General features: G+C 43.9%; 1 long non-coding RNA gene across 1 annotated transcript; it reads right to left on the bottom strand.

The window, feature by feature from the left end:
* Positions 1 to 20,482: 20,482 nt before the first annotated feature.
* LOC141240336 (uncharacterized) lies at positions 20,483 to 41,229 on the bottom strand. Its single transcript, XR_012305586.1, has 3 exons — positions 41,147 to 41,229; positions 39,188 to 39,331; positions 20,483 to 22,264 (listed from the first exon to the last, which is right to left on the bottom strand). It is a non-coding gene; the product is annotated as an uncharacterized lncRNA (long non-coding RNA).
* Positions 41,230 to 72,089: the final 30,860 nt, after the last annotated feature.

The following is a 72,089-nucleotide window of genomic DNA, read 5'->3' as shown; positions in this document are numbered from 1 at the left end:
TATACTTTATATATGTGTTTGTACATACTGTATGTGTCTGTATATATATATGCAGCATATAGCGTATGTTTGTATGTGTAACATACCTGGCGGCGTCCTTGCATGGTGGTCCATCTCCCACTGTGCAAGAGCGCGCACTTGATCTCCAGTCCAGAATGTCTCTCTGGCTTCCCTCCATGCTGTCTGTTTGTGTCTGTTTCTGCTGCTTAAGGGCGGCGCCCGATCACTTCCTGCTTTTTGTACCTGCTGTGGGTCACACCCCTTGTGCGTCCTCAGCCTATTGTTGTCTGTCACCTGGTATATAGCTCAGCTGCTCCAATCAATCCCTGCCTGAGCATAGTGTTTCATTCAGTGTGTGCTTGCACTCTGAAGGTGCCAGGTCCCGTTCTGTGTTCTCTTGTCTGCCTTTCCTGGAGGCTGTATTTCCAGGCCTGTCTGAACACGCTCCTAGCCTGTTCCTCCCGCCTTCTAGGGGCCGATTACCTAGACCCGCTCCTGTATCTTGTCTGTCCTGTCTGAACACGCTCCTAGCCTGTTCCTCCCGCCTTCTAGGGGCCGATTACCTAGACCCGCTCCTGTATCTTGTCTGTCCTGTCTGAACACGCTCCTTGCCTGTTCGTCTCGCCTCTCTGGGGGCCGTATTCCCAGACCCGCTCCTGTATCCCTCTGCAGTGTCGGTCTCCTCCGTACACTCAGTTCCAGTCTGAACTCTCTCCTATCCTTTACCTGTTTTGCCTCTATGTCCGATGTCCGTTCCCTTCCTTTTTTTGCAGAGTCTGAACTCGTACCTAACTCCTGCTTGTTGTCTCTGTACTCCCGTTTGTAAGTTTGTGGTCCACTCGCTACTTCACTGCAAGTACCCTGTGGGTATCTGGCTCTGCCTTTCTCTTCCTGTCTGTTCTGTGTGAACAGAGCCCTGTCCCCCCTGCTCTGCCTTGCTCACCGCTCCGGCGGTTCTAGCCTGCTCTGACTCCTTTGCTCACCACTCCGGCGGTTCTAGCCTGCTCTGACTCCTTTGCTCACCGCTCCGGCGGTTCTAGCCTGCTCTGACTCCTTTGCTCACCGCTCCGGCGGTTCTAGCCTGCTCTGACTCCTTTGCTCACCGCTCCGGCGGTTCTAGCCTGCTCTGACTCCTTTGCTCACCGCTCCGGCAGTTCTAGCCTGCTCTGACTCCTTTGCTCACCGCTCCGGCGGTTCTAGCCTGCTCTGACTCCTTTGCTCACCGCTCCGGCGGTTCTAGCCTGTTCTGACTCCTTTGCTCGCTGCTCCGGCAGCCTTGCTCCGCTCTGACCCTTTTGCTCACTGCTCCGGCAGTCTCGCTCCGCTCTTATCCTTTTGCTCACTGCTCCGGCAGTCTTGCTCCACTCTTGCTCACCGCTCCAGGCGGCCTCGTCCTGCTTTACTCTTGCTCACTGCTCCGGCAGTCTCGCTCAGCTCTGACCCTTTGCTCACTGCTCCTGGCGGCCTTGTCCTGCTCTACTCATTCTCACCGCTCCAGACGGCCTCATCCTGCCCTGCCCTGCTCTCGCTCACCTCTCTGGGCGGCCTCACTCTGCTGTGTTTGTCCGCCACATCTGTGGTTCTGTTCCTGAGTCCCAGTGTGTACTGGGTCCTATCCCACCAGTGTCCCTACCTGCTAGTGCCTCCCTGTCTGCACTCTAGCTGTGCTTGCCTGTACCCCTCTGCCTGTATTGTTCCTGAGTCCCAGTGTGTACTGGGTCCTATCCCGCCTGTGTTCCTACCTGCTAGTGCCTCCCTGTCTGCACTCTAGCCGTGCTTGCCTGTACCCCCCTGCCTGCATACCCGCCTGCCTGCATACCAGTCGTGCCTGCCTATACCCACCAGTCTGTGCGCCAGCCTACCAGTCTGTTCCTGTGTTCCCCTGTGTGGGTCAACAGCCGTGTCTGGGGTCTGTCCTGGAGTAGCACCTGGTCCCTCTGCTCGGTTCCTCCTTGGTGCACTGGCGTCGTATGCCGTCGTGCGACCCTGGTCGGATCGGGTGAATACCTAGTTACGCCCCTCCAGGCATTCACTCTCCGGCACGGTCCAGTGGAATCACTACAATCACACGCACACGCCGCTCAGCCCGGGCGTGTGCATTACAGCATGCTCAGGCCATGGTTCCCGTTGAGCCCCACGGCCTTCGCTCTCTGAGAAGTTTTCCAGCGAATACATGCATTAAAATAAATAAATAAAATTTTTTTTTTCTTAGCTGAGTTCCAGGCGAATTACGCACCCGTCCAGATGGATCTATCTGCTCTCGTTCCTGCGGATCCGCTACGTTACTATGGGGATCCAAGACAAAGTCGTGCATTTGTGGAGCAATGCATGCTACACTTCAAGTTCTACCCTCTATGTTTTCCCACCGATCGGGTTAAGGTGGCATTCATTATGTCTTACCTGGCGGGTGATGCCTTGGAATGGATCAACCCCCTATATGAAACACAGGATCCGATCCTCCTGGACCTAATGGCCTTCCTGGTGGCCTTTCTAATGGTCTTTGATGATCCTAACCCGGAGGCTCCTGCTGAAGCTTCACTTCCCAATATCCCGGAGCAACCCCGATGGGTAATGTGTGTGGGTAGCGCAATAGTCCTCCAGCCCAATGAGACTACTGCCCACCCAGAATCCTCACAGGGTGATTACGCTTTCCGGAATACTTCTCCCAACCTCAAGAGGCAGTCCAGACGTGCTAGACGTAGAGGCAAGCCGTCACGCCAGGGTCTGTCCTCCCTGAGATCTCCTGACCCCAACCTTGAAGTCCCTAATGAAGCTTCATCTCCCTGTATCCCGGAGAAGCCCCAACGGGTAATGTGCGTGGGTAGTGCACCGGTTCTCCTGCCCGAAGAGACTTCTGCCCATCCAGACTCCACACAGGAGAACTTCCTGCACCCGGCATCAGATGCTTCACCCACTTTAACTGGTGTGCATGTCCAAGGATGCTCCAAAGCTGTGGTTACCTCAGAGTCTGTGCACCTCTACTACCTGGCGGAGGACCCCCTGTTGTCTCCTGAATCCTCCGGGATACCACTCGATGACAAATGGAGAGAGACTTCTCTACACCCGGTACTCGATACTTTGTCCGCTTCGTCCTGTGAGCCTGACAATGGGTACCCCAAAGTGGTAGTTACCCCCGAGTCTCTACACCCCTCCGACCAGGCGGAGGACCTCCAGTTGTCTCCAGAACCCTTCGGGGTGCCACCTGGTGGTGAATGGACAGAGACTTTCCTATATCCTGGATCTGATACCTCGCTTGCTTCGTTCAGTGAGTTCGACCTAGTGTACTCTGAAGCAGAGGTTACCCATGAGTCTCTACACTCCTCTGACCAGGCAGAGGACCTCCAGTTGTCTCCAGAACCCTTTGGGGTGCCACCTGGTGGTGAATGGACAGAGACTTTCCTATACTCGGTACCCGATACCTCGCCTGCTTCCTCCAGTGAGTCCAACCTAGTGTACTCTGAAGCAGATGTTTTCTCTGAGCCTCTGCACTCTTCTGACCCGGCGGAGGACCTCCAGTTGTTTCCTGAATTCTCCGGGGTACCACCAGATAACAAAGAGACAGTGACTTTTCCTCATTATGTACCTGATAACCCGTCTATTTCTTCCTGTGAGCTTGACAAGATGTACCTCGAAGCAGAGATTACCCCCAAGTCTCTGTCCCCCTCCAACCCGGTGAAGGACTTCCAGTTGTCTCCTGTACCCTCTGGGGTGCCACCTGAAAATATGTGGAGAGAGACTTCCTCGTGTGCTGTTCCTGGTACTCCACCCGTTTCGTCTGTTGCTGAGGATGGCTGGATAGGAGGTAGCATCCTAGCTAACCAGATGGGATCAGTTTTTCCTGTGGACAGTGGAAGTGATCTCCTTGAAGTGAACGACTGGTCCTCGATTTCCCTGCGGAAGATTCTGGCAGGCCTGAAGAAGAGGGGGCGTAAGGTGGGGGGTACTGTAACATACCTGGCGGCGTCCTTGCATGGTGGTCCATCTCCCACTGTGCAAGAGCGCGCACTTGATCTCCAGTCCAGAATGTCTCTCTGGCTTCCCTCCATGCTGTCTGTTTGTGTCTGTTTCTGCTGCTTAAGGGCGACGCCCGATCACTTCCTGCTTTTTGTACCTGCTGTGGGTCACACCCCTTGTGCGTCCTCAGCCTATTGTTGTCTGTCACCTGGTATATAGCTCAGCTGCTCCAATCAATCCCTGCCTGAGCATAGTGTTTCATTCAGTGTGTGCTTGCACTCTGAAGGTGCCAGGTCCCGTTCTGTGTTCTCTTGTCTGCCTTTCCTGGAGGCTGTATTTCCAGGCCTGTCTGAACACGCTCCTAGCCTGTTCCTCCCGCCTTCTAGGGGCCGATTACCTAGACCCGCTCCTGTATCTTGTCTGTCCTGTCTGAACACGCTACTAGCCTGTTCCTCCCGCCTTCTAGGGGCCGATTACCTAGACCCGCTCCTGTATCTTGTCTGTCCTGTCTGAACACGCTCCTTGCCTGTTCGTCCCGCCTCTCTGGGGGCCGTATTCCCAGACCCGCTCGTGTATCCCTCTGCAGTGTCGGTCTCCTCCGTACACTCAGTTCCAGTCTGAACTCTCTCCTATCCTTTACCTGTTTTGCCTCTATGTCCGATGTCCGTTCCCTTCCTTTTTCTGCAGAGTCTGAACTCGTACCTAACTCCTGCTTGTTGTCTCTGTACTCCCGTTTGTGAGTTTGTGGTCCACTCGCTACTTCACTGCAAGTACCCTGTGGGTATCTGGCTCTGCCTTTCTCTTCCTGTCTGTTCTGTGTGAACAGAGCCCTGTCCCCCCTGCTCTGCCTTGCTCACCGCTCCGGCGGTTCTAGCCTGCTCTGACTCCTTTGCTCACCACTCCGGCGGTTCTAGCCTGCTCTGACTCCTTTGCTCACCGCTCAGGCGGTTCTAGCCTGCTCTGACTCCTTTGCTCACCGCTCCGGCGGTTCTAGCCTGCTCTGACTCCTTTGCTCACCGCTCCAGCGGTTCTAGCCTGCTCTGACTCCTTTGCTCACCGCTCCGGCAGTTCTAGCCTGCTCTGACTCCTTTGCTCACCGCTCCGGCGGTTCTAGCCTGCTCTGACTCCTTTGCTCACCGCTCCGGCGGTTCTAGCCTGTTCTGACTCCTTTGCTCGCTGCTCCGGCAGCCTTGCTCCGCTCTGACCCTTTTGCTCACTGCTCCGGCAGTCTCGCTCCGCTCTTATCCTTTTGCTCACTGCTCCGGCAGTCTTGCTCCACTCTTGCTCACCGCTCCAGGCGGCCTCGTCCTGCTTTACTCTTGCTCACTGCTCCGGCAGTCTCGCTCAGCTCTGACCCTTTGCTCACTGCTCCTGGCAGCCTTGTCCTGCTCTACTCATTCTCACCGCTCCAGGCGGCCTCGTCCTGCCCTGCCCTGCTCTCGCTCATCTCTCTGGGCGGCCTCACTCTGCTGTGTTTGTCCGCCACATCTGTGGTTCTGTTCCTGAGTCCCAGTGTGTACTGGGTCCTATCCCACCAGTGTCCCTACCTGCTAGTGCCTCCCTGTCTGCACTCTAGCTGTGCTTGCCTGTACCCCTCTGCCTGTATTGTTCCTGAGTCCCAGTGTGTACTGGGTCCTATCCCGCCTGTGTTCCTACCTGCTAGTGCCTCCCTGTCTGCACTCTAGCCGTGCTTGCCTGTACCCCCCTGCCTGCATACCCGCCTGCCTGCATACCAGTCATGCCTGCCTATACCCACCAGTCTGTGCGCCAGCCTACCAGTCTGTTCCTGTGTTCCCCTGTGTGGGTCAACAGCCGTGTCTGGGGTCTGTCCTGGAGTAGCACCTGGTCCCTCTGCTCGGTTCCTCCTTGGTGCACTGGCGTCGTATGCCGTCGTGTGACCCTGGTCGGATCGGGTGAATACCTAGTTACGCCCCTCCAGGCATTCACTCTCCGGCACGGTCCAGTGGAATCACTACAATCACACGCACACGCCGCTCAGCCCGGGCGTGTGCATTACAGTATGTGTATAATGTATATACACTGCTCAAAAAATAAAGGAAACACTTAAACAACAGAATATAACTCCAAGTAAATCAAACTTCTGTGAAATCAAACTGTCCACTTAGGAAGCAACACTGATTGACAATCAATTTCACATGCTGTTGTGCAAATGGAATAGAAAATAGATGGAAATTATTGGCAATTATCAAGACACACTCAATAAAGGAGTGGTTCTACAGGTGGGGACCGCAGATCACATCTCAGTACCAATGCTTTCTGGCTGATGTTTTGGTCACTTTTGAATGTTGGTTGTGCTTTCACACTCATGGTAGCATGAGACGGACTCTACAACCCACAGAAGTTGCTCAGGTACTGCAACTCATCCAGCATGGCACATCAATGCGAGCTGTGGCAAGAAGGTTTGCTGTGTCTGTCAGCGTAATATCCAGAGGCTGGAGGCACTACCAGGAGACAGGCCAGTACACCAGGAGATGTGGAGGGGGCCGTAGGAGGGCAACAATCCAGCAGCAGGACTGCTACTTCCGCCTTTGTGCAAGGAGGAACAGGAGGAGCACTGCCAGAGCCCTTCAAAATTACCTCCATCAGGCCACAAATGTGCATGTGTCTGCACAAACGGTTAGAAACAGACTCCATGAGGGTGGTATGAGGGCCCGACGTCCACAGATGGGGGTTGTGCTCACAGCCCATCACCGTGCAGGACGCTTGGCATTTGCCACAGAACACCAGGATTGGCAAAGTCACCACTGGCACCCTGTGCTCTTCACAGATGAAAGCAGGTTCACACTGAGCACATGTGACAGACGTAACAGAGTCTGGAGACGCCGTGGAGAGCGATCTGCTGCCTGCAACATCCTTCAGCATCACCAGTTTGGCTGTGGGTCAGTAATGGTGTGGGGTGGCATTTCTTTGGAGGGCTGCACAGCCCTCCATGTGCTTGCCAGAGGTAGCCTGACTGCCATTAGGTACCGAGATGAGATCCTCAGACCCCTTGTGAGAACATATGCTGGTGAGGTTGGCCCTGGGTTCCTCCTAATGCAGGACAATGCTAGACCTCATGTGGCTGGAGTGTGTCAGATGTTCCTGCAAGATGAAGGCATTAAAGCTATGGAATGGCCCGCACGTTCCCCAGACCTGAATCCGATTGAGCACATCTGGGACATCATGTCTCGCTCCATCCACCAACGTCACGTTGCACCACAGACTGCCCAAGAGTTGGCGGATTCTTTAGTCCAGGTCTGGGAGGAGATCCCACAGGAGACCATCCACAACCTCATCAGGAGCATGCTCAGGCGTTGTAGGGAGGTCATACAGGCACGTTGAGGCCACACACAATACTGAGCCTCATTTTGACTTGTTTTAAGGACATTACATCAAAGTTGGATCAGCCTGTAGTGTGTTTTTCCACTTTAATTTTGGGGGTGACTCCAAATCCAGGCCTCCATTGGTTCATAAATTTGATTTCCATTGATGATTTTTGTGTGATTTTATTTTCAGCACATTCAACTTTGTAAAGAACAAAGTATTCAATGAGAGTATTTCATTCATTCAGATCTAGGATGTGTTATTTGAGTGTTCCCTTAATTTTTTTGAGCAGTGTATATAAAATATGTGTGTACATGTATAGGGTATATCTGTTATGTGCTGCATATATAGTTCTGTAATTGTAGTGTCACCATAATAGGGATCATCTCTAAGCACAGTTTATGTCTTATGTAAGCGTTTTACATTAGGGCCTGTTCACACTGTTTTTCTTTACTGAGCCTGGTGGTTTCTGCCTGAATTTCCTATGGAGCCATAGACTGCAATGACAGGAATGAACTTCAAATGAATTCCATGTGTGATTTTTTTCTGTATATGTCTGTCTGTTCCAACAGCCACAGAAAAATGGACGCTTAGAAGAAAAAACACAAACAGGGACTTTAAGAAACTAAATCAGAGGATCAATATCAGAAAAAAAAGCAAATGGAATTCATTTGAAGTCCGCTTCTGTCATTGTAGTCTGTGGCCCCATCGGGAATTTGTGTGAATCCTATTTTGGGGGGATTCAAGCAGAGCCCCCGGACGCACTGCAGAAAAAGTGTGAAAAGGGTTGAACATACTATAGTATGGAATAGTGCAGTCTACTATACAACTCCAAACTCTCCCAGTACAGCAGACAGACAGACACAGACCACAAGACACTTTTTTTTTATAAATCCGTTGCATGTCAATTCTTCCAGCATTTTTGCAGTGTTTTTTTTCCCTATTCAAATGAATGGGAAACGAAAAGGCTGAAAAAACGCAGAATTTTTCCTGCCAACACTCTGGTTTTTGATGCAGAACAATCCGCAGAAAAACTGTGCAAGTGAACAGACCTTACAGGGGTTTTCTGCGAGTGTAAAAATAATTCTCATGAAATGATGACTCCCCCGCGGCTCCAGCACTGATGCTCTAGAAGTCTATGGCAGTCGTGGTACTTGGCTGCAGTGATCTTGTGGCTCTACCTCTAGCTGCAAATTGAATAATGACTATCAGGGACACGGGAGCATCGGCACTAAAGACAGAGGGGATTTAGCAGGGTAGTTTGGGGGACATATAGGACTTTATTTTATCACTTTTTATTCTGCCATTTGTGAGGTAGAATGTACAAAAAGATGGAAATTCTGCTAATGTTTTCTATTTGACTGTTAGATTTCATTCACATGACTGTACTTTCAGTCCGAGTGTTAACCGTGATAAAACCAGACAGCACTCGGACCAATGTGATCCAATGGGGCAGTGCAGATGAGGGATTTTTTTTTCACTGACCGAATTGCAGCATGCACTAGTTCCTACCATAAACCAGATGAGACACCCATTCAAGCCTATGGGTGCGTCATAAAAAATCAGATGCCACAATGTAGAATCCGATTTTACATTGCAGTTCTGTAACATAAGAAACTGTAAATGGTCCTGTAAAGGGTTAATAACTGCTGCTGTAAAACACGGATTGTACACGGAAGACAAGTGAGAAAAAAATTGCTCCACTTTTCAGAATGAAACTCTGAAAGATGTTTTATACGGTCGTGTGACCCTACGCTGAGGCCCCCTTCCTACGTCACTGTTTCCGGCACGTGTGGCATCCATACAGTACGTGTGACATTTTTTTTAGGGATTCCAAATGTACTCATTTCAACCTATGGTGCTGCTCACATGTCCATTTTTTTCCCTGCAGCCGGATGACAGGGGCCAATACAAGTCTATGGGTGTAAACACATCCAGCACACGGATGGCACCTGGGTACAGTCCATGTGCCGTGTGTATGTGTTTAACATTGAAAGCATAGTGGAAGCATTGTAATTTCATTTCCAGTATCCATACAGGAAAAACACGATGACACACACACGGCACACGAATGACACACTGATGGCACATTGATTACACTGGTACCAGTGTAAGGCTACGTTCACACATTCAGTATTTGGTCAGTATTTCACATCAGTATTTGTAATCCAAAAACAGGAGTGGGTGATAAATACAGAAGTGGTGACGTGTTTCTATTATACTTTTCCTCTGATTGTTCCTCTCCTGATTTTGGCTTACAAATACTGATATAAAATACTGACCAAATACTCAACATGGGCACGAGGCCAAACAGTGTTGTTGGTGGAATATTTCAGGATTGGGGGCCCCAATATGTCTAAAACCGGTCCTGCGTGTGTACCTGCATATATAGCGAGGTCTTAGCATTATGGAAACCTGTTTACTATAAATGTGAGTTACTGCAAATTATTACTTCTTGTATAAAAATACTCCTCAAAATTGCAAAAAAGAGTATTCGTAACCTGCTGTAAAATAAGCGGTGCGACCTGTGCTCCTATGAATGCTCACCAATGTACCAAAGTGTATTTTGTTTTTGAACATTTTTCTAGTTTTCTTTTTTCCCAGTGATGTTCATAGGCTTCCATTATTTATGTTAGAGTATCATCCATATTTATTCCCCGCAGCACAGGCAATATGTCCGCTCTTTCCCCATAGAGTAGGACCCACTGACGCATTTTTATTTTATTTTCAGTGAATTTTTATTTCGTTTTCTCAGATTAAAACATTTGTAGCTTTTTATGACAAAGACGCAATCAATTATACAATCAATAGTTGCTTTACAATCAGGATCATTAGGTATGACTCATTTTTGTAAGTAATTTTTATTTGATTTTACAATGCAATGAATACAACACAAAATATAAAGCTCGCTCGCACATAGGGGGTTCATCTACAGAGTGTTGGGCGCGCAGGCCTCAGAATATCACAATACATATTACATTATCAAATGCAGAGAAAAGCGATCCCTATGTAACAAAACCTAAAATCAAAATCTATAATCATTACCATAAATACACAAATACACATAACAATATTCATCTACATTCAACTGGGACATTGAAATCTCAATAAATTGCCAATTTTGCTTTCAGACTCTAGAAGGTCACTTCTACGTTATTTCTTTCTTTGAGCAATATCTAGAAATAGATACAGTAGCTTCCATTTTGTTAGGAATTTACTTGCTTGTTCCTCCTTTTTTCGGCATCTACCCTATCGGTGTGTAATATTTTTGTTTTATTTTTGTGATTAGTTCGGACAAGGTGGTAACTGATCTTACAACCAATGTTTCAAGTTGGAGCACATGTAATAAACAAGATGGATACATATAATGTTTGGAGCCATCATTGCCTTCAAGTAAAGTCAATGAATAGTCGACACTATGTATACAAGCTGGTGAACATGGGGAATCAACTTGAACAAATAGAAAGAACCAGCCCGGCACTCACGTGTTGATTAAATGCTTCTTTAATGGCAATCCATATAAAGCAAGACATTTCAGCCTCTCCTAGGTTTTTGTCAATAGTGGAACAACACATTCGACATGATTGTATATCACATATAGCCACGGAAATGACTTCATATAAATTAACATAAAAAGGAGGAACCAATATACCTAGAATGTTTTGCATATTTTTTCTTTTTGTTTCCTCCTTTTTATGTTAATTTATATGAAGTCATTTCCGTGGCTATATGTGACGGGGTCTGTGTCTGGGGGCCACAGGTGCAGGAAGGACTCTGAGGGAACGGAGGACAGGTGAGCACTTTTTTTTTCCTCTGTCCTCAGTATAGGGGGAGCACTGTGGGCAGTATGGGGGACGAGAACCCTGAGCGCTGTATGGGGGGACGGGGACCCTGAGCGCAGTATGGGGCGGAGGGTGGCCCTGTGCGCAGTATGGGGGGGGACCTGGATGGGGGACATGTCTGCAACATAAGGACCAGGATGGGGGACCATGTCTGCAATATGGGGGACCTGGATGGGGGACCATGTCTGCAATATGGGGGACCATGTCTGCAATATGGGGGAACTGGAGGGGGGACCATGTCTGCAATATGGGGGACCTGGATGGGGGACCATGTCTGCAATATGGGGGACCATGTCTGCAATATGGGGGACCTGGAGGGGGGACCATGTCTGCAATATGGGAGACCTGGATGGGAGGCCATGTCTGCAATATGAAGATCATGTCTGCAATATGGGGGACCTGGATGCGGGACCATGTCTGCAATATGGGGGACCATGTCTGCTGGATGGGGGACCTGGATGGGGGCCATGTCTGCAATATGGGGGACCTGGATGGGGGACCAAGTCTGCAATATGGGGGACCATAATGGGAGACCATGTCTGCTTAATGGGGGACCATGTCTGCAATATGGGGGACCTGGATGGGAGACCATGTCTGCAATATGGGGGACCTGGATGGGGGACCATGTCTGCAATATGGGGGACCATGATGGGAGACCATGTCTGCTGGATGGGGGACCATGTCTGCAATATGGGGGACCTGGATGGGAGACCATGTCTGCAATATGGGGGACCTGGAGGGGAGACCATGTCTGCAATATGGGGGACCTGGAGGGGAGACTATGTCTGCAATATGGGGGACCTGGAGGGGAGACTATGTCTGCAATATGGGGGACCTGGAGGGGAGACCATGTCTGCAAGATGAGGACCAGTTCAAAAGGTGTATAGAAGATAAAATGGTATCACTAAAAATGTCACTTTGTCATGCAAATAATGCGGCCCCCCAAATTAAATGTTTTTCCGTGTGCGGCCCATATGCCCAGCTGAGTTTGAGACCCCTGCTGTATACAATGAAATTCATTGTTATTCTCATAGACCCTAAGTGGAGTTTAAATTTTCTCTAATACATAACAATATACGTGTGTCAGTTTTATTACTTCTGAATCAAAAAACTCAGGATAAACAATGCTATACATATAACCTAATGACATATTAATGAAATATACTGACAGAAAAATACATTTCACTTATGCATGTATACAGAAGCATTGTGCATCCTGAGCTTCCTGGTTCTTGTACAGAATGCCAGACATAAAATAGGCTAAAACATGTGTATTGCTCTGTATCAGGGTAAATCTATATTCCATTCACGGTCTATGGGTACAATTATGAATTTCATTGTGTAGTGTTTCATTAGCTTATCTGGTTGGGATCTATGACATTGTTCATCCTGAGTTTTCTAGATGAGCTCTCATCTTTAGACAGACAGTACAGCAGAAATATCAGATACACATAAGATACACTGTACACACATCAGATACATGGTACACACATCAGATACACGGTACACACATCAGATACATGGTACACACATCAGATACATGGTACACACATCAGATATACTGTACACACACATCGGATACATGGTACACACATCAGATACATGGTACACACATCAGATATACTGTACACACACATCGGATACATGGTACACACATCAGATACATGGTACACACATCAGATATACTGTACACACACATCGGATACATGGTACACACATCAGATACATGGTACACACATCAGATATACTGTACACACACATCGGATACATGGTGAGCACACATCATTTACACGGTGCGCACACATCAGATATACAGAGCACACACATTGGATACACGGTGCGCACACATAATTTACACGGTGCGCACACATCATTTACACGGTGCGCACACATCAGATACACGGTGCGCACACATCATTTACACGGTGCGCACACATCAGATACACAGAGCACATACATTGGATACAGGGTGTGCACACATCATTTACACTGTGCACACACATCAGATACACAGAGCACACACATCAGATACACAGAGCACACACATTGGATACACGGTGCGCACACATAATTTACACGGTGCGCACACATAATTTACACGGTGCGCACACATCAGATACACGGTGCGCACACATCATTTACACGGTGCGCACACATCATTTACACGGTGCGCACACATCAGATACACAGAGCACATACATTGGATACAGGGTGTGCACACATCATTTACACTGTGCACACACATCAGATACACAGAGCACACACATCAGATACACAGAGCACACACATTGGATACAGAGTGTGCACACATCATTTACACTGTGCGCACACATCATTTACATTGTGTGAACACATCACATACACGGTGCGCACACATCATTTACACAGTGCACACACATCACATACACGGTGTGCACACATCAGATACACAGAGCACACACATTGGATACACGGTGCGCACACATCATTTACACTGTGTGAACACATCACATACACGGTGCGCACACATCATTTACACGGTGCACACACATCAGATACACAGAGCACACACATTGGATACAGGGTGTGCACACATCATTTACACTGTGTGAACACATCATTTACACAGTGCACACACATCACATACACGGTGTGCACACATCAGATACACAGAGCACACACATTGGATACAGGGTGTGCACACACCATTTACACTGTGCGCACACATCATTTACATGGTGCACACACATCAGATACACAGTGCACACACAACATTTACACGGTGCACACACATCGGATACACAGTGAGCACACATTGGATACTCGGTGCACACACATCGTATACACAGTTCAAACACATCATTTACACAGTGTAAACATATGATATACACGGTGCACATACATCGGATACACGATGCACACACATCATTTACACGGTGTACACACATCGTATATCGTATACACGCATCGTATACATGGTGTGCACACATCACTTTGGGAAGACATATCTCGACTTCCTGAAGAAGAAGCCAATAAATGGATAGAGGCAACAGAAATAGAAATAAAATCCATGCATGACTCAAAAACATGGACACTAACAGAATTACCAGAAGGAAGAAAAGCTATAGGATGTAAATGGGTTTTTAAAGTAAAGTAACGAACAGATGACACAGCTGAACGATGCCGAGCAAGACTCGTAGCTAAAGGTTATTCTCAAAAATATGGAGAAGACTATGATGAAACATTTGCTCCAGTTGTCAAACATACTACAATAAGAACTTTGTTTGCAGTTGCAGAAATGAAACAAATGGAACTGAAACATCTGGATGTAAAGACAGCATTTTTGAATGGAAGCTTAACAGAAGATATTTACATGGAACAACCTCCAGGATTCAAAGATGAAAGTAACCCAAACATGGTGTGCAAATTACAGAAAAGTATATACGGTTTAAAACAAGCTGTTAAAGTGTGGAATGATAAAATCACAGAGGTGCTCAGAAATGAAAAATTTAAAAGAAGCAAAGCTGATCCTTGCCTGTACACAAAAAGACTAATGGTCAGATGGATCTATGTACTCATATATGTTGATGACATTTTAGTTCGTTTTGAAAAAGAGATAAAGAGGACATACTAAAAATCCTGAATCAACATTTCGAGATCAAAGACTTGGGAAATGTGAAACCGTACTTAGGAATGAAAATAGAAAGAGAAGAAGATGGAAGTTTCCTACTTAATCAAAATCACATGATTCAAGACATATCCGAAACATTTGGATTGAAGGATGCAAAACCAGCAAAGTCTCTAATGGAAACTAATTATCTTAAAGAGATGAGTAGTGAGAAAAATGTGTTACCAAATAATGAAGAGTACAGAATGGCGATAGGAAAATTACTGTATCTAGCGACTGTTACAAGGCTAGACATTGCAGCAGAAGTAGGAATTCTGAGTAGAAAAGTGTCCAAGCGAAATAAAGCGGATTGGAATGCTGTGAAGAGAGTAATAAGTTATTTGAAATGAACCAGCAATGTTAAACTGAAACTGCCTACAAGTGATGAATGCATTTTATCTGTATACGTTGATGCGGATTGGGCTGGAGATCCAACTGACATAAAATCTACCAGTGGCTATCTTTTCTTTCTCTCAGGTGGACCAATTAGTTGGACTAGTAAAAAACAATCAATAGTAATGCTGTCATCAACAGAAGCAGAATATGTTGCAGCAGCACATGCGCGTCAAGAAGTTCTATGGTTTTAGACAATTGCTAACAGACCTAGGACAAGCACAGTTGGAACCAACAAAAATAAATGAGGACAATCAGGGATGTCTTGTTCTTGCTCAGATGGAAAGAGTTAACCCAAGAACCAAGCACATTGATGTGAAGTATCATTTCTTGAGGGACCATCAGGAACAAGGAATCCTGAAATTAGAATATTGTCCAACTGAAGATATGACAGCAGACATTTTCACAAAGGCATTGAATGCTGAAAAACATCAGAGAATAATGAAGAAATTAGGTTTGACTGAATAAGTCCTTACTGTTGAGAAAGGGTGTTGGTATATGCAACAGTTGTGGACTTCTTTGTTTGTGTGAAGGGGGACTTTATGCTGATCTGAAAGTAGATGGCGATGTTGTGTAAAGTTTCCTTGTTTACTGTATTGTAAAAGAAAAAAAAGTCTCTCTTGTACTTTCAGTTTTGTTCTTACTTCCTGGTGCAGTACTGAGTGACTGCGCATTTTTTCCTTTACCTCATGTTCTGAGAAGTAAAAGCTTGTTATCCCATGTAATCTGCTCTGTGAAGTTTCTACCGCAACTGTGGGTATCCAGAAGCTGTGCAACACCAATGATGTTTCATTTGAGAATTCCAGTGAATTTTGGGATACTCACACGGGACAACATCAGGAGTCAGAGGCTGCGGACCTTTTAACAAAGCGTCATCTGTGACCTGTGTTTCAGGGGATGGGCTAGTCATTGCTTGCTTCGTGGTCTCCTTACAATTTCTACTGAGAGTGCTCTCTCCTTCTGGCTTGTCATTTCTCTCTAGAATAAGGCGCTAAGCTGAAATGCGTTGGTCTATCTGCACTGTCTCCTGGAATTTTCTTGGTGACCTGCTACTACAGTTTTTAAATTGTTCTAAATAAACTTTTTGCATTTTTATATATAACCTTTTTGGGCTTCTCTTTGCTATATTGTTCTCTCCTTCTGGCTTGTCATTTCTCTCTAAAGCTGGCAAGGGAGCGCACTGTGAATTCAAAAGAATATAGCACAGGAAGCTCATAGTGAGAATACGTCAGAATTTACAACCGACACATTATCATTAGAGTAAGGACTAGCCCAGCCCTGAAACAGACGTCGCTGATGCCGCTTTGTTTTTGGGAGGCAGCAGAGGCTACGGAGGTGACTGCAGCCTCTGCCCCCTGATGAGGGCTCATTTGAGTATCTCAGCATGCATTGGGAGTTCTCAAACAAAATTCCATTGGAAGTTTAAAAAAAAGAGGCAAGAAGTCAGACTGGGGAGGATACGTTAGGGAATTTGTAATTAAAGTGAGCTATAGTGTACAGCCGACAGCTGCTGCATTTTCACCCGTAGGAGGATGCTAAATTCACTTATAGCTCAGGTCAGTTTTAAGTCATATTGGTGGTCACTCAGTGGTTAATCTTTAATTCATATGGACTATATCATCTATAATGTTTGCAGTTATAAATCAATTATATATCTTTTATTATAATATTGATACATTGTTTTAAACTGTTAGAGTAATGGTAGATAGGCATAGAAAGTCTGACTAACAAGATTCATCTGAATAGATGCTGTGCAGGACTATCATCCCATAATTTACATAGGTTTAGCCTTGGACCTTATGTAGTAGGGTTGTCTTGCAGACCTGTGATGGTGAGGCAGGGAAGGTATTTTAGAAAGGTATGCAAGATGATAAAAAAGGGGAATTGTGAAAGAAATTGCTACATTTCCTTTTCATTTTGATTTTTGTTTCCTGAATATTCTTTAGTGGCGTTATCTTATGTCTGCACTTCATCCTTGTTTGTACTATATTGTGCAATATTTGGCTTTGACTGGATGGGAGTTTGGCTTCTGAAGTGAAGATAAAATTTCCCTTTTGAGATGGAACAATGAGAAACTCCAGGCTTCTATTCGGCCAAGGACAAACTATTTACGCTGGTATTTGAGACGTACAGTAGTTCAGGTGCCATAAAGACAATCCATCATCTCACAAAATCAGTATTTCTGCCAAATCATTGTCTTACCAATACTCATGCAAATAGTTATGCAACCATTATGCAATCTCTTATGTAACCAAGCCACCCCTATAAAAAGATGGGCTTATGTTAGTATAAATGAGACTTTCACAGTGACTCCCCGGCACCTGCGCAATAGAACACTGCTGCACTGTACTCAGCCAAACGGGCCTGGGAGGAAACAAAGCTCGCTCCCCGTGAGCTGCGCTTTGCGCATGCGCCGGGAGGTGAGGGGGAAAAAAGCGCATGTCACAGGGCCCTGTGACGTGCAGGGAGGGGGGGAAATATGGTAAACATGTACATAGGCGGGGAATTGGTGGAAGAACAAGCAGATGGGCGAAGATAGCTTGGCATCCGGGGGACACCAAGCCTGTGAAAAACCAAGGAGATAAAACTACATTTCTCTGCATTCAGACCTCTACCATGGGCCATACAGGTATGTATAGATTTACTTTTCTATACTCTGTATGCCCATAGTAGAGGTCTGGTAACTCCAAAGTGGTGACAGATTCCCTTTAAAAACCACCAATACACATTAAAACATCAGTCATAAAGAGGCCTCATTCCTGATCGGCGATTAGGAATAAGTGTATAGCACCTGCAAGTGAGCAAAATTCTCATGAGTGACAGCTGTATACGAAAACTGACACCCTGCAGCTTCGGCCCCTACCGGTTTTGGAAACGATCGGGCCCAATTAACCCCTTTCCACTGTCAATTGCGACAACAGCACCTAAGTTGTTAAAAGGGGTTTTAAAGATTCCGTTTGATACCATCGCCCCCCCCGTGATCCTAATCGCTGATGGTGATAATTGCCATGGTACCCCAAGGTCATCTGATGACCCCACAGTACGGTGGTTTGTTGATTCTGCTATAAGCAGGGCCTAACAGGCTGTGTCAGTGAGTCACTGGCACGTCTTACGCACTGCAGTACAAGAGTAAACTTATTATTTCTGTGCTAAAAGGCTCAACGTATAAAAGTACTTAAAGTGTACGTTAAATGGTGGAAGGCAAAAAAATGAAACATCTCTTGGTTTCTGCGCTTCTCCCCAAACATACAATAAAAAACAATTAAACCAATTAAATAAGCCTTCACCCAGTTCCTTGGACAAAAAAATAAATAGAAAAGGTTACCAGTCTCAGAAAATAGTGACAATAACCTTTTTTGTTAAAGAAGGTTCTGAATTTTCTTAACTATTAAAATAAACCTCTCATGTTAAAAAAAAATGCTATTAACCTGCAGATATGGGGTAACTCTGCATGTTAATAGCGTTCTAAAGCTGTCCGGTGCCCACACTGAGAGCCCTGCAGCCGGGAGGAAATTAACTTTATTCCTCTCTTCAGCCTCGGGCTTTCAGTCATACTGGTGCGGCCGGTGTAGCTTCCGTCATAGTGAGTGGTGGCTGAAACCACGCCCTGGCACTGACTGACAGCCGGCTCAACATTAGAGCTCAGGTTTAGAGCTGGCTGTCAAACAGTGCCGGGGCGCAGCTACAGCCATCGCTCATTATGCACTGAGCAGCGACTGAAGCTGCACTAGCCATACCCCTATGGTTGAAAGCCTGAGGCTGCTGCAAAGAATAAAGGTAATTCCCTTCTGGCAGCGGGGCTCTCAGTGCGTGAACCAGGCAGCTTTAGAACGCTATTAACCTGCAGATTAACCTCATATCTGCAGGTTAATAGCTTTTTTTACATGACTGTTTCCCCTTAAAATATAAAAAGTTTGGTATTGTAATCATACTGACTGGGAGAATCATATTACCAAGTAAATTTTGCTGCAGAATGACTTCTGTAAAAACAATCCCCAAAAAACAGTGAAGAAATTGCATTTTTGTCACCATTTCACCCCACTTGGATTTGTTTTCCCATTTAACAGAACATTATATGGTAAAAAGTTGTCATTAAAAACTACAACTCATCCAGTTTTTTGATCTTACAGTTTCCCTTTAACCCCTTAACGATGAATGATGAACATAGCACTTCATGAGCAAGTGTCAGTTCCCGCATCATGACGAGCTATGTCCATCATGAATTTAAGCGGTCACTGTGTGAAATCAAACAGTGACTGCTCCATGCAGACAGCTTCCACTGACAGAAATGCAGGGACCCATTTCATTGATCCCGCTCTCTGATTGCTGTTAGAGAAATTGCACAACAAATTATATAGCCCATTTTCTCCTGTTACCCTTGTGAAAATGCAAAATTTGGGGCTAAATCGAAATTTTTGTGGGAAAAAGTTCAATTTTAATTTTTTTCCTTGCACATTGCTTTAATTCCTGTGAAGCACCTGCAGGGTTAATAAACTTATTGAATGTGGCTTTGAGCACTTTGAGGGGTGCAGTTTTTAAAATGGTGTCACGTTTGGGTCATTTGTCATATAGACCCCTCATAGTCACTTCAGATCTGATGCGCTCCCTACAAAAAAATAGTTTTGTAAATTTTGTTTGAAAATTGAGAAATTGCTGGTCAACTTTTAACCCTTCTAAATTCCTAACAATAAAAAAATGGTGTTTCAAAAATGATGCTGTATGGAGGACCATGACAGGTGCATTATATTATATGGAGGACCAGGGCAAGTGCATTATATTGTATAGAGGAAAATGGGGGTTCATTATATTGTATGGAGAACCATGGGGGGTGCATTATATTGTATGGAGGACCATGGGGGTGCATTATATTTTATGGTAGACCATGGGGGGTGCATTATATTGTATGGAAGACCATGGGGAGTGCATTATATTCTATGAAGGACCATGGGGGTGCATTATAATGTATGGAGGACTATGGGGAATGCATTATACTATATGGAGGATTATGGGGGGTGCATTATGCTATATGGAGGATCATGGGGCGCATTATACTATATAGAGGATTAAGGGGGTGCATTATCATAGAATGGTAGAGTTGGAAGGGACCTCCTGGGTCATCTGGTCCAACCCCCTGCTCAAAGCAGGATTCACTAAATCATCTCAGACAGATGTCTGTCCAGCCTCTGTTTGAAGACGTCCATTGAAGGGGAACTCACCACCTCTTGTATCAGCCTGTTCCACTCATTAATCAAACTAACTGTCAAAAAGTTTTTTCTAATATCTAATCTGTGTCTCCTCCCATTTAGTTTCATCCCATTGCTTCCAGTCTTTCCTTGTGCAAATGAGAATAAAGATGATCCTTCTACAATGTGACAGCCCTTGAGATATTTGTAGACAGCTATTAAGTCTCCTCTCAGTCTTCTTTTTTGCAAGCTAAACATTCCCAAATCCTGCAACCGTTCCTCATAGGACATGGTTTGCAGACCAGTCACCATTCTGGTCGCTCTTCTCTGAACTTGCTCCAGTTTGTCTATGTCTTTTTTAAAATGTGGTGCCCAAAACTGTACACAGTATTCCAGATGAGGTCTGACCAAAGAGGAGTAAAGACCGATAATGACTTCACGTGATCTAGACTGTATGCTTCTGTTAATACATCCCACTATATGGAGGATTATGAGGGGTCGCATTACATTATATGGAAGACTATGTGGGGGACCATTTTAATATTTGGAGGGCTATGTGGGGGGCCATTATACTGTATGCAAGAAAGTATACAGCATGAAGGTTTGCATGGGGTCCATCATACTGTGTGGAGGGCTGTGTGGGGGCCATTATACTGTTTACTGTTTGGAGGGCCATTATATAGTATGGGGCAATTAAACTGTATGTAGACCCATTATCCTGCATGGAGGGCTGTGTGAGGGCCACAGTTGGGGGATTATACTGTGTTAGGGTCACCATACTTTACCTTAGGAATTGAGGTGGGGTACAGTTGAGTCATTATACTGTGCATGTGGAGGCTAATGTGGAGGAATTCACTGTGGGGGTATCATATTGTGTTTGGTGGGCACTTTTGTTGGCATTATACTTTATGGGGGCACTGAAAGAGGAATCTAAGACTTCAGCAGGAGGAAAATGACTATACAAAGGCTGAAAAGTTGTGAGATATGGTCTTCTGTGACGCTGACAATTATTTTTTTTTTGGGAGGGTGGACCCAATTAGAATTTCTGCTATGGGGCCCCATGATTTCTATGTACGCCCCTGGCTATTGCTAAAGCTCGGCTTTTTACCTGAGAACCATTGCAGACAGCTATTGGCTTGTCTACAGTAAACAGAGGAGAGAGACCGAGCATGCATGTCCAGCAGCACTAAGCACATTAACTGCGCCTGCACATTGATATACACTTTGAACACAAGAGGGTGCCATACTATATATTTAAATGAAGAAAATGACTGCATAATTGATGTTTATAACAACATGTAAATGCATATAACTCCTATTAACTATTTTTTTTCTAACATGAGATACCTACATAAGAGATATGAACACCTGTAGGGGAAAATGTAAATTTGCAACAAAGTATATATAAAGTAAAACACCTTTATAAATCAAATGTGTTTATCATATACATCACTGTATTATATAGAGTTTATAACAAAACGGGAAATTTTTAAAATGTTTTCATCCACCATTGAAGCTCGAGCAGGCATTAAAATATGTGTATCTGATACAATGACAGTAAGTGATGGTGGTACATATAATCCTTTACTTGTTCCATCAATAAACAGAGGTCCAATGAAATGTAAAACAGGGCCGAATGGAGTTTTCACTTTCCAGTATGAGCAAAAAGTGTCCCAGACCACAGAATATTTTTCATTGTTCGAGCTAAAAACCCATATATATTCTCCTTTTTGGAACCCAAATGACTTCGGGGAGAATCTGATGTAAATGCATGGTTAATTCTTTCCCATATCAACTTCATTGGCCAACATGCCTCATCAAATGCCGCCATCTGTACGAAATCCATCTCTGTATTGATTTCTGATGTCTTCTTTCTGTAATGTCTTCAGAAGTGTTAAATTGGTATTGATAATAAAGCATGTCTGGAATTAAAAAAAAAAAATTCATGATGAAAGACGCAATCCAGCTACTATACCCCTCACCAAGTTTATCACACTCTGCAATTCTTTTATATAAAATTTACTCAGTTTCCTGCAGTTAAGCCCCATCTTTGCTTCTCTTTAGCCTCGGATTTCACAAAGAAGTTTTTCTTGTATACTTTGCTATCAGTACCATGATGCATCAGCACAGCATCACATGAGCATCCACAGCCAGGATCATCTGAGCCTCTAGGAAGGACATGGTAATTATCCTCCACTCTGCATTCCCTAGATAGGTTAACATAAGTAAACAGTCAGAGCTGTTTAGTCATCATCAGTAGCTGTGATATGAACTCATGTGCCTGCTTTATGAGACTGTGCTGTAATGAAGATTGTTGCTGTAATATCCCTGAACTGCACTGGCCGTGCTTAAGATTAAATCCCACTGTTAAACTGTTGAAAAAGACTCTTGTCAGATGTGTCTGGTCAGCAACTGAATCTATCATGTGCCTGAGAGAAGCTGCAGCCTATGGTCATCCTGAGTAACAGTTCCTCCAGGATTCCAATGAATTTATGAAACCCGTCTCGCCCTATCTGAACCTAGCGGTGTGCGTGTAACATTGGTGGCCCATATGGGGAGGACTGAGCGGGGATTAATGTCTAGAGGGAGAAGAGGAAAAATGTCTGGAAAAATACAGCAGCACAGCACCTCAACTTAACTCTGCTACACCACTTAAAGGGGACCATCCCTAAAGAAAACTCACTAGCAGCAATGGATGTTGAAATACAAATAGACAGAATTAGTGAGCGGTTTCTTCAGTTAACCTGCGAAGAATTAAGAACAGTAGCATATAAAGATGTCAGAAGAACAGATTTCTAAAGCACACAACCGCAGGCAACTGTTAGCTGCCATTAATGCAAAAATGGATGAGCTGGGGGAGAAAGAAGCTGAAGACGTCATGGGGACATGCCTCCAGGAGCTAACACAGTTTCTAACCAGGTTGAAGTTGGAGGATGGAGGGACGGCACCAATTACCAAAAGCGGGAATCTCTGTCCGCAGACTGAACTACGGGAATTGAAAGAACAACTCAAAACCCTAACAACAGCCCTGCAGGAATCGACCAAAATCTCTTAACGGGTGACAGACTCAGACAGAACCTTTAACCTGCTCGGGTTAGATAAATCAGGAAGACAGTCCTCTCTAACACCACAAATCACCATAAGTAAAGAATTCAAGATCCTGGGAAAGATTGGAGAGTGTGAACAGAAAGAGAAACTGTCTTATATGAACTTGTTTCACCAGATTGATGCAGGCTTACAGAAAGGCTACCAGCCAGATGAAATCGTTGAGGGGGTGGTGAAGTGATCAGCCCAGGAATGAACCTCTGTAGTATGCTAGAAATGAAGAGTCAATTGACCTTGCAACAACTGAAGATGATTTTAAAAGGGCACTATAAAGAAGAGAGTACTTCAGAATTGTTCCACCGACTCATTAACCTCTCACAGAAAAATAATGAATCACCCCAAAGTTTCTTGTGCAGAGAAATTGAACTGAAGGATAGACTGTTGTTTGCATCCAGAGATGTAGAAGCGGACGAGAGGTTTGATGCTGGACTAGTCCAGAAGAAGTTCTTGAGATCATTGGGAACAGGGTTAATCAGTACATACATCAAGTCGCAGCTGAAACAGTACCTAGAAGATCCTGGCATTCTGGACAAAATCCTAATTGAACAAATGAATGAGGCAGCTAGTTTGGAGTCAGAGAGCGAACAAAAGATAAAGAAAGGCTCTGCTCCTAAATCAAAAAATATCACAGTAAAAGACAAATTCCTTACCAACACCAGGTCAGATTACATGGAGGGGGTGGCTGTGTAGTATTATACGTGCACACGCACACCGATGGAGCTTGCATATTTTTAATGTTTAATGTTAGGACTCGCAAGTATGGGGACCCTTGATGCTGGGTTGCGAGCTTGCGTATTTTGGTCAAAATATCGACCCTTACCTCATGTGGTGTATTTATCTTATACACTATTTTTCATCTTTTTTACACATTTTTGTGCAGGATGCAGCCAGGCCTCTTTAGTGTTGGCTGGGTAAATTGGGGCGTCTGTCCTGTGGGGGTGCACGTATATAGTGCTGGGCAGCCCCCCTGATCTAATAGTATGGGCGTCATCAATAGGCTGCAAGCCAGACACTGTGCATCACACATATCTGAGTGATTGGTGCCCTATGCAAACTCCATCGGTGTGCATGTATAATACTACACAGTCACCCCCTCCATGAATTGGTAGGTTAGTGAGTGGCTGTCTGCCTCAGTATTTTGCACATGTGCTGCCCCGGCCTTTATCATGGAGGCTTGCTGCATCCTGCAATGCCTTGGTAATCAGACCTGGTGTTGATAAGGCATTATCTTATACTGTGATGTTTTTTTAAATTAGCTTCTAAATCACCAAAATGAGTCAGCTGAGGTTGGAGACCCCCAGTGGCCAGTCTGAAGATAATCATGGAGACCCTCCAGTGCCACCTCCGAGAGGGAACCTTAAAGCACCAACAAAAGAGAGGACCGCCAGCGCTGACTGGGAAGAAGTAATAGGAGAACTGCGAGCTGAGTTGATTGAGATGAAAAAGTTGATTCATTCCAGAACAGAACCTGCATCCCTCAGACCCAGGAGTGGGTTCCAAAACAGAAGATACCCGGCTTGTGAAGCGTGCCGTTCATCAAATCAGAGTACGGTATGTGTACACTGACTAAGATGTGGTGAGGAAGGACATTATGCCAAGGAATGCCAATGGTCATGGTCTTTTGGGTTAAAAGACAGGAGGTTGCCAGAGAGGGGCGACTGGTAACCACGACACAGAGGAGGTCCCAGAAGCAAATCCAAATCTCACCAAACCCCAGAACGGCATATGAGCTAAAACAGCTGCGTCATTACTATCCCCAAGTGTGTTTCCGTCTACAACAGCTGCAAGAGAGACAGGGGCATCAGTTACTTAATGCCCAGTGTGGAGGTCAAATGATGAACTCCTGGGAGGAGGATTCCTCGGTCAGTAAAGATAGCATCATCGGCCTAATCAGCGAAAGATGCTTTATATAGTGCCAGCTAGATGGACTCCTGATAACAGCACTGTGGGACACAGGAGCCCAAGCGAGCCTTTTAAATGAAGAATGGAGAAGGCGCTACCTGCCACATACGTGCCTTCAAACTCTTAGGACCAGTGGAACTCCACGGCAAAGCAGTCAACCTGACCGAAGTCCCTTTCATAGGCTGGGTGGAAGTGACTTTCCAACTGAGGGCCACGAACAACAGCAACACCATTGAGCTTTTGGTACCTTTTCTCGTGACCAGTGATCAGAACGTGGAAGAGGATCCTATCCTGGGTTATAATGTAATCAGTGAGGTCATCATGAAACACAAGTCAGTGACGCTGGTGGTGGATGCAACTGTCACATTGCTTGCCATACCCAATGTCGTGGTGGAAAATGTGATTCATAGAGTAAAGAAAGCACAGAATACAATGAACCTAAAAGAAGTCAAGGTAGGCTGGCGCCCAAACATCATTCCTGCAAACCAAATGGTGGGGGTGAGGTGTGGAGTCCAGGTAGAACTGGTAAGAAAAGTTCAGAAAAGACTGTTCATGCCAAAAGACTCATCAGAACTTCCGGAAGGCCTAGTTCAAGGTGAGACTGTGCTTACCATTCCTACTGGTGGGTTTACTCGAGTGAAAGTACCGGTGATGAATACTACGAAACAAGGGATCCAAAGACTGTGTTGGGTCACATTGAAACCGTTAAAACTGTATATTCAGCCAGTGTGAGACCCGCCCACGGGTCTACCATGAATTCAGTCTCCCCACCAAGGAACAGGAGTTGACCAGGGGAGGAAATTGCACGACCCACCTCGGGGTCCTGGGATCCCCCAGTACCCCTAGAACACTTGTGTGCTGAAGATAGAGCGGTAGCAAAACAGATGCTGAGAGAAGAGTGTCATGCATTCTCCAAAGATGACTCTGATATAGGCGGTATCCCGTTGGTGCAGTTGGAAATCAATTTGAAAGACATGACCCCAGTAACCAGAAGTTACATGTCTGTGCCAAAACCATTACACCGTGAAGTGAAAGAGTATTTACAAGATCTAATCAACAGAGTTTGGGTCCAAAAGTAAAAGCCGTCTTATTCCTCTCCTATTCTTTGTGTTAGGAAGAAGGACGGTACGTTGAGACTCTGCTGTGATTACCGGGAACTAAACCGAAAGTCAGTACCTGATCAGCACCCGATACCACAGATTCAAGATATGCTGGATAACCTATCAGGAAGTACCTGGTTCTCTGTCCTCGATCAGGGTAAAGCATACCATCAAGGGTTTGTTGAAGAGTCCAGTAGACCTTTGACAGCATTCATCACACCATGCGGGATATACGAGTGGATCTGCATACCGTTTGGGCTCAGTTCAGCTCCAGAAAAATTCCAGAGGAGCATGGAGACATATTTAGAAGGATTGAGGGATAATATCTTCCAGCTGTACTTGGATGACAATGTGGTACACAGAAAAACTTTCTGGGAGCATGTTGAACACGTGAGGACCGTATTACAACGATATCAAGTCAACAATATGGAGTTAAGTTGACCCCCAAAGAAGTGTGAACTGTTCAAAAGGCAAGTCCGATTTCTAGGGAAAATTGTGTCCGGAGAAGAATATACCATAGACCCAGCAGAAATCGCTCTGGTACCGGCCTTAAAAGACAAGCGGCCCTCAACTGTCGGGGAGTTGAGGTAGATATTATTATTCCCCTCCTACTGTCGTACTTACGTTCGGAACTTCTCCAGGATTGCCGCCCCACTATACCTCCTCTTGGTGGGGGGGGGGCGACAGAGTCAACAACACCCACGGAGAAAAAGAAGAATGCGGGTAGAACTGGGCTTAAAAGAAGCAACGCCGTTTCATCCCAAAAGCCCATTCTCTGGACAGCAGACCACCAGGAGGTATTGGAAGAACTAGTAGACTACCTGGTAAAACCACCCATCTTGGGATATCCTGATTTCAACTTACCGTTTGTTCTTCATTGTGACGTTTCTCAAGTTGGACTGGGAGCTGCCCTGTATCAGCATCAAGATAGAAAATTGAGAGTCATCGGTTAAGGTTCTAGAACGTTGACAGACGCCGAGAAGAATTACCATCTACATTCCGGAAAATTGAAGTTCCTGGAGTTGAAATGGACTATCTGTGAACCATTTAGAGATTATCTCTACTACAGCAAAGAGTTTGAGGTATACACTGACAACAACCCTTTGACCTATGTCCTCACTACAGCCAAACTGAATGCAACAGGTCAGAGATGAGTCGCTGAACTAGCTGACTTCAATTTCAGCATCAAGTACAGGCCAGGAAAATGCAAGGCGGATGCTGACAGATTGTGGAAAATCCCACTAGAGCCTGATCAGTTCATGCAAGAAAGCTCAGAGGAAGTCAGTTTGGAAGCAATTGAGAGCACTGCCCAAGCAGTACAAGCTTATCAAAAGGACAACACACCATTGTGGTGTCCGTTGACGGTGGAAACCACCATAAAAGCGAGAGAACAAGATTACCCCCTGTCTATTCAACGACTACCAAAAGGAAAAATCCATAGAGCACAACGGGAAGATCAGATAAATGGTAGAATACTACTTTATGTGGACCAAAATTGGTTTCCAAGTAAATGGGAGAGAGATAATGAGTCACCAGCAGTATCTGTTTTAGTTAAAGAATGGATGAAGCTCTACCTCAGTGAAGACGGTATCCTGTATCGTAAAGGAGGTCAAAACCGGCAGTTGGTACTACCCAGAGTATTTCGTAGATTGGTCTTAAAAGAACTCCATGAAAACATGGGACACCTGGGAGTGGAAAGGACAACAAACTTGATCCGTGAACGTTTCTTCTGGCCGTACATGCAGTGAGATATTGAGAGATACGTGACCAGGGAGTGTGGGGGTCTGAAAGATAAACGTCCCAACACATCAACCCGGGCACCTATGGGCAACATCCAAACTACGTATCCGTTTGAGATGGTCTCAATAGACTTTCTACATCTCGAGACGTGCAAGGGTGGTGACGAATACATCTTGGTGGTGATGGACCATTTTACTTGATTTGCTCAAGCATATGTCACCACCAATAAAGCGGGTCGAACAGCAGCAGAGAAGATCTTCAATGATTTTGCTTTGAGGTTTGGGTTCCCTACGAGGTTACACCATGACCAAGGAAGAGAATTTGAGAACCAGATCTTTGCCAAGATAGGAAAGTACTGTAGGATTCAGAGATCCCACATAATGCCCTATCACCCAGAGGGTAATGGACAAGTGAAACGTTTTAGTAGGACATTATTGTCGATGTTGCGCACTTTAACAGCTGACGAGAAGAAAGACTGGAAGAGTTCTCTGTCAAAAGTGGTACATGCCTATAACTGTACAAAGAGCAATGCAATGGGTTACTCACCCTTCTTTCTATTGTACGGTCAATCGCCAAGACTGTCAATCGACATCATGTTCGATACTCCAGTATCAGAGACTTACAGAACATATCCAGAGTTTGTTCGGAAATGGAAGGAACGGATGGCAGAGGGATACAACATAGCGTCCAAAGTGGTTACGCAAGGACAGAGCAAGAGCAAGGAGTACTATGACTGAAAATGTTATGGAGCAGAATTGGCACTGGGAAGCCGTGTGCTAGTCAAGAACAAAAGGCGGTCCGGGAAAACTTTGTTTGTACTGGGAAGACAAGGTGTATGTGGTCGTAAGGAGGAAAGCCGATGACAGTCCAGTGTATGAAATCCGATTGGAAACCAGAATAGTCCATCGGAATTTACTACTACCCTGTGATTATCTCCCACCACAACAAAACTTTCCAGAAGTAGAACAACATCGTCCGAGATCGACTAAGGGACCACCACAGACTGAAGCTCCGAAGATGGATAGTGATCTTGAAAGTTCACATGAAGAAGAACACACCGTTGTATTTCTCGGACCGGCAAGGAGAGGGATGTACCATCCTCAGGAGAGTGAAGTAAGTCCCCAGGCTCCAGAGTTTGTACCAAGGAGTACAGATATAGTCCAATTCAGATTTGATGATCTAACACCGTTCACTGAAGAGACCGATCGACACTTAGGAGTAGCAGAATTACCAGACCAGGTGGAAACGAACGATTCAAGAGAAGTACAGTAACTTACAGAGGCAGTTCCAAGATCATTTGAGGAAGTTCGAGAAATGAGTGTGGCAGAAGAAACTCCTGCAACCGAGGAACCCGTGGTATCTGAGGAACAACCTACCAGGAGGATGTCGACTCGAGAAGTGAGGAGGCCTGTGATGCTGACATATGAGACACTCGGTGAACCGAGTCAAGTGCCAAGGACTGTCCATTGGAAACAGGTATTTCTGCCTACGGACCAGGTAAGCTCACTTGAGTGGTATTCACCACCGAGAGACATTATGGACAATGTTACCTGGTGGAAAGACTTGTTTTGGCCTAGTGAGAGAGAGAGCTGGTTGAAGACGTATGAAAACCTCCAGCGGAAGAGATGCTGATTGTTTTAATTGTGTATTTCTTTCAGGAGTTCTACAAGCAAAAGGTCGTAAGAACAGGTTGTTATTGATGTTTGTAAATTTTATGCCAATATGACAATGCCAATTTGTATATAAAGTTATTCAACTTTTAGCACTGTCTCAGAATTGGTCAGCTTGACCAATTAAAACGAATATCGAGAACGACATTAAAAAAGAAGGGAAAGTGTGACATGCAGAAATAGTGCTGTTGCTTCAAAAGGATCCAGCAACTATAAGAGTTAACACAGTCACAAGAGACAGGGAGTGGTTAGCAGAGCCCCAGGGGGATTGTGGGGAACTTGTTTACTATTCTGGCTGCAGCCAAAGGGAGAAGTGGTATGTGATCTGTATCTCACAGAAGTGCAGGAAAGAGAACAGGATTCAAGTCTAGGGTGAAACTCAACACAGGTCAGATACCTTGCACTGTTAGTTCAGGAAATCTACCATCGGGCAGGAAGATAAGGAATGGAAGGAATTGTGTCACAGAGATCATCTTCCTCATCAAACCCTCCCCCCTCCATCTCCATGCAGAATAAAGAATGTTGTGTACTAGTGAGTCCTTGTGAAGGAAAAGCCTGCTGTTTACGTATAGAAGTGTGCTGCCAAGAGATCTAATTTGTGCTGAATTATGCTACTGAAGAGACTGAGGTTCCTGTGCCTGCTTTATGAAACTGTGCTGTAATGAAGATTGTTGCTGTAATATCCCTGAACTGCACTGGCCATGCTTCAGATTAAATTCCACTGTTAAACTGTTGAACAAGACTCTTGTCAGATGTGTCTGGTCAGCAACTGAATCTATCATGTGCCTGAGAGAAGCTGCAGCCTATGGTTGCCCTGAGTAACGGTTCCCCCAAGATTCCAATGAATTTATGAAACCCGTCTCGCCCTATTTGAACCTAGTGTCGTGCGTGTAACAAAAGCCTAGTTTTGTTGGTTGGCTCTGTCAGGCACTGTAGTAAGGGCACTAGCAGCAGCTATCTCAGTCATAGCAAATTTAAAGATGTGAATAATGTGTGGGAGCATTGAGCTCAGGACCTTTTTCATACTGACTCCGGGATAGTGATGATTTTGTAAAGGTGTCAGTTGTGTCAGCCAGACCTGGAGATTATCTGTGAACGAATGCATGGTCAGCAAGGCTACAGCATGTTAGAGAGGTGGTAGCTAGAGAGAGCCCCCTTAGGCTGCGTGCCCACGATGCCCACAATGTTTTTTAAGCACTTCCGTAGCAGCAATTCCGCCGTGGAAACGCTTAAAAAACGCTTGGTAGAAGGTCTGCAATGTTCCCCAATGATAATCCGCATTTGCTGAGCACATGCTGGGAAATTTCCGCTGCAGATTATCATTGCGGAAAAATCCGCAGCACTACCATTAATTTTGCGGAATCGCGGCGTTTTAGCCACCATTGACTTGTATTGGACCGCATAACATCCGCATGACTACATGTGCACATGCGGATATTATGCGGTTCAATGCGCAGATGGTACCTGTGTCTGGAGAAGAGGAGACTCCCTTTCAGTCCCGGGTACCATACTACCTGTAGTTGAAAAAGAATTAAAATAAAAAATAAACATATACTCACCTTCTGATGGCCCCCGGTCTCCTTCTCCGGTGTCTTCGGCTGCTCGCGGTGGTAAAAGGACCTTCCATGATGTCATTTAGTCATGTGACCTGTCACATGACTAAATGACGTCATGGAAGGTCCTTTTACACCACCGCGAGCCGCTGAAGACACCGGACGCAACGGAGAAGGAGATCAGGGGCCAGGTGAGTATATGTTTTTTTTTTATTTTTCACCATTTGTATTCTTTTTTTTACTATTGATGCTGCATTTGCAGTATCGTAACTTGGTCACACTATATAAATCCATGCCGTTTGCATGGATTTATAGTGTGACCAAGTTGTCAAGCACTTTTCCAAGTGATGCTAAAATCGCTTAGAAAAGTGCTTCACAACTCGCATGCGAAATCGCATGTTAAAAAAGCTTCACTTACGCTTCTACCTGGCAGAAAAAACGCATGTAAAATCCGCATGCGTTTTTTCTGCCAGAGAGATGCAGAAACGCTCAGGAAAAATCCACAGCATTTCTGCATCATGGGCACATAGCCTTACACTGTTTCACAAGAGTGCAACTAGGGTGCAGTGGTCACAGCGAAACACATGAGCCATGTGGCCCTATATCAGGAAGGTGGAGGTGATGTTATCAGTGTGGGATGATGTTGACAACAGACGCATGCTCAGTAGAGGAGGAACTAGCCCAGACCCTGAAAAGGACATCACTGACGGCTCTTAATTCAGGGAAAGGACAGGCGCTACTGCAATGACGGCAGCCTCTGCTCCCTGATGATGGTTTGTTTGTAAATCCCAGTATGCACTTGGGGTTCTCAAACGAAGCAACGTGAAACAGGAAGAAGATAAAAAAAAAAATAAAAAAAAGGAGTCAGATAGTCTAGTGAACAATAGGGATTTTTTAAGTAATGTATATTAGAAAAGAGATTAGGTAATGACATTAACCCCTTCACGACCTATGACGTTAATGTACTTCAAAGGTCATGTCCCTGACTTTAATGCAGGCTCATATGCCGAGCTCGGATTTTTCACAGCAGATAATGGCTGATTTAAGCCCAGATTCGGTTGGTCAAGACCCAAACCCCAGTCTTCACCAGTCAAGATGCCGCAGGTCAAGCACCGAAGATCAGACGGTGGTCATTGGATGAAGCAGGACGTCTGCCGTGCTGACGAGAAGACCCAAGTGAACCAGGCCTTTAATTCAAGCGTAGACGAACGGTACGCTCTGCACTTCAGAAACGAACGAGGGTGGCCAGTGTGAAGAACCCACTAAGTGACTCACATATGAGGCACTTGTGGCTTAGCGGAAAGTACCGGTGTCCCCCGTTAGTGCCAGTATAACAATCAAAGGCGCTTGAAGCGCATATTACAGCTACAAGCCTGGCGCTGGCAGTGACGCTCTTTGAGCTAAAGACATTAATAGTCGTTTAACTGTGAAATGAGACTGCACGCAGATAGAACATAGAGTAAGATATTGCATTTATTACACTGCTTTTATTGTCATTACTGCTAAGATTGTGTTAGTTGTCTCCATATACCTGCATCACCATGTGTTCCTATAGTTAAACGTTCTTTCTGTGGTAGGAAAATAAATAGCTTTGGTTAACTATCCCTGCATCCTCACTATCTGCATCATTACATCTAGATCATTTCACCCGATAAATGAGCATTTAGCTTGTTTATTGTGTGTGATTGGCTGCCTCTTTAGAAGGGACTGAAAGCTGTATTTTAGGTGTAAATGCAGCTTTCAGTCCCCCATACATAAGTCTAAAGTCGGTCGACGCATTCATATCAATAAGTATGCCTTACACTCTAATATGTGTGGTGCCCCTGAGGGTTCAGTCGCCACAGAGGTACTGCATCTCACCCAGAGGTGTGGTATCTCACTCTCAGGTAAGGAAGGAGTACAGCCCGGGACCCTAACACCTGCATCCAACACATCCACTTCAGTAGGGCAGGGCGAGATTGCTCCTACGGGAGTGCACAGTCCCTGGCTGGAGTGGTGGGGAACCTAGCGAGGGGGAACCATGTAGTGGGTGTGAGTGGAGGACGTAGATCAGGGGAGCACTGGTGAGGGAGTGATATAAAAGAGGGAACCATCTTAGAAAGACAAGCCAGTCAGAGGAGGAGAGTGTGTGGAGCAGAGGCTCTGCAGGAGCTCTGCTTCGGAGGCGGGCCTAGTGAGAGGCCCAGGACTGAGAGAGGAGAGGGAGCAGGAGAAAGGCTCCAGGAACAGAAGGGATCCCAGGGGTACGGGCAGTGCTGGAGGCCACCCGTACGCCCGAATCTGCCAGGCGGTGGAGGGATCGAGCCGCAGAGGGGACCGACCCCTAAACTAGTGGAGAACTACAAGGCTCAGCTAGGGACCGGAGGCTGCTGTACTTGCAAGGTGCAGTGGCCACATCCGCAACTATGTCGCCGAAAAGGTGGCCACAGAGGGTCCAGGGGACAGCAGGTCGCCCGACAAGACCCGAGGCTACCGGATTGGGACACTGGTTGCGAGGCACAGGGCAGGAGGGCGAGAGCCAGCGCAGGAAGACGACTGAGGAAGGCACATAGAAAGGGGTCCTGTCAGACACTCTTGAATCACCTGAGGGATTGCTGAACCCCTGCCTGGTGAACGCAGCACGATGTGGGAGGTTGTAGTCCGGACCCTGTAACCGGAGGAACTTATCAACTGTAAGTAAACTCGGAAGACTGCACCCCACTGTCTCTGTGATTATTGCTGCGCCATCAACCCCTGCACTACAACGCCCAGCATAACCTATAACATCTACACTGCCCTGGAGCTGAGTTCTACCTGTGGAGAGCTACACCATCCCTGCTGCACTCACATCAGCTCCAGAGGACCTGCTCCGCAGCAGCGGCTCCCTTAGCCGCATACCACAGGTGGCGTCACGTACTTTATACAATCACTATAAATCCCCAATCAATAACCCTTTTTATTGACCGCCCTGGGTCACGGACCGGGTCACTGCCACTGTAACATCCCCCAGCATCTACCAGCCCGGCACCGGGTACCCCACGGCCCAGTGGGAGCGTCATATGTATGTGTGGCGCCCCTGCGGGTTCAGTCGCCACAGAGGTACTGCATCTCACCCAGAGGTGTGGTATCTCACTCTCAGGTAAGGAAGGAGTACAGCCCGGAATCCTAACACCTGCATTCAACACTACACTACTACAGACCAGCAGGAGGGGCAAAATGCGCTGCTCCTCTGCTGAGCCCTGTCCCTGGCTGGAGTTGGGGGAACCAAAGTAGGGGGAACCATGTAGTGGGTGTGGGTAGAGGAAGCAGTTCAGGGGAGCACAGTAAGGAGCAATATGAAAGAGAGGGTGGAACATTCTAGAGTGAGTGAAGTTCTGAGGGGGTTGAGTCAGAGAGAGAGTCAGAGCAGGAGCTCTGCTCAGGAGGAGGGCCTAGTGAGGAGGCCCAGGAGAAGGAGAAGAGGAAGGAACGGGAGCAGAGGGAAGGCTCCAGGAGTGAAGAAAGGATCCCAGGGGTATGAGCAGTGCTGGAGGCCACCCGTACACCCAAATCTACCAGGCGGTGGAGAGAGCGGGTCGCAGAGGGGACCGGCCCCTAACTAGTGAGAATTGCAATATTCAACTAGGTAACCGGAGGGTGCAGCATTTCAAGTGCTGCAGCCAAAAGCCACATCTATTTCACCGAAAAGGTGGCCATAGAGGACCCAGGGGACAGAGAAAACGTCACCCGACAAGGTCCGCGGTCACTGGATTGCGACACTGGGTGTGAGGTGTAGGAAGACAGCCAGAAGGAACACACAGAAGGGGGTCCTGTTATGTACTCAGGAGGTACCTGAGGGTTTGCTGTACCCCTCCCTGAGTAAGCACAGGACAACGTGGGAAGTTATGATCTGCAGTTGTAACCAGGAGCAAAGTGAGAACTGTGAGTAAATCCGGAAGACGGCACCCCACTGTCTCTGCGACTTATTACTGCGCCATCATTCCCTGCACTACACTTCACAGCAAAAGTGTTTAGGGGTGATAAAGTAAGAATTTTTTTGTTTGTCAGTTAAACTCATTGATGGTGATGTGTGTCGGGGCTCTTTAAATCACTGTAAGCAATAGCAGACACTTGTGCTAATTAGTTTGGCAGGTGTGTCCAATGAAAGGCAAGACTACTTAAGAAGGCTGTCCCACATTATTAAGCAGCCTACATTTTCTGCCAAAATGGGAAAGAAAAAGGATGTGTCGGCTGCTGAGAAGCAACAAATTGTGGAGCGTTTAGGTCAAGGCATGACTACAATCAACATTGCCAAGACACTTCATCGTGATCATCTCACAATCAAGAAGTATGTAGCTGATTCACAGTACACACGTGTGCGTGCTGATAAGGGAAAATTGAGGACTTTCCTACAGGCAATTACGTCAGGTTAAAAGAGCAGTGGCAAAAAAGCCTTGTCATAGCAGCAGACAAGTTTTTGAAGCAGCTGGTGCCTCCAACGTCCCCCGAACAACAAGATGCAGGGTCCTTCAGAGGTTTGCAGCTGTGCGTAAGCCAACCTGTCGACCTCCTCTATCCACTGCACACAAGCAGAAACGGCTCCAGTGGGCCAAACAATATATGAAGACTGACTTCAAAACTGTTTTGTTCACCGATGAGTGCTGTGCAACGCTCAATGGTCCAGATGGATGGAGTGGAGGAGGAGGATGGCTGGTTGATGGACACCCCATGCAAATACGGCTATGGCGCCAACAAGGAGGAGGTGGAGTAATGTTTTGCGCGGGAATCATGGGAAGAGAGATTGTCGGCCCCTTTAGGATCCCTGAAGGGGTAAAGATGAACTCCATAATGTATGTTGAGTTTCTCAAACAGCATTTCCTGCCATGGTTCAAGAAGAAGAACCGTGCATTCCGCAGCAAGATCATTTTCATGCATGATAATGCCCCGTCTCATGCTGCACATAACACATCTGCATCTCTGGCTGCTATGGGCATAAAAGGGGACAAACTTATGGTGTGGCCCCCATGCTCCCCTGACCTCAACCCCATTGAGAACCTCTGGAGCATCATCAAAAGGAGTGTCTATGATGGCGGGAGGCAGTTCACATCTAAGCAACAGCTCTGGGAGGGTATTCTGTCCTCATACAAAACAATTGAAGCAGAAACCAGCCAAAACCTGACAAATTCAATGGACGAGAGAGTTCAAAAGCTCCTTTCGAACAAGGGGTCCTATGTGCAAATGTAACATCACCTAGAATAAAGTTTTGAGTTGAAAACTGTTTGATTTCAGTTTGTAATAACCTGCTAATGCTTATAATTTCAAAAATGACCATTTTTTTGTTCTTTATTAAAATGAAAAGGTTGAAAACGCTGCTGTGCATAATAATTTGGAACATGCATTTTGAGTGCAGTTTGAGTGTTTTATTTTTTTTTAAATATACTGTTATCATAGGCAGTTTGTACAAAAACCTTTCAATTGTACTCTAATAGTTATTTGACTGGAAAATTACAATGACTGCAATTCATATAGGTAATTTGGGAAAATCTGAGAAAATATTATTTGCATAATAATTTGGAACACAGTGTACAACATCACCATTTCCTACCCTGGAGCTAAGCTCTGCCTGTGGAGAGCTGAACCAACTCTGCTGCACTAACATCAGCTCCAGAGGACCTGCTCCGCAGCGGCGGCTCCCTTTAGCCACATACCACAGGTGGCGTCACGAACATTATATAAAAACTATAAATCCCCTGTAAATATCCCCTTTTATTGACCACCCTGGGTCACGGACCAGGTCACCGCCACTATGACATCTCCCCTAGCAACGACCAGCCCGGCACCAAGTACCCCAGGGCCCATGTGGCGCGTCATATTGGCGCGCCAATCAACTGGTCAGGGAAGATATTATTTGGGCATATACAATTTTGGACTGCCGATCACTTCATTCTCTCTGAGATAAGCTGCTGACAGAGATGTTTGTCAGTTTCTCTCATAGAGAACACAGGAGCACTCGGCCAAGTGAGCGCTTCCGTGTATGGGAGAGACGGCCAAGATGGTTGTCGGCCAAATGATCAACTGAAGCATCATTTGGCCAACAATTCGGTCACAGTTATCAGATTCTAAATAATATTATCAGTAGGTCACACCAAAGGCTAAGCCTGTCCTGTTAACCCTTTCATGACATGCGCCGTACATATACGGCGCATGACGTGTCTTCGCCTTAGATGCAGGCTCCGACGATGAGCCCGCACCTTTCCGGGGACTTGACAGCGGATCTGATCAGCTGTCATGTGCTCCTAACAGCCGTGGGTGGAATCGCGATTCTCTCGTGATTATTAACATGTTAAATGCCGCTGTCAATCTCTGACAGCGGCATTTAAGACGGCTCCGCTGGAAGAGCGTCACAAGACCCGCCCATCGGCGCCCATGTCACATGACTGCGCATCGTCGATGGGTTGGCATGACAACCCGGTGTCTGCAGGAGACCCCTACAGTTGTCATTGCAGGGATGCAAGTGAACATTTTTGCTATATACAGCGCTATGTGTAGCACAGGCGATCGGATGATTGCAGCTTCTAGTCTCCCCAAGGTTTACCCCAAAATGGTATCAATAAAAACATCAGCTCGGTGAGCAAAAAATAAGCCCTCACCCAGCCCCAGAAGCCGAAAAATGGAGACGCTACGGGTCTCAGAAAATGGTGACTTTTTTTTTTTTTTTTAACAAACTTTAGATTTTTTTACCATTTAAATAAAAAAAAAAAAACTATACATGTTTAGTATCTACAAACTCATAATGACCTGGAGAATCATAAAGGCAGGTCAGTTTCAGCATTTAGTGAGCATGGTAAAAGAAAAACCCAGAAAACAACTGTGGAATTTAATTTTTTTTGCAATTTCACCACACTTGGAATTTTTTCCTGTTTTCCAGTACAACCAATGGTGTCGTTCAAAAGTACAACTTGTCCCGCAAAAACAAGCCCTTACACGGCCATATTGACAGAAAATGTAAAAAGTTATGGCTCTGGTAAGAAGAGGAGTAAAAAACAAAAGTGCAAAAACAGAAAAGGGTCGCACCATGAAGGGGTTAAATAGGGAATATGACCTATTTATTCTACCTATTTCTCTACTCCCACATGGGTGACTAGCCGTCTTTGCCTCTCCTGAATTCCTACGCTGGCTAAGTGATAGCAATATGCCAATTTGACCATGATACTTGATTTCTCCCCAATATGATGACAAAATAGATGTCACATCTACAATCCAGGGGAGTAACTATAGGTGCAGGGGTTGCAATAGCACGCGGGCCCTGGAGCCGAGGGGCCTCAAAGGTCCCTTTGGCCCATGTGAAAAGACCATTACTATTGAAGATTTGCAATAACTAGGGGCCCCGTTGGAGCTTTTGCATCAGGGCCCATGAGCTTCAAGTTATGCCACAGCGAGAATCATTCTGACCCATGTTCACAACACATTCAAAGCCATGTAAATCTGCAATAACATATCCAGCAAATAATCATTATCACACAATAAGTGCAACATAACGCATGCAATATCTCCCATGGGGAAAAGAACAACGGCCCCTGCAGCCTAAAAAATCCCTAGTATGTAATATACAGTGAGCCCCAAGTATAACAATGTGTGCAGAAAATAAGAAGAGCAATAGTTTGTAGATATAATGGAAGTAGGAAGCGTAATACTAATTATGAACCTATCCTAGTGATGCAGTTAGTATTATTTAGACGATATGAATCATGACGAGGGTTTATATAAATTGGGCAAAAAATAAACATTTAAGTCTCTTCTACATGTTTGATGCCTACCTGCTATATCATTTCTTCAGTGTCTGCTGCTTTTGACCTTTGATTTCTTAGGAAAAACTTATGGTCAGTGACCTCCTGTGTAATCAGTGGCTCCGTCCCTCCTTTCAGTACTGCAGCTCTGTGAACTCGGATTGGAACAGAGCCCTAAAAGATACAGTTACCAGAGTTCATAAATCCATACCCAAACCAGACTCTCTCTTAAAGAAGTTGTCCACTACTTGGACAACTCCTTCACCCCCACGCTTGGCCCCAATAAAATAAAAAAGCTTATACTCACCTATACTCAGGCGTTTTAATTTTATTATGGCCAAACATTTAGATCAAGAAGGGGTTGTCCAACAACCCCTTTAATGCAGACTCCTGACCACAATCCTCTGTAATACAAACCCCAGACTTCCTTTTGAAATAATGCCTAATCAGACTCCCCTCATGCTGTGGCACCCTGCTGTTCACAGGTACCACAGGACCCAGGGTGCATGGATGGACTTCTCCACAAGAGGCCCTCATTACATACAAACACCTCCACCCTTCCACCTCACACCACCAGAGGGAGCCTGTTAGGGATATATATATGGAGGGTGGAGCCAGGCAGCTCAGTCAGTGAGAAGTTCAGTCAGAGTCAGAGAGCGTGCTGACGCTGAGAGCAGCGAAGACGCAGCGCGTCTGCTGCTAAGTTCTGAGGGCCCCGAGTGTGGCCGACGGCAGAGAGGAGAAAGGAGAGAGAAGTTGAGGGGGCAGAGGAGCTTCATAGGCTCACCCCGATATACAAACCGGACACCAGGTCCGTGCCTACAGGGTCCCTTTATACCCAGTAGGGTTCACCGGCATTCCAGGACTACAAGTCCCTCGACGACCTGAAGCTAGACCCATTACAGGATCAGGTACCACGAAGGCCCCAGCTTTACCAGGGATAGTGGTTGCCAGCAGAAGGTCCTACTACCGAGCGACAGGTGAAGGAACAACACGACACATAAGCTAGGCCCAGTTGCAGGCTGGCCAGGAGCATACAGAGAGGCAGACACGGACCAGGAGGCCTTATACCCACTCACTGGGGAGAAGTTCTGAAGTGCACCCATCCTACTGAGTACCCTGGACCGTACCTGACATCCGCACCAGTAAAGGTATTGAAGCGAATCCCCTGACTCTGTCAGTTACTTCTGCTGCGCCATCCGCCTGCACTACAAGTCCCAGCATCACCACCATCAAACTCCACACGGCCCCGGGGGCCGCTCCACCTCAGCTGCCATCCCATCACCCCCCGGAGGTCTGCAGCAGCGCTGGTAATCCTTACCAGGTACCACAGGTGGCGTCACAAACTATTTATTATATTTTTCCTATCCAAGTTACAAATCCCCCTTTTTGGTTGACCACTCTGGGCCACGGACCGGGCCAGCCACCGTGATATCCCCCACCAGCATCCACAGGCCCGGATGCCGAGTACCCCATTGCCCCGGGGGCGCGTCAATGCCTCATTCAGACGACAGTGTTTCACGTACGGGTTATATCCGCGGTGTTCACCCACCCATTATAATCTATGGATCAGATCACATAGCCTTGTTGTTTTCCAGACTGTGTGTGTGTGAGACCCGCAGCAAATTTTAACCATTTTTGAGCCATTAAAGATAAATCTTTTTATTCAAAAACTGTTAAGAAATGTTTCATGATAAATTCCACCAATTCTATTTTTACCACAGACAGGGAACTCCAAGCAATCCAGGCATTAGAAAATCTCTTGCTGGGGCAGGCGAAGTATACAAGGGTAAGTTTCCCTCTACCATTAGTAAGGAAGGCCAGGGAGCCCCATAGGGCGTATAGGCCACATGACAAGATAGGAGGGTGGGAGTGAAGGAGTTAAAATTTTGAATAAGGGATTAGGAGTAGTGTGGGGAGTTTTGATTGGAGGGGAAGAGGTGGGGGGAGGAGCAAGAGATGATATAAGGAAGGGCAGGGGTCAGTTACCTCCTCTTGCTTCCTGGATCGCAGCTGAAGCAGACCAGACCCTGCAGTGGAGCCATGGCAGATCTTGTGGCCTTGCTGGACCTAGCGCGGCCTGTCTCAGCAATCCATGGGGCAGACTTGGTGCAGCAGCAGCTGCGGGTGACCTGTGCACAGTCGTCGGCTGCAGAAGAAGCTTCAGGGAGGCCTGCAGCGGTCACGGCCGCCGGAGCGTTACTCACCAGCAGGTGAGGTTCGGAGCAGGAGAAGCTCCAGGAGCCCCCTCGGGGACCTCTGCAGCCAGGGGAGCAGCGCGTGCCTGAGGCTCCTTCTCCGATCCCCAGGAGGAATCCTCGCCGGAGCCGCAGCCTACCAGAAGTGGGCGTGCCTGCGCTGCGGCCCTCTTCCGGTTTGCGGCCTAAAAGGCCCCCGAGCAGCGCGGCGGTGACCCCCGGTGACAAGCCAGCCATGGGTTATACCTGGCAAGATGGCGGGATGAGGAGTCCTCCCACGGTCTGCGGATGAGGGCGGGACCAGCGTCCAGTGTACTGCGGGGGAGGAGTTGCTGTCTGCAGCGGTGGCCCCGATGTCATGCTGGGGTCGACCCCGGCGGGGGAGGGAGCGTGAAGGGCCTTCCCACAGTCGGCAGGGAGGAGCACGGCTTGCAGGGCGGAGGTGCAGCAGAGCCATGAGGAACACTGGCGCAGCAGCAGGTGGTCAAGAAAGGGGACGGATGAGAGATGAGCGGCCCTCCTGCAGGCGGCAGGGTGGGTCTGTGGATGGGAGGATCTGGGGTCCAGGAGTGCCACGGGAGATTGCGGGGGCAGGCTGTCCTGCGGGGCCCTTTTAAGATCATCGGGCAGGAAGCGGCCGGCAGATGTGCGGGACCTTAGGGAGCTATCTTTGGATCCGGAGCGGCAGCGTCGTCAGGCAGCTCCTTCTGCGCCTTTATCAAGACCTGACAACGTTGAAAACATGGAGAAAAGCTGAGAGGAGGGCGAGATTTCATAGGGACCGTCAGAACATGAGCAAGTTCCGTCAGGAGATGTCGCGGCCGGTCAGAGGATCTCTCTGAGGCAGCCTGATGAGGAGACTACCCTTGTTCATAATTTAACTGATGTGGGTGGTGCTCGGGGTGTGTTGGGGGTTAGTAATTCAGAGGGTGTTATAGGGAATATTCAAGGGGCAATTGGTGGGTGCATTATCTATGGGGTCAATTATTAAGTGTATTGCAGGGCTTGGCGTCACAGGGGGCAAGTGATGTGAGGTCGCCGGCAGTGGCGTGAGTGGCTTCCGGAGGTTCAGGAGCAGGATCTGGGCAGGCGGGAGTGCGCCTGCAGGGTGGTGGCTCGGTGTTATCACAGGAAAAGAGTAATACTGAGAAAGAAAAGGAGGATGAGGTGGTTCGGTTGGATAATTGAAGTGTATGTGGCACCCCAGGAGTCCGGGTGCCACAGTGGCATTGCCTCCCTCACAAGGGGTGATGCCATGCCTCGAAGCAAGGAGGGGTCCCCTAATCAGGTTTTGCTAGCATGCAACACTTTCCTGGCTCCAGACCAGCAAGGGGAGCTCCTCCCCTTAGCAACTGGGATCTGCAGGCGGGGTTAGTTTGAGGAAAGAAGAAAGGAGTTGAAGTCAGGACGTCGATGAGGAAAGACCTAGGGAGTGGAGCTGCATGGCAGTTCACCCCAGAGGAAGCGCAGAAGAACTGGACACCGGAGTCCGAGGTTGTGGGGCACTGAAAGCCCAGCAGCAGAAACCGGAGGGCAGGAGACAGCCAGCGGATCTTCAGTGTCTATAAAGAAAGGTTTTTGTTGGCAGTTCAACTAGGGGCAATGTAAGTTTGGGGGCACATGCAAGTTTAAGCACGAGTGTTTTGGATGTAGGGGAAGTCAGGGGCTCAGTAAGTGCTTTAAACGAGCAAAAGGCAAAAGAGGTGAGGGTTCTGGAAAGAGGGAGGACTCCCGTGAAGGTCGAGGCGATGCTTCCATTTTTAAATAGATATCCAGATATGGAGGCGGCTAGGTTAATTGAGCTGGGTTTTTCTGAGGGTTTCAGGATTCCGTTTGATCCTGGAGCGCCAAAATTTAGGCCGGGAAATTTGAAATCGGCAGGGGAACACCCGGAGGTGGTGATGGAAACGCTGTATAATGAAGTGGCTTTGGGGAGCACGGCGGGACCGTTTCTGGATCCGCCTTGGCCAGAATTGAGAATTTCCCCTTTGAATGTTGTACCCAAGCTGGTACCAAATAAGTTTTGGCTTATTCATCACTTATCTTCTCTAGAAGAGGACTCCGTGAATGGCATCCCGGTAGAGTTATCGTTTGATAAGTCATTAGGGTTGGTAAGGGCAGCAGGGCAAGCTGCGTTGGTGGTGACTCGCCCCCTGGGCCGTGGGGTACTCTGTAGTGGGGCAGGTCGGTGCTGGGGGTGTCACAGTGGCAGTGACCCGGTCCGTGACCCAGGGCGGTTAATAAAAGGGATTAAAGAAAAGGGAATATAGTTTTTATATAATGTTCGTGACGACACCTGTGATATGCTGCTATATGGGGCCGCCGCTGCGGTGCAGATCCTCTGGAACTGATGATGACACAGCAGAGTTGGTTCAGCTCTCCACAGGGAGAGCTTAGCTCCAGGGCAGTAAGTAGTGATACTATAGGGCGGATGTGGTTGGTGCGGTGTAGTGCAGGTGATGGCGCAGATAATAATTCTAGGACACAGTGGGGTGTAGTCTTCAAGGTTTACTCACAGTTGTTGAACTCCAGGTTACCAGGACCAGGGTAACCTCCCACACCGTCCTGTGTTTACCAAGGCAGGGGTTCAGCAATCTCCCAGGTGCCTCAGGAGTACATAACGGGACCCCAGTCTGTGTGCCTTACTCGGTCGTCTTCCTGCGCTGGCTCTCACCCTCCTGCCCTGCGCCAGTGTCCCAAGCCGGTAACCTCGGATTTTGGCGGGTAACCTGCAGTCCCCTGAATCCTATGTGGCTACCTTTTTAGCGATGTAGTTGTGGTTGTGAGCAGCTGCACCCTGAAAGTACAGAAGCATCCGGTTTCTAGCTGAGCCTTGTAGTTCTCCACTAGTTAGGGGCCGGTCCTCTTTGCGGCCTGATACCTCCACGTTCCTGCAGATTCGGGCGCATTGGTGGCTTCCGCACTTGCCGTGCCCCTGGGATCCCCTCACTCCTGGAGCCTTCCTCTGCTCCCTTCCTCTTCAGCCAGTCCTCCTGGGCCTCTCTGTCTAGGCTCTCTTCTCTGAGCAGAGCTCCTGCTTCCACCACTCTCTCCTCAGACTGAACACTGACTGACTGGACTCTCTCTCTCAAGATGGCTCCCCTTTTTATACACCTACTGAAGTGCTCCCCTAGCTGCTTCCTCCACCCTCACCCAATACTTGGTTCCCCCTCAGTCGGTTCCACCGCACTTCCAACAGGGACAGGGCTCAGCATAAGGCAGTGCATCTTGCCCCGCCTGCTGGCCTGGAAGGGTGTAGTGTTGGATGCAAGTGGGTGGGTCCCGGGCAGTACTCCATCCTTACCTGAGAGTGAGATACCACACCTCTGGGTGAGATGCAGTACCTCTGTGGCGACTGACCCCGCAGGGGCGCCACAATGGCAAAATCGGATATTGAGGCGGCTTTTCGCTTGCTTCCAGTGCATCTGGACACTCTTCATCTGTTAGGCTGCATGTGGGATGAAAACATTTTTGTAGATCGTTGTTTGCCCATGGGCTGCTCTATATCATGCTCATACTTTGAGGTTTTTAGTTTATTTGTTGAATGGGTGGTTCGGGACATGTCCGGGGTCTCTTCAATAATTCACTACCTGAATGATTTCTTTTGTGTTGGGCCTTCTGGCTTGTTAGTGTGTTCAGTTTTGTGGGTAACTTTAAAGAAGGTGACGGTGTTGTTTGGGATCCCATTAGCCGCAGACAAGACGGAGGGCCCTGCTACGGTGATGTGTTTTTTGGGTATAGAAATTGACAGTGTGGCGATGGAGTGTAGGCTTCCTAAAGGAAAGTTGATGGATTTGCGGCTGGCGGAAGCGGCGGTGCGACGCGTCAAGAAAATAAGGTTGAAGGTAGTACGGTCATTGTTGGGCAAGCTTAATTTTGCTTGCAGGATAATGCCGATGGTCAGGGTGTTTTCCAGGTGATTATCGGAGGCGTTGGCAGGAAAATCATCGTCGCATCATTTTTTCGCGTTACTCAGGAGATCAAGGCGGATCTGGAGGTTTGGGACTCTTTTCTGGCGAAATATAATGGTTGCACGCTGTGGATGGACAAAGTGGTGTCCAATGATAGTATATCTTGACTTCAGCAAAGCATTTGACAAAGTATCTCACACCGTCCTTATTGAAAAAATGACCAAGTATGCAATGGACCAGGCAACTGTTAGGTGGATTCATAACTGGCTTAGTGATCGGACTCAAAGGGTGGTTGTAAATGGCTTCACATCCAGCTGGATGAATGTCTCAAGTGGGGTACCACAGGGCTCCGTCCTGGGACCTGTATTGTTCAACATCTTTATCAATGATTTAGATGAAGGAATTGAGGGTAAACTGATTAAATTTGCTGATGACACAAAGCTAGGAGGGATAGCTAATACTAGAGAAGAGAGAGAGAGGATTCAAAAAGACCTAAATAAACTGGAGCAGTGGGCAGCAACCAACAGAATGGTTTTTAACCGGGAAAAATGCAAAGTACTACATCTGGGCAATAAAAATGAAAAAAGCATATACAGAATGGGAGGAATAGAGCTAAGCAACAGTACATGTGAAAAAGACTTAGGTATACTAATAGGTCATAGACTGAACATGAGTCAACAGTGTGATGCAGCAGCAAAAAAGGCAAATACAATTCTGGGATGTATTAACAGAAGCATACAGTCTAGATCACGTGAAGTCATTATCGGTCTTTACTCCTCTTTGGTCAGACCTCATCTGGAATGCTGTGTACAGTTTTGGGCACCACATTTTAAAAAAGACATAGACAAACTGGAGCAAGTTCAGAGAAGAGCGACCAGAATGGTGACTGGTCTGCAAACCATGTCCTATGAGGAACGGTTGCAGGATTTGGGAATGTTTAGCTTGCAAAAAAGAAGACTGAGAGGAGACTTAATAGCTGTCTACAAATATGTCAAGGGCTGTCACATTGTAGAAGGATCATCTTTATTCTCATTTGCACAAGGAAAGACTAGAAGCAATGGGATGAAACTAAATGGGAGGAGACACAGATTAGATATTAGAAAAAACTTTTTGACAGTTAGGGTGATTAATGAGTGGAACATGCTGCCACGAGAGGTGGTTAGTTCCCCTTCAATGGACGTCTTCAAACAGAGGCTGGACAGACATCTGTCTGAGATGATCTAGTGAATCCTGCTTTGAGCAGGGGGTTGGACCAGATGACCCAGGAGGTCCCTTCCAACTCTACCATTCTATGATTCTATGATATTATTATTATGGACTCTTTTTTTTTTTCCAAAATCATTTTTATTACAGTTTGTCAATGGTACAAAATAGCAAAATAACAAAATAACATCATAAGAGCACAAAATCAAAATCAAACATAAGCCCCCAATATAGATACATCCACAAAATGCAGTACAGCCATCTATCATGTATATCAAATGACTCTAGTAGTGTCCTGAAAGATATCGAATGAAGGTTCCTCCGCTATCACCACAAACAATAAAACCACTTCTATATCTTTAAGATCCCCAGAGTACCATTCAAGTCTTCTAGTAGATACCAGTTGGAATTTTTAAATGGAAGGACCGTACGAACCAACTCGTCCGGGGTCAGATGCAAAATTTTGAAGGCTCTCCACGTATTAAAAAAAATTTCTGTCAAGATATCCTTGTTTCTCTCAGCTTCCATCCTCTCAGTCAATATGTTGTCTTTCAGCATTGTTACTAAGTCTGGGATCTTGGGGCATGCCCCACTCAGCCAGTCCCTTAAAATAAGTTTCTTAGCTGTTATAGCTATAATGTGCAATAATCTAGCTTCTTTTCATCTCCAAATTTTTCCGCCGGGAAGTGTAACAGCCATGTCAAGGGGTCGTGACCTATGTCATTATTATAAATATCTTGTGTTGCCGTAATAACCCGTCTCCAAAAACCCTGAATAGCTGTACAAGTCCACAGGCCATGAATCATATCTGTCTTAGGGGTGTCACATTTTGGGCAACTTTGTAACCTATCAGGTGCTTGTGGTGTTGGTGGTATGGTAAAGCCAAATATCGCTCTATACATGATACGGAATTGCATGTTCCTCCACTTTTCATTAGGTATATACTTTCTCACCAATTCCCAGCCTTTAAGTATTTTGTCCTCCAGATCTTCAGTTTAAATCAATCTCTCCCAACCTTTAAATCTCTTATCAACGCCCTCAAATGAGGTTATGTCTTTCAATCGTTTGTATAAGTAAGAGATTGTAACGCATTCCATCGAGACATCCTTCAGCTGGTTTAAGACATGGAACTGTAGTTGTCCATATTGCATCAACTGCATGGCCGATAGACCGTACTTCTCTAACACTTCCGACCCACGTAACCATCTTTTCTTAGTCACATGTAACAGGTCACCCATCCTCTGAATGCCCCTAACTCTCCATTCCTTGAATAGAATGTTCTCCCTTCCCATTTTAAAGCCGATATGGGCCCAGGGATTCAAATATTTTGAAACCCTCCACGCCAACTTAAATTTCTTTCGGACCGCTTCCAGCACATCGCTGTGTCTCTGTATATCAATGAGTGTTTCAAAGACTGTGGAATGTCAGACCAAGAGGCATGAAGGAGACTAACCGGGTCCCATGGTCTACATAGTTCCACCTCATCTTCATAGTTAGAGTGTTTGCTAGATTTCTTTAGCCAGTCTAGCACATGTCGGGAAAGACAAGCCAAATTATATCCCCTAATATCCGGGAGTCCTAACCACCCCCTGTCTTTGGGAAGCGTCAGGGTATCAGTTCTTATTCTCGCTCTCTTTCCTCTCCATAAGAATCTCGTGAATGCTACATTGAGTCGTTTGATGTCTGTATATCGGAGGAGAAGAGGGATCGTCTGTAGTGGGTACAGCAGTCTCGCTAAACTAATCATCTTTATCAGATGACACCTCCCCAATAGAGACAATGGGAGGTTTTTCCACTCCTCCAACTCTTTCTCTATCTTGGCAATTAACGGGCCAAAGTTCAGAGAATACACAGAGCTCGCAGACCTCCCCAGATAAACCCCTAGATATTTTATGTGGTCACGTCTAACCTTAATACCTCCTATCCGGTCCACCAACCTCTCATGATGGATGTTGCGACCTGACTCACCCAGTCTGAGCAGCTCACATTTAGATTTGTTTAGTTTGAAGCCAGAAAAGGAGCCATAGACTTCAAGCTGTGCAAGCAGGTTGCCCATATCTCTTCCCGGTCTATTTAAAAATAATATTACGTTGTCAGCAAATAAAGCTGATTCAACAGTTCTTTGCCCTACTCGTATTCCTTCAAATGCATCGCCATCATTGAGGAATCGAGAAAAAGGTTCAGTTGCCAGGTTGAAAAGCAAAGGAGACAAGGGACATCCCTGGCGTTTTCCCTTCTCCAAGGGGAAGGCTGCAGACAGAAAGCCCGGGGTGTTCACCTTCGCTCTTGTGTTAAAGTATAGTGTTTTTAGAAAGGTACTAAAGGACCCGAGAAAGCCAAAGGCATCCAAAACCATATCAAGCCATGCCCAACTTACATTGTCAAACGCTTTTTCGTCGTCCAACAATAGTAATGCCGGTGGATCATCCCTGCATAACCTCCCCCTTCCCACCTCATCCAGGATCAATATAGCCTTCCTAATATTACCCACTGCCGACCTTCCCTTTATAAACCCCGATTGTTGGCTCCCGATAAGCCGTGGCATAATTTGTGCCAGACAGTCTGCCATAATCTTGGGCAGAATCTTGAGATTCTGATTGATTAGTGAAATGGGTCTATAACTGGAGGGATCGGTTGCTACCCTTTCTCCTTTCGGGAAAAGTTTAATATATGCCATATTGGTTTGATCAGACAGGCGCTCACCCCTCAAGATCTTATTAAAGTAAGGGACCATGCAGGTGGCAACTTTATCATTAAGCGCTTTATAATATTCCCCAGTGAACCCGTCAGGACCCGGAGCCTTGTGGGAACCCAGGTGTTTTATCGTCTCAAGGACCTCTTCTTGGGTTATTTCTCTATTTAACCCCTCTAGTTCTCCCTCTGCTAAGTTTGGTAATTTTACTTTTTTCAACCAGTCCTCCCTTCCCTCTCTTGGCCCTAGATTGTCTTTGTAGAATTCTGAATAGTATTTTCCGAGTAGATTGTTAATCCCCCTTGGAGTGGATTCTAAAGTACCATCCTTCTTTTTCAAAGATGTTATTGCCGTATGCGGCCTCTTTCCTCTGGCTAAATTGGCTAAAATTTTTCCTGCTATATCCCCGTATCTATATAAATCAACCTCCCATTGGGCTTTCCAAAATAGCTCTTTTTTCTTGGCCCATGCGTCAAATTTTTGTTTAGCTGTCACCCACTGGGATTTCAAGTCCAAAGTTTGTAGATTTTTGAATTGAGTGTACGCCTTCCTGACGGCCTCGCTAGCAGTTTTAAACTGCTCATTGGCCTTACATTTCTGTGTCTTTGTGTAGGCTAGGATTTTACCTCTCATTACGGCCTTACTCGTTTCCCAAAATAACCGTGGATCAGACCTGTGAGCTTCATTGTCTAATGAGAATTCAGTCCACCATTCCCCTAATAATTTGTCAAAATTCCCGTCTCGTCTAAGATATGACGAGAAGCGCCACAGATAATCTGTCCCTCTTGGCGATGAATCTGTCAATTGTAGAGTGACTGGATTGTGGTCTGAAATAGCCATGTCTTCTATGGTCACATCTTCTACTCTATCTATCGGCACCCCCCCCCAGTAAGAACATGTCTATACGTGACCACTAATCATGCGGGTGAGAATAATGTGTGAATTCACCACGATCTAGGGGATGATACATTCTCCACACATCCCCCAAGCATAAGCAGGAAATCAAATTGTGGAGTAGTCCCGACCCCTCCTGGAACTCCTCGTTTTGGGCAACACAGAGTCCATGACGTCCTACCCTTCTTCTATCTTCTAAGCTAGATACTACTGTATTGAAGTCACCCCCAAAATTTTTGTATCCTCTCCATCTTCCAGGACCAACTTTTGAATGTATGTAAAGAAGTCTTTCTGGGCCGAGTTAGGGGCATAAATATTATAGAGACTTAGTCTACCTGACGGACTATCCAGTACCAGGTGTATCAGGCGTCCCCCATCGTCCCTGACCTCAGAGAGGATTTTGTGTTGGAAGGCCCTGTTGACCAGAATTAGCACGCCTGCTTTCCTCCCTTCCGCCCCAGAGCCATATACTGCCCTACCCACATTCTATGCATTCTAAACATTTCATTTTGGGACAAATGAGTTTCCTGTAACATGGCAATATCAGCGTTAAGTCTCTTCAGATGTCGCAATATCATTGATCTTTATTCCGGGGATCTTAATCCTTTAACGTTCCAGGTTATAACCTTAACCATGTTCTTTGTTATATAGTGAGATTAGGTGATAGTACTCTCTAACTGGGTAAGCATAATTTGTGGTATAACAGCACATTATAATTTGAGACGACGTTGCATTAAGTGGATCGCGCTCTGAAAACTCTTTATACAACAACAGTAAAAACCATTCCCATTTCCCCCCCTTGTAAAAATACCCTCCCCCTCCCCTCAACAATTATCCCTCTAAATATTCGACGTAAACGAACTTCCATATACTGACAGGTAACCTCCTTTCTCTCCCGCCCAACGGCTTATGAACAAAGTTTAAAGTGTAGCAACCGTCTTTGCATATACATAGCGCCTCTCCTCAACCCCTGTTCCAATCCTCCAAATGCTCAAGAAGTCATCCAATAGTGTAGAATAGAGTCCACGGAGGAAGGAAAAGAGGGAAAAGATTAAAAAAAAAGGGGAAGAAACCCCAAGAAAAACAGCTTAATGTTACCAGTGAGAGACAGACTTAGCACAAATCTTCACTGTCTTGAATAGGCAAAGGTTCAGAAGCGATTGAGTGCTGACCTCATGTGGGCCCACTGTAGTTTGTGCCCCCCTTTTCTTTCGGGGACAAGGTTTGGACACCTCCTCCCGATGACTAGGGCAAGATTTCACCATGCCGGGGCCCAGGCGATCGGGAGTCTGCATCACGGCAAGGTCCGGAGACCCCGACGGTCTAATTTCATCCGATCTGGGAGATATGTGATTACTTCTATCCGCAGGCTCTCTTTGCGTGAGATGTCTTAGCGCTTCCTGGGGATCACGCTGCACTCTAAGCCTGCCATCAGGGCCTCTATATTTAAGCACTGCAGGGTACAGGAGTTGGAGACGGATGTTCCTCTTGTACATGATGCTACATGCCGGGCTAAAAGCTTTTCTCAACTTGGTAACCGCCACAGAAAAATCTCCAAAAATCAGGATCCTATGCTCTCCAATCAATACTGGACGTCTCATACCCTTAAAGGTGCGCAAGATATTTTCTTTGTCTTTATAATCAAGGTAGCGCACAATCACTTGTCTTGGTCTTGACTGGAGGGAGGTGCGGTTCTTTTCACGCATCTGAGACTCAGAATTGTTGATTTTGCTGGAATCTGGTCTTGTCGCTGGAGGCATGCCAACTCTGTGGGCTCTTTCTACCTTGCATTTGTGCGAAATCCCTAAGGCACGAGAAATTTCAATTTTCAGATGTCATTTAGTGCCCCATTTGGTATAGATTCAGGCAGCCCTATGATTTTCAGGTTGATGCGTCTCGAGCGGTTCTCCAGATCCTCTAGTTTGTCTTTAGTGTAAGCTGACTGTTGGAGAAGATCAGAGACTTGGTTCTCCAGTTGTGACACCCTGTCCTCCGAATCAGATAACCTCTGTTCTAAGGTATGGAGTCTGGATTCATGCTGGTCAGATATGATTTGCAAGCCCAGCAGAGCCTCTTTCATCACCTCTCTGATTGTCTCCCTGAGATCTTCTGCTAGGTAGTGTGATGCTTCCTGTGCCAGCTTTTTATAATCTAGTGGGGGCATAGTGTGACCAGGTGAGGGTACTTCTTCGTCTCCTTCACTACACTCCCCTCCACTGGCTGCCACATCTATGCTACTGTCTGCGCTTACGGAACCCTCCAGCTTCTTCTGCTGTCGTTGTCCCCGCGTTGTGTCCCTCTGCTTCCCGCCCGCCGCCATCTTGGCGGTTACCTTCTGCCGCTGGGGCTGAGGAGACGAGGTTCCGTGCTCGCTCCCGGTGTTGCGGAGTCACCTCTCCATGCGTCCCTCCTTTGCTGCCGGTGACGCTGCCTTCTTAGAGCTCATTTTGAGCGTTGTGGCGTCGGTGCGTGGTGCGATGTTGCTGTTTAACCGCCACGGGGGCTGGGAGCTCAGACGCATCCCTGTCAGAGCCGGAACCGGAAGTCTGTATGGACTCTTTTTAATCTTGTGCACCTTTATTTATCCTATGGAAAACTGATATTTTGTGAAATTGTGCTGTTAACTTGTGCCTATTAATATCACTATGTTCTTAATATCACATTTTACTTCTTTTTGAGGTTATCATTTTACTTATTCCTTTTTTTGGGTCTATATAACTTACCATATTGTAAGTAGCGCGATAGATTCAGTAGTTTTTCACAGTTAATTTATGTTTAAAGGAGGGGGGCAATCACTTTTTCACACAGGTCCCTGTAAGTTCGGATTTCTTTTTCCCTTAATAATAAAGACCTTTATTTAAAATAGCATTTTGTCTTTACTTGTGTTATCTTTGTCTAATATTTACATTTGTCTTGTGATCTGAAACATTTAAGTGTTAGAATAAGAAATCAGGGATGGGGCAAAAACTTTTTCACACCACTGTATATAGTGTATAGGTATAGAGTACATAGTAATATAGTATACAGTGTATGTGCATCTGTATAGTGTATCTGCATCTGGCAAAACGAGCTCTGATTAATATTAGTACCAAGATGAGTCCTTTATAGATTTATACATGTCATCATTTTATCATGTTTAACAGAGAGATATCTCTAAATAAATATTTATTCCAAATTATATAATGAATTTCTGTAGGAGATATTGCTATGCTAGTCCTGGGCTTCTCTCTTCTCTTATGACATCATCGGCTTCTCTCTTATGACATCATAGCCTTCTCCTATATGACACAGCTGGATCCTCCACATGCACCAGTTGCAGCCGATCACTTGAGCAGACAAGTCTTCTTCCCAGCGGATGTTTCCCCTTAGATGCCAAACAAGACCAGCATTTTCTCCGTGTAACTGATGGAAGATTGTGATTGACTAATCTCAGACTCAGCAGAAAAAGTTCATCACAAAGTCACAGGTAAATATCAATAATCCAGTTCTATGTTTTTACTATGTATTTACTTATATATAAGGTGAATGTGTTTATACAGTGTATAAGAATGTGTATATATGCGTGTAGTGTATATAAGGTGGATGTGAAAATATGAAGATATGTAGGTGTAGCATATATAAAGTCTATGTGCATTAGTATGTAGTGTATATATGGTAGGTTTGTGTACATAGATATACAGTATCCAATATACAGTGTACATGCATTTGCATATAGAGTATATATGGTAGGTTTGTGTATATAGATATACAGTATCCAATATACAGTGTACATGCATTTGCATATAGAGTATATATGGTAGGTTTGTATATATAGATATACAGTATCCAATATACAGTGTACATTCATTTGCATATAGAGTATATATGGTAGGTTTGTGTATATAGATATAGAGTATCCAATATACAGTGTACATGCATTTGCATATAGAGTATACATGGTAGGTTTGTGTATATATAGTATATAGGTATAGAGTATACAGTGTATGTTCATTTATCTGTATAGTGTAACTGCATCAGGTAAAATGAGCTCTGATTAATAGTGCCAGGATGAGCACTTTAAATATTTATACATTTTATCATGTCAATAATAATAATAGTAGTTATGGAGTAAATTGCCATAGTGAGTTTTTTGGGGTGAAAAAGTTTAACAAGGAGATATCGCTAAATAAATATTTATTCCAGATTATATAATGAATTGCTGTAGGAAATATTGCCATGCTAGTACTAGGATTCTCTTCTCTCTTATGACATCATCAGATTCTATTTTATGACATCATCGGCTTCTCTCTTATGACCTCATCAGCTTCTCTTTTCTCTCTTATGACATCATCAGATTCTATTTTATGACATCAACGGATTCTCTCTTATGACCTCATTGGCTTCTCTTTTCTCTTATGACATCATAGCCTCCTCCTATATAACACAGCTGGATCCTCCACATGCACCAGTTGCAGCCGATCACTTGAGCAGACAAGTCTTCTTCCCAGCGGATGTTTCCCCTTAGATGCCAAACAAGACCAGCATTTTCTTTGTGAAATTGATGGAAGATTGTGATTGACTAATCTCAGACTCGGCAGAAAAAGTTCATCACAAAGTCACAGGTAAATATCAATAATCCAGTTCTATGTTTTTACTTATATATAAGGTGAATGTGTTTATACAGTGTATGAGAGTGAGTATATATGCGTGTAATGTATATAAGGTGGATGTGAAAATATGCAGATATGTAGGTGTAGCATATATAAAGTCTATATACATTAGTATGTAGTGTATATATGGTAGGTTTGTGTATATAGATATACAGTATCCAATATACAGTGTACATGCATTTGCATATAGAGTATATATGGTAGGTTTGTATATATAGATATACAGTATCCAATATACAGTGTACATGCATTTGCATATAGAGTATATATGGTAGGTTTGTATATATAGATATACAGTATCCAATATACAGTGTACATGCATTTGCATATAGAGTATATATGGTAGGTTTGTGTATATAGATATAGAGTATCCAATATACAGTGTACATGCATTTGCATATAGAGTATACATGGTAGGTTTGTATATATAGATATACAGTATCCAATATACAGTGTACATGCATTTGCATATAGAGTATACATGGTAGGTTTGTATATATAGATATACAGTATCCAATATACAGTGTACATGCATTTGCATATAGAGTATACATGGTAGGTTTGTGTACATAGATATAGAGTATCCAATATACAGTGTACATGCATTTGCATATAGAGTATATATGGTAGGTTTGTATATATAGATATACAGTATCCAATATACAGTGTACATGCATTTGCATATAGAGTATATATGGTAGGTTTGTGTATATAGATATAGAGTATCCAATATACAGTGTACATGCATTTGCATATAGAGTATACATGGTAGGTTTGTATATATAGATATACAGTATCCAATATACAGTGTACATGCATTTGCATATAGAGTATATATGGTAGGTTTGTATATATAGATATACAGTATCCAATATACAGTGTACATGCATTTGCATATAGAGTATACATGGTAGGTTTGTATATATAGATATACAGTATCCAATATACAGTGTACATGCATTTGCATATAGAGTATATATGGTAGGTTTGTGTATATAGATATACAGTATCCAATATACAGTGTACATGCATTTGCATATAGAGTATACATGGTAGGTTTGTGTACATAGATATAGAGTATCCAATATACAGTGTACATGCATTTGCATATAGAGTATATATGGTAGGTTTGTATATATAGATATACAGTATCCAATATACAGTGTACATGCATTTGCATATAGAGTATATATGGTAGGTTTGTGTATATAGATATAGAGTATCCAATATACAGTGTACATGCATTTGCATATAGAGTATATATGGTAGGTTTGTATATATAGATATACAGTATCCAATATACAGTGTACATGCATTTGCATATAGAGTATATATGGTAGGTTTGTGTACATAGATATAGAGTATCCAATATACAGTGTACATGCATTTGCATATAGAGTATATATGGTAGGTTTGTATATATAGATATACAGTATCCAATATACAGTGTACATGCATTTGCATATAGAGTATATATGGTAGGTTTGTGTATATAGATATAGAGTATCCAATATACAGTGTACATGCATTTGCATATAGAGTATACATGGTAGGTTTGTGTATATATAGTATATAGGTATAGAGTATACAGTGTATGTTCATTTATCTGTATAGTGTAACTGCATCAGGTAAAATGAGCTCTGATTAATAGTGCCAGGATGAGCACTTTAAATATTTATACATTTTATCATGTCAATAATAATAATAGTAGTTATGGAGTAAATTGCCATAGTGAGTTTTTTGGGGTGAAAAAGTTTAACAAGGAGATATCTCTAAATAAATATTTATTCCAGATTATATAATGAATTGCTGTAGGAAATATTGCCATGCTAGTACTAGGATTCTCTTCTCTCTTATGACATCATCAGATTCTATTTTATGACATCATCGGCTTCTCTCTTATGACCTCATCAGCTTCTCTTTTCTCTCTTATGACATCATCAGATTCTATTTTATGACATCAACGGCTTCTCTCTTATGACCTCATTGGCTTCTCTTTTCTCTTATGACATCATAGCCTCCTCCTATATAACACAGCTGGATCCTCCACATGCACCAGTTGCAGCCGATCACTTGAGCAGACAAGTCTTCTTCCCAATAGACGTGTCGCCTTAGATGCCAAACAAGACCAGCATTTTCTTCATGCCATAGATGGAAGATTATGATTGAATAATCTCAGACTCTGCACAAAAAGCCAATCACAAAGTCACAGGTAAGTATCAATAATCAAGTTCTAAACGTTTACAAAAGGTAGGTAGCAACATTCAGACTTTGTCTCTCCTGTCAGTGTTTCTCCCCTCCACTGTGCTCCCTATAGTATAAATTTCTAGGACCCCAGAACAATGACCGAAGTACTGCTGAGTACCAGGATTGCAGAGGTTGCCTCATATCATATCTGTTTATTGTACGGCTGAAGCTGTGGGAACTGTGGGAGAAACCATGTAAACCCTATCCCATATTACTGCCACCATTCTGTGGGTACAGGAATAAATCCTTTCCATAGGACTTGATCTTCTGCGCTCACATCAATATCGCAGAGCTCCCGAAGCTTCATCCAACACTGTTACACATTTATGAGACAAGGGGGTGGGGGAGGTTGTGATAACTGATGCTGTAACTCACGCATTTTGAAACACAGTTGTCATTCTTCATGCTTTGGATACTTACACTGTAAGGACACAGACACATTTTGGCTTGGATTTGGCATCGGTATTTCTAAGCCAAAATCAGGAGTGGGTGAAAAACCCAAAACAGGTGCAGATCTTTTCATAATAGATTATGTTTATGTTTCACTCTTGATTTTGGTTTCACAACACTGATATAAAGACATGACTAGGTACCTGTGGCCAAATAATATTGAGACATGATTAGGTACCTGTGGCCTAAAAAGTACCGTTAATGACACCCAATCCAAGAGATGGATGGGTCCTATAAGCTAATACCATGTCATTATGTACTAATACCTGATTATCAAAACACGTAGTAGGCTATGTGCCCACGATACGTTTTTTAATCGTTTCCGCAGCGGCAAAAACGCTGCAGAAATGCTTAAAAAATGCATGGTAGAAGGCCAGCCATGCTCCCCAATGATAATCCGCATGTGCTGCGCACATGCTGCGGAAATTTCCGCTGCGGATTATCATTGCGGAAAAAAACGCAGCATGTCCATTAATTTTGCGGAAACGCTGCGTTTTCGCCGCCATTGACTTGCATTGGAACGCATGGATTACGCATCACTGGAACGCATGGAAGGCGCATCTACAGATGAAATGTGTGGATGGTACCCGGGTGTGGAGGACAGGAGACTCTCCTCTGGACCCAGGTACCATAGAACCTGTGAAAAAAAAATAAAATAAAAAATAAATATCATATTTACCTTCTGGCGGCCCCCGCAGCGCTCGTCCTCCTTTGCCGGCATCTCGCGGTGAACTGTAGGATCTGCGCTGACGTCATAGTCATGTGACAGCAGGTCCTTCAGTACAGTGCACCGAGAGTTGCCGGCAGCCAGGACGGAGCGTAGCAAGACTGCGGGGGCCATCGGAAGGTGAGTATAGATTTATTTTTTTTATGTTTTCACATTCTTTGGGGGTCACACTATATAAATCCATGCTGTTTGCATGGATTTATATAGTGTGACCAAGTTGACAAGCACTTTCCAAGTGATGCTAAAATCGCTTGGAAAGCGCTTGTCAACCCACATGCGGAAATGCATGTGAAGAACGCTTCACATCCGCATGTCCCTGGCAGGAAAAACGCATGTACAATCCGCATGTACAATCCACATGCGTTTTTTCTGCCAGGGAGATGCAGAAACGCTCAGGAAAATATCCTGAGCATATCTACATCGTGGGCACATAGCCGTATACTTCAGACATATAAAAAACTAAAGTGTTGTGAATACAAATTTCAAATATTGAAAAATAGGTGAACTTCACATGTAGAGTTTGAATGATATATACTCCCGCTACTCATGGAGATGGATAGGGCAGCTTTAAGGGAAATTGAGGAGGCTGTTTTTTTGATAGGTGTAATTTCAACATTTTCCTAATACTTAGCATAAATTATCATATTTTTCACTTTAATGCTTTCTATAAAAAACTCAGGAGGACTACATAGTAAAAAATTAGGAAAAACACTTTTCCAACTAATTACAAATTTCCTGGAGGTGTAGATATGTGGAGAAGTCAATTACACTAATTTTAATGCTTTAGGGTACAATAGAGTAGTTAGAGATCTAATATTAATGTTTCTCTGCAGCATGTGTATTATACTCATACAGCTTTACAGCAGGCAAATTATATGCATTCACTACAATGCACAAAAACACATCACGTCTGCATCCACAGGACATGCACACCAAGCTCTGCTATATATGCATACACAGCTCTGCTACATATATACACACAGTTTTCTAATATAACCACCCAGCTCTCCTACAACATCATGAAATTCCTTCCAGGAATGTGACTGATCACATGACCTGAAAGGTTCAATGGCTAATCAACAATTTTGTTTGATTGGGACCCTATCCATGCCACCTCACATATCAGGAGTGTCGTTCTTCTTTTCATAAAGAGGTCCAAGGGCTAGTCTTGCAGAAGTTTTTTCAGCTACACAGGATGCGCAACATCCGTGCAAGTCCTGGTGACTTTCTCCCCTGCACTGCACCGATCAGATAGATCAGTGTGGGGCAGGAGAAAGGAGAACAGTTCTTTCAGTGATCATGAAGGATGCTGTCAGTGTTTTCCTCCATCAGAATAAGCAGCCTCTAGACTGTAAGAAACACACACATTTTAACATCATTTTGATTGTCTAAAATTTACTGCAGCTAAAAATTACATTTGGTTTACAATGCATTTTGCCAGATATGTTGTCACTTGTCAAAGCTAAGAATTTTACATGCTGGGTTTTTTTATGGCACATTTAGCACTGATAAGTTGTCACACTCTTGCTTAATATGTTAACATTCTGTCTGTAAACTGTATATGCATAGCTACCTTTTTGAAGCAATATTGAGATTTACTTAAGAACGTGGGGCCCAATAAATACCATCAATGGTGCCCAGTCCAAGAGATGGTGGATCCTATAGGTAAACACCACCTCATCATGCACTAAAACTTACTAAAAAAAAAAAAGATGTGAAGTTCACACATATAGAAAATGGACATTTTGTGAATACATATTACACGTATTGTAAAATAGATAGAGCTCATATGTAGAGTTTGTTTGATAAACTTTCCTACTACTTTGTCTAAATTAGAAGCAAATTGGTTGAACATTACTTCTACCTAAAATGGCAGAAAACGCACCTATCTTGGTGATGGACAGGACAGCTAGAGGGGATATGGAGGAGGCTGTTATTTTTTTTTTAATAGGTGTACTTTCACCAATTTGCTGATAATTCATTGAAAGTAGATGATCGGTACAATTGCTGCCAATGCATTTTTTAAAGCTGTATTGTCATGAGTCAAATTTGATCATGTTAGGTTCTTGCATAGGTCCTATAGCATTGATAAGTTTCCACCCTCTTTCCTACATACACACATCTCTCCTGCATACACACAACTCTACTACTATCACACACGCAATTTTCCAAAATACACACACAACTCTCCTCCATACACAAACACAGTTCTAACACATATAGCTTTTCTACAGCTTTGAAGTATGCACTCACACCTCTGTTACATACACGCACTGTTTTGCTACATACTTGTACACAGCTTTCTTACATACACCAACAGCTCTCTTATATACTCATGCAGCTCCACACACACAAACACTTATATATATATATATATATATATATATATGTACACTCATCCATCGTATACATTACCACATCTTGAAATTCCTTCCAGGAATGTGACTGATCACATGACCTGAAAGGTTCAATGGCTAATCAACAACTTTGTTTGATTGGGACCCTATCCATGCCACCTCACATATCAGGAGTGTCGTTCTTCTTTTCATAAAGAGGTCCAAGGGCTAGTCTTGCAGAAGTTTTTTCAGCTACACAGGATGCGCAACATCCGTGTAAGTCCTGGTGACTTTCTCCCCTGCACTGCACCGATCAGATAGATCAGTGTAGGGCAGGAGAAAGGAGAACAGTTCTTTCAGTGATCATGAAGGATGCTGTCAGTGTTTTCCTCCATCAGAATAAGCAGCCTCTAGACTGTAAGAAACGCACACATTTTAACATCATTTTGATTGTCTAAAATTTACTGCAGCTAAAAATTACATTTGGTTTACAATGCATTTTGCCAGATATGTTGTCACTTGTCAAAGCTAAGAATTTTACATGCTGGGTTTTTTTATGGCACATTTAGCACTGATAAGTTGTCACACTCTTGCTTAATATGTTAACATTCTGTCTGTAAACTGTATATGCATAGCTACCTTTTTGAAGCAATATTGAGATTTACTTAAGAACGTGGGGCCCAATAAATACCATCAATGGTGCCCAGTCCAAGAGATGGTGGATCCTATAGGTAAACACCACCTCATCATGCACTAAAACTTACTAAAAAAAAAAAAGATGTGAAGTTCACACATATAGAAAATGGACATTTTGTGAATACATATTACACGTATTGTAAAATAGATAGAGCTCATATGTAGAGTTTGTTTGATAAACTTTCCTACTACTTTGTCTAAATTAGAAGCAAATTGGTTGAACATTACTTCTACCTAAAATGGCAGAAAACGCACCTATCTTGGTGATGGACAGGACAGCTAGAGGGGATATGGAGGAGGCTGTTATTTTTTTTTTAATAGGTGTACTTTCACCAATTTGCTGATAATTCATTGAAAGTAGATGATCGGTACAATTGCTGCCAATGCATTTTTTAAGCTGTATTGTCATGAGTCAAATTTGATCATGTTAGGTTCTTGCATAGGTCCTATAGCATTGATAAGTTTCCACCCTCTTTCCTACATACACACATCTCTCCTGCATACACACAACTCTACTACTATCACACACGCAATTTTCCAAAATACACACACAACTCTCCTCCATACACAAACACAGTTCTAACACATATAGCTTTTCTACAGCTTTGAAGTATGCACTCACACCTCTGTTACATACACGCACTGTTTTGCTACATACTTGTACACAGCTTTCTTACATACACCAACAGCTCTCTTATATACTCATGCAGCTCCACACACACAAACACTTATATATATATATATATATATATGTACACTCATCCATCGTATACATTACCACATCTTGAAATTCCTTCCAGGAATGTGACTGATCACATGACCTGAAAGGTTCAATGGCTAATCAACAACTTTGTTTGATTGGGACCCTATCCATGCCACCTCACATATCAGGAGTGTCGTTCTTCTTTTCATAAAGAGGTCCAAGGCCTAGTCTTGCAGAAGTTTTTTCAGCTACACAGGATGCGCAACATCCGTGCAAGTCCTGGTGACTTTCTCCCCTGCACTGCACCGATCAGATAGATCAGTGTGGGGCAGGAGAAAGGAGAACAGTTCTTTCAGTGATCATGAAGGATGCTGTCAGTGTTTTCCTCCATCAGAATAAGCAGCCTCTAGACTGTAAGAAACACACACATTTTAGCATCATTTTGATTGTCTAAAATTTACTGCAGCTAAAAATTACATTTGGTTTACAATGCATTTTGCCAGATATGTTGTCACTTGTCAAAGCTAAGAATTTTACATGCTGGGTTTTTTTATGGCACATTTAGCACTGATAAGTTGTCACACTCTTGCTTAATATGTTAACATTCTGTCTGTAAACTGTATATGCATAGCTACCTTTTTGAAGCAATATTGAGATTTACTTAAGAACGTGGGGCCCAATAAATACCATCAATGGTGCCCAGTCCAAGAGATGGTGGATCCTATAGGTAAACACCACCTCATCATGCACTAAAACTTACTAAAAAAAAAAAAGATATGAAGTTCACACATATAGAAAATGGACATTTTGTGAATACATATTACACGTATTGTAAAATAGATAGAGCTCATATGTAGAGTTTGTTTGATAAACTTTCCTACTACTTTGTCTAAATTAGAAGCAAATTGGTTGAACATTACTTCTACCTAAAATGGCAGAAAACGCACCTATCTTGGTGATGGACAGGACAGCTAGAGGGGATATGGAGGAGGCTGTTATTTTTTTTTTAATAGGTGTACTTTCACCAATTTGCTGATAATTCATTGAAAGTAGATGATCGGTACAATTGCTGCCAATGCATTTTTTAAAGCTGTATTGTCATGAGTCAAATTTGATCATGTTAGGTTCTTGCATAGGTCCTATAGCATTGATAAGTTTCCACCCTCTTTCCTACATACACACATCTCTCCTGCATACACACAACTCTACTACTATCACACACGCAATTTTCCGAAATACACACACAACTCTCCTCCATACACAAACACAGTTCTAACACATATAGCTTTTCTACAGCTTTGAAGTATGCACTCACACCTCTGTTAAATACACGCACTGTTTTGCTACATACTTGTACACAGCTTTCTTACATACACCAACAGCTCTCTTATATACTCATGCAGCTCCACACACACAAACACTTATATATATATATATATATATATATATATATATATATATATGTACACTCATCCATCGTATACATTACCACATCTTGAAATTCCTTCCAGGAATGTGACTGATCACATGACCTGAAAGGTTCAATGGCTAATCAACAACTTTGTTTGATTGGGACCCTATCCATGCCACCTCACATATCAGGAGTGTCGTTCTTCTTTTCATAAAGAGGTCCAAGGGCTAGTCTTGCAGAAGTTTTTTCAGCTACACAGGATGCGCAACATCCGTGTAAGTCCTGGTGACTTTCTCCCCTGCACTGCACCGATCAGATAGATCAGTGTAGGGCAGGAGAAAGGAGAACAGTTCTTTCAGTGATCATGAAGGATGCTGTCAGTGTTTTCCTCCATCAGAATAAGCAGCCTCTAGACTGTAAGAAACGCACACATTTTAACATCATTTTGATTGTCTAAAATTTACTGCAGCTAAAAATTACATTTGGTTTACAATGCATTTTGCCAGATATGTTGTCACTTGTCAAAGCTAAGAATTTTACATGCTGGGTTTTTTTATGGCACATTTAGCACTGATAAGTTGTCACACTCTTGCTTAATATGTTAACATTCTGTCTGTAAACTGTATATGCATAGCTACCTTTTTGAAGCAATATTGAGATTTACTTAAGAACGTGGGGCCCAATAAATACCATCAATGGTGCCCAGTCCAAGAGATGGTGGATCCTATAGGTAAACACCACCTCATCATGCACTAAAACTTACTAAAAAAAAAAAAGATGTGAAGTTCACACATATAGAAAATGGACATTTTGTGAATACATATTACACGTATTGTAAAATAGATAGAGCTCATATGTAGAGTTTGTTTGATAAACTTTCCTACTACTTTGTCTAAATTAGAAGCAAATTGGTTGAACATTACTTCTACCTAAAATGGCAGAAAACGCACCTATCTTGGTGATGGACAGGACAGCTAGAGGGGATATGGAGGAGGCTGTTATTTTTTTTTTAATAGGTGTACTATCACCAATTTGCTGATAATTCATTGAAAGTAGATGATCGGTACAATTGCTGCCAATGCATTTTTTAAAGCTGTATTGTCATGAGTCAAATTTGATCATGTTAGGTTCTTGCATAGGTCCTATAGCATTGATAAGTTTCCACCCTCTTTCCTACATACACACATCTCTCCTGCATACACACAACTCTACTACTATCACACACGCAATTTTCCGAAATACACACACAACTCTCCTCCATACACAAACACAGTTCTAACACATATAGCTTTTCTACAGCTTTGAAGTATGCACTCACACCTCTGTTACATACACGCACTGTTTTGCTACATACTTGTACACAGCTTTCTTACATACACCAACAGCTCTCTTATATACTCATGCAGCTCCACACACACAAACACATATATATATATATATATATATATATATATATATATATGTACACTCATCCATCGTATACATTACCACATCTTGAAATTCCTTCCAGGAATGTGACTGATCACATGACCTGAAAGGTTCAATGGCTAATCAACAACTTTGTTTGATTGGGACCCTATCCATGCCACCTCACATATCAGGAGTGTCGTTCTTCTTTTCATAAAGAGGTCCAAGGGCTAGTCTTGCAGAAGTTTTTTCAGCTACACAGGATGCGCAACATCCGTGCAAGTCCTGGTGACTTTCTCCCCTGCACTGCACCGATCAGATAGATCAGTGTGGGGCAGGAGAAAGGAGAACAGTTCTTTCAGTGATCATGAAGGATGCTGTCAGTGTTTTCCTCCATCAGAATAAGCAGCCTCTAGACTGTAAGAAACGCACACATTTTAACATCATTTTGATTGTCTAAAATTTACTGCAGCTAAAAATTACATTTGGTTTACAATGCATTTTGCCAGATATGTTGTCACTTGTCAAAGCTAAGAATTTTACATGCTGGGTTTTTTTATGGCACATTTAGCACTGATAAGTTGTCACACTCTTGCTTAATATGTTAACATTCTGTCTGTAAACTGTATATGCATAGCTACCTTTTTGAAGCAATATTGAGATTTACTTAAGAACGTGGGGCCCAATAAATACCATCAATGGTGCCCAGTCCAAGAGATGGTGGATCCTATAGGTAAACACCACCTCATCATGCACTAAAACTTACTAAAAAAAAAAAAGATGTGAAGTTCACACATATAGAAAATGGACATTTTGTGAATACATATTACACGTATTGTAAAATAGATAGAGCTCATATGTAGAGTTTGTTTGATAAACTTTCCTACTACTTTGTCTAAATTAGAAGCAAATTGGTTGAACATTACTTCTACCTAAAATGGCAGAAAACGCACCTATCTTGGTGATGGACAGGACAGCTAGAGGGGATATGGAGGAGGCTGTTATTTTTTTTTTAATAGGTGTACTTTCACCAATTTGCTGATAATTCATTGAAAGTAGATGATCGGTACAATTGCTGCCAATGCATTTTTTAAAGCTGTATTGTCATGAGTCAAATTTGATCATGTTAGGTTCTTGCATAGGTCCTATAGCATTGATAAGTTTCCACCCTCTTTCCTACATACACACATCTCTCCTGCATACACACAACTCTACTACTATCACACACGCAATTTTCCGAAATACACACACAACTCTCCTCCATACACAAACACAGTTCTAACACATATAGCTTTTCTACAGCTTTGAAGTATGCACTCACACCTCTGTTACATACACGCACTGTTTTGCTACATACTTGTACACAGCTTTCTTACATACACCAACAGCTCTCTTATATACTCATGCAGCTCCACACACACAAACACTTATATATATATATATATATATATATATATATATATATGTACACTCATCCATCGTATACATTACCACATCTTGAAATTCCTTCCAGGAATGTGACTGATCACATGACCTGAAAGGTTCAATGGCTAATCAACAACTTTGTTTGATTGGGACCCTATCCATGCCACCTCACATATCAGGAGTGTCGTTCTTCTTTTCATAAAGAGGTCCAAGGGCTAGTCTTGCAGAAGTTTTTTCAGCTACACAGGATGCGCAACATCCGTGCAAGTCCTGGTGACTTTCTCCCCTGCACTGCACCGATCAGATAGATCAGTGTGGGGCAGGAGAAAGGAGAACAGTTCTTTCAGTGATCATGAAGGATGCTGTCAGTGTTTTCCTCCATCAGAATAAGCAGCCTCTAGACTGTAAGAAACGCACACATTTTAACATCATTTTGATTGTCTAAAATTTACTGCAGCTAAAAATTACATTTGGTTTACAATGCATTTTGCCAGATATGTTGTCACTTGTCAAAGCTAAGAATTTTACATGCTGGGTTTTTTTATGGCACATTTAGCACTGATAAGTTGTCACACTCTTGCTTAATATGTTAACATTCTGTCTGTAAACTCTATATGCATAGCTACCTTTTTGAAGCAATATTGAGATTTACTTAAGAACGTGGGGCCCAATAAATACCATCAATGGTGCCCAGTCCAAGAGATGGTGGATCCTATAGGTAAACACCACCTCATCATGCACTAAAACTTACTAAAAAAAAAAAAGATGTGAAGTTCACACATATAGAAAATGGACATTTTGTGAATACATATTACACGTAGTGTAAAATAGATAGAGCTCATATGTAGAGTTTGTTTGATAAACTTTCCTACTACTTTGTCTAAATTAGAAGCAAATTGGTTGAACATTACTTCTACCTAAAATGGCAGAAAACGCACCTATCTTGGTGATGGACAGGACAGCTAGAGGGGATATGGAGGAGGCTGTTATTTTTTTTTTAATAGGTGTACTTTCACCAATTTGCTGATAATTCATTGAAAGTAGATGATCGGTACAATTGCTGCCAATGCATTTTTTAAAGCTGTATTGTCATGAGTCAAATTTGATCATGTTAGGTTCTTGCATAGGTCCTATAGCATTGATAAGTTTCCACCCTCTTTCCTACATACACACATCTCTCCTGCATACACACAACTCTACTACTATCACACACGCAATTTTCCGAAATACACACACAACTCTCCTCCATACACAAACACAGTTCTAACACATATAGCTTTTCTACAGCTTTGAAGTATGCACTCACACCTCTGTTACATACACGCACTGTTTTGCTACATACTTGTACACAGCTTTCTTACATACACCAACAGCTCTCTTATATACTCATGCAGCTCCACACACACAAACACTTATATATATATATATATATATATATATGTACACTCATCCATCGTATACATTACCACATCTTGAAATTCCTTCCAGGAATGTGACTGATCACATGACCTGAAAGGTTCAATGGCTAATCAACAACTTTGTTTGATTGGGACCCTATCCATGCCACCTCACATATCAGGAGTGTCGTTCTTCTTTTCATAAAGAGGTCCAAGGGCTAGTCTTGCAGAAGTTTTTTCAGCTACACAGGATGCGCAACATCCGTGTAAGTCCTGGTGACTTTCTCCCCTGCACTGCACCGATCAGATAGATCAGTGTAGGGCAGGAGAAAGGAGAACAGTTCTTTCAGTGATCATGAAGGATGCTGTCAGTGTTTTCCTCCATCAGAATAAGCAGCCTCTAGACTGTAAGAAACGCACACATTTTAACATCATTTTGATTGTCTAAAATTTACTGCAGCTAAAAATTACATTTGGTTTACAATGCATTTTGCCAGATATGTTGTCACTTGTCAAAGCTAAGAATTTTACATGCTGGGTTTTTTTATGGCACATTTAGCACTGATAAGTTGTCACACTCTTGCTTAATATGTTAACATTCTGTCTGTAAACTGTATATGCATAGCTACCTTTTTGAAGCAATATTGAGATTTACTTAAGAACGTGGGGCCCAATAAATACCATCAATGGTGCCCAGTCCAAGAGATGGTGGATCCTATAGGTAAACACCACCTCATCATGCACTAAAACTTACTAAAAAAAAAAAAGATGTGAAGTTCACACATATAGAAAATGGACATTTTGTGAATACATATTACACGTATTGTAAAATAGATAGAGCTCATATGTAGAGTTTGTTTGATAAACTTTCCTACTACTTTGTCTAAATTAGAAGCAAATTGGTTGAACATTACTTCTACCTAAAATGGCAGAAAACGCACCTATCTTGGTGATGGACAGGACAGCTAGAGGGGATATGGAGGAGGCTGTTATTTTTTTTTTAATAGGTGTACTTTCACCAATTTGCTGATAATTCATTGAAAGTAGATGATCGGTACAATTGCTGCCAATGCATTTTTTAAAGCTGTATTGTCATGAGTCAAATTTGATCATGTTAGGTTCTTGCATAGGTCCTATAGCATTGATAAGTTTCCACCCTCTTTCCTACATACACACATCTCTCCTGCATACACACAACTCTACTACTATCACACACGCAATTTTCCGAAATACACACACAACTCTCCTCCATACACAAACACAGTTCTAACACATATAGCTTTTCTACAGCTTTGAAGTATGCACTCACACCTCTGTTACATACACGCACTGTTTTGCTACATACTTGTACACAGCTTTCTTACATACACCAACAGCTCTCTTATATACTCATGCAGCTCCACACACACAAACACTTATATATATATATATATATATATATATATATGTACACTCATCCATCGTATACATTACCACATCTTGAAATTCCTTCCAGGAATGTGACTGATCACATGACCTGAAAGGTTCAATGGCTAATCAACAACTTTGTTTGATTGGGACCCTATCCATGCCACCTCACATATCAGGAGTGTCGTTCTTCTTTTCATAAAGAGGTCCAAGGGCTAGTCTTGCAGAAGTTTTTTCAGCTACACAGGATGCGCAACATCCGTGCAAGTCCTGGTGACTTTCTCCCCTGCACTGCACCGATCAGATAGATCAGTGTGGGGCAGGAGAAAGGAGAACAGTTCTTTCAGTGATCATGAAGGATGCTGTCAGTGTTTTCCTCCATCAGAATAAGCAGCCTCTAGACTGTAAGAAACGCACACATTTTAACATCATTTTGATTGTCTAAAATTTACTGCAGCTAAAAATTACATTTGGTTTACAATGCATTTTGCCAGATATGTTGTCACTTGTCAAAGCTAAGAATTTTACATGCTGGGTTTTTTTATGGCACATTTAGCACTGATAAGTTGTCACACTCTTGCTTAATATGTTAACATTCTGTCTGTAAACTCTATATGCATAGCTACCTTTTTGAAGCAATATTGAGATTTACTTAAGAACGTGGGGCCCAATAAATACCATCAATGGTGCCCAGTCCAAGAGATGGTGGATCCTATAGGTAAACACCACCTCATCATGCACTAAAACTTACTAAAAAAAAAAAAGATGTGAAGTTCACACATATAGAAAATGGACATTTTGTGAATACATATTACACGTAGTGTAAAATAGATAGAGCTCATATGTAGAGTTTGTTTGATAAACTTTCCTACTACTTTGTCTAAATTAGAAGCAAATTGGTTGAACATTACTTCTACCTAAAATGGCAGAAAACGCACCTATCTTGGTGATGGACAGGACAGCTAGAGGGGATATGGAGGAGGCTGTTATTTTTTTTTTAATAGGTGTACTTTCACCAATTTGCTGATAATTCATTGAAAGTAGATGATCGGTACAATTGCTGCCAATGCATTTTTTAAAGCTGTATTGTCATGAGTCAAATTTGATCATGTTAGGTTCTTGCATAGGTCCTATAGCATTGATAAGTTTCCACCCTCTTTCCTACATACACACATCTCTCCTGCATACACACAACTCTACTACTATCACACACGCAATTTTCCGAAATACACACACAACTCTCCTCCATACACAAACACAGTTCTAACACATATAGCTTTTCTACAGCTTTGAAGTATGCACTCACACCTCTGTTACATACACGCACTGTTTTGCTACATACTTGTACACAGCTTTCTTACATACACCAACAGCTCTCTTATATACTCATGCAGCTCCACACACACAAACACTTATATATATATATATATATATATATATGTACACTCATCCATCGTATACATTACCACATCTTGAAATTCCTTCCAGGAATGTGACTGATCACATGACCTGAAAGGTTCAATGGCTAATCAACAACTTTGTTTGATTGGGACCCTATCCATGCCACCTCACATATCAGGAGTGTCGTTCTTCTTTTCATAAAGAGGTCCAAGGGCTAGTCTTGCAGAAGTTTTTTCAGCTACACAGGATGCGCAACATCCGTGTAAGTCCTGGTGACTTTCTCCCCTGCACTGCACCGATCAGATAGATCAGTGTAGGGCAGGAGAAAGGAGAACAGTTCTTTCAGTGATCATGAAGGATGCTGTCAGTGTTTTCCTCCATCAGAATAAGCAGCCTCTAGACTGTAAGAAACGCACACATTTTAACATCATTTTGATTGTCTAAAATTTACTGCAGCTAAAAATTACATTTGGTTTACAATGCATTTTGCCAGATATGTTGTCACTTGTCAAAGCTAAGAATTTTACATGCTGGGTTTTTTTATGGCACATTTAGCACTGATAAGTTGTCACACTCTTGCTTAATATGTTAACATTCTGTCTGTAAACTGTATATGCATAGCTACCTTTTTGAAGCAATATTGAGATTTACTTAAGAACGTGGGGCCCAATAAATACCATCAATGGTGCCCAGTCCAAGAGATGGTGGATCCTATAGGTAAACACCACCTCATCATGCACTAAAACTTACTAAAAAAAAAAAAGATGTGAAGTTCACACATATAGAAAATGGACATTTTGTGAATACATATTACACGTATTGTAAAATAGATAGAGCTCATATGTAGAGTTTGTTTGATAAACTTTCCTACTACTTTGTCTAAATTAGAAGCAAATTGGTTGAACATTACTTCTACCTAAAATGGCAGAAAACGCACCTATCTTGGTGATGGACAGGACAGCTAGAGGGGATATGGAGGAGGCTGTTATTTTTTTTTTAATAGGTGTACTTTCACCAATTTGCTGATAATTCATTGAAAGTAGATGATCGGTACAATTGCTGCCAATGCATTTTTTAAAGCTGTATTGTCATGAGTCAAATTTGATCATGTTAGGTTCTTGCATAGGTCCTATAGCATTGATAAGTTTCCACCCTCTTTCCTACATACACACATCTCTCCTGCATACACACAACTCTACTACTATCACACACGCAATTTTCCGAAATACACACACAACTCTCCTCCATACACAAACACAGTTCTAACACATATAGCTTTTCTACAGCTTTGAAGTATGCACTCACACCTCTGTTACATACACGCACTGTTTTGCTACATACTTGTACACAGCTTTCTTACATACACCAACAGCTCTCTTATATACTCATGCAGCTCCACACACACAAACACTTATATATATATATATATATATATATATATATGTACACTCATCCATCGTATACATTACCACATCTTGAAATTCCTTCCAGGAATGTGACTGATCACATGACCTGAAAGGTTCAATGGCTAATCAACAACTTTGTTTGATTGGGACCCTATCCATGCCACCTCACATATCAGGAGTGTCGTTCTTCTTTTCATAAAGAGGTCCAAGGGCTAGTCTTGCAGAAGTTTTTTCAGCTACACAGGATGCGCAACATCCGTGCAAGTCCTGGTGACTTTCTCCCCTGCACTGCACCGATCAGATAGATCAGTGTGGGGCAGGAGAAAGGAGAACAGTTCTTTCAGTGATCATGAAGGATGCTGTCAGTGTTTT

This window comes from Phyllobates terribilis, unplaced genomic scaffold, assembly GCF_046119375.1.
Source record: "Phyllobates terribilis strain yellow unplaced genomic scaffold, ASM4611937v1 Scaffold_852__1_contigs__length_604992, whole genome shotgun sequence".
Lineage (NCBI taxonomy): Eukaryota > Metazoa > Chordata > Amphibia > Anura > Dendrobatidae > Phyllobates > Phyllobates terribilis.
This window is presented reverse-complemented; position numbering and strand designations above follow the sequence as displayed.